General features: G+C 40.2%; 2 protein-coding genes across 2 annotated transcripts; one reads left to right on the top strand and one right to left on the bottom strand.

Annotated features, from left to right (window-relative positions):
* The first annotated feature begins 28,134 nt into the window (after nucleotides 1-28,134).
* Nucleotides 28,135-50,622, top strand: LOC111594167 (tyrosine-protein phosphatase 10D). The gene is made up of 11 exons (XM_023307353.2): nucleotides 28,135-28,187; nucleotides 29,476-29,794; nucleotides 41,496-41,742; nucleotides 41,826-42,113; nucleotides 43,414-44,086; nucleotides 44,148-44,590; nucleotides 45,315-45,752; nucleotides 45,819-47,971; nucleotides 48,222-48,480; nucleotides 48,561-48,689; nucleotides 50,122-50,622. Exons 2-11 carry the CDS (start codon nucleotides 29,711-29,713, stop codon nucleotides 50,151-50,153), a joined length of 4,746 nt encoding a protein of 1,581 aa, XP_023163121.2. The 5' UTR covers nucleotides 28,135-28,187; nucleotides 29,476-29,710; the 3' UTR covers nucleotides 50,154-50,622.
* Nucleotides 50,623-56,729: 6,107 nt separating this feature from the next.
* On the bottom strand, nucleotides 56,730-57,856 carry LOC111594169. Its single transcript, XM_023307355.2, has one exon. The coding sequence runs from the start codon at nucleotides 57,745-57,747 to the stop codon at nucleotides 56,752-56,754; it is 996 nt and encodes a 331-aa protein (XP_023163123.2). The 5' UTR covers nucleotides 57,748-57,856; the 3' UTR covers nucleotides 56,730-56,751.
* Nucleotides 57,857-72,089: the final 14,233 nt, after the last annotated feature.

Here is a 72,089-nt window from a genome sequence, read left to right as displayed (position 1 = left end):
AATCAGTTCAAGCAATTTAAAAGTCTTAGCTAGCTTTTAGTGGTTTCTCTCCGATTTTAAACGTATTTATATATATATATATACATATATATATATGCATACTACCAATCAGAATCATTCAGTTCTTTTCCTCATATCATAGAGCAGCTATAGAGTCTTCAGTATAAATTGAAGCTCGTTTGCAAAACTTGGAGATCAGCTTACGAATATAGATATAGAGCATATTTATCAAGCTATATATATATATATATATATATATATATATATATATATATATATATATATATATATATATATATATATATATATATATATATATGTATAATACAATACAATCTTATAAATGAGCTCAGCTCAACTTAACCCAGCTTTGCTTAAGCTCAACTGAGGCCATCAATCAGATGCGTGATTGATGACATTTGCTTTTGAGTTTATTGATTGATTGAGCATTTGCTTTAGTATAGCATATAGTTGATATAGTCTGCTATATCATCTGACTTAGAGACCGACTTTTATGCACTCCATTTCGCTAAGTGTAAATGCATTTTGGATTTGTTGTGACAGCGCTCAAAGGCGAACAGTTTCTTATTGGTTCTTGCTTGGATTGTTGCAGCTGTCGTTGTTGCTGCTGCTGTTGCTGTTGTAACCGCAACAGTTGCGGCGACACTTTTGCCGCTTTGTAGCGGCAAAGGACACTCGAGTCAAGTGCAACCGTCGAGACTGGCGAGACTGTTGAGCCGCGTGCCAGTTGGAGTCTGGAGCGAAACGTAAACGTTGATTCCATTCAGCGTTTCATCGCGCTGTCAACACGCAGGTGGGTCTTGGCTGTGGCAGAGCAGATGATATACCTTAGTTGGCCGTCGCCGGGGCCAAAAGTTAACTTAAGCAGCTGCCAAGTGACTTGAAAGTACTTGAGCGCATCCTTAAGCAGGATATCAACTGGCAAAAGCGTTGCGAGCTTCGTGCTAGTTGCAGTTGTCGCAGCAGCAACAACAACAGCAACAGCAACCAGTCAAAGGGCAGAGACGGAGCCGGAGGCGGAGGCGGAGGCGAAGACGTAAACTGATGCTGAGGCTAGGCGAAAGGCGCAAATCTCAGCGACAATGTCAAAGAGCCAAGCACAAAGCGCACACACACACAGAGAAAGAGAGAGAGAGAGAGAGAGAGCGAGACATAATGTGTCCACATTCTGGACGCACCCGCTAGCCGCTGTAGCTGCCCCCGTCAGGCCCGCCGCCCCTGCGCCCAAACTCGCGACCGCGTTGGCAGCACGTTGTGGCCTTTTATTAGATACGTGCTGTATCTCTGTTTACCAAGTTTGATGGTGTTAATGCCTTTTGTTCTTGTTGCTCCGATATACATCTATGTCAACCAGACACACTGCCACATGCCACATGCCACATGCCGCATGCCACTTGCCTTGCGGCTAAGCAACCCAACTCTGCGAGCATGGTTCCATCTCGAATACATAGAGTGGGAAAAGGTGGGCGGCGGCGGGTCTTGGGGAGCCCATCAAAAGTGCAGCGTATGTGCTTTTGACAGAGGCGTGGGTGGGCTGACTGTTGAGTGGGCGTGGCAACCTTGACTAGCCACAGCCAGAACTACTTTGGCTTTCAGCTTTAATGTGTGGCCAAACAAAAATGTATATAAAAATGTAATTAAATCCAAGAAATTCTACGATTTTCTAAATGTCATCAACAGCAACTAAAGCCTCAGCTGTAGCAGCAAATCGTACAACAATAACAACAACAACAACAGCGACGACAGCAACAATATTCGCAGCGCATTAAAAATGCAACAAGAATTGTGTTTGGGTTCCAATTGGAGGTCATGAGAGCCGCACAATTTGACCGAGAACAGAGGCGTACAGCAGCGAATGCAAAGGGGTCAAGGCAAATAGAACGAATTCTAAATTGAGCTAAAGATAAGTATCTATATCTAGCAATTCATATCTATATCTTTATCGATTTCTAAAATGTATGTGAACAAAAAAGAAACAAAATTTTGCATGCAAAAACTTTGTTCCGATAACTCCTATAACAATTATCATATATAGTAATTCGATTTGCTTATCTAAGAAATATATCATGCCATTGAAAGCCCCTGCAACTCCAATTCCATGAACAATTGTCGCAAGGACAGTGGAGGACAGCACAGTCCACAGCTCGTCTCGACTCAACTCGAACCAGAATCTGGATGATGCTAGTTGCTGTTATACCCTGTACCCCTTGGACATGTGTGTGATCATAAAGGGTATATTGCACTACTAGAAGTGGATGTAACTAGGTATATATAGATATGGATATAGATATAGATATAGATATAGATATAGATATAGATATAGATATAGATATAGATATAGATATAGATATAGATATAGATATAGATATAGATATAGATATAGATATAGATATAGATATAGATATAGATATAGATATAGATATAGATATAGATATAGATATAGATATAGATATAGATATAGATAAAGATGAATGGGTATCTGCTAGTCGTGCATGCTCGCTTTCAGCACTCGCTGCAGTTGTTGTTCGCCCGCAACTGCAGCGGCAATCGCCCGAGCCGGAAATGCGCAAAACTAACGGATAATGGCAAATGGCAAATGGCGACGTTCGAGCAACTGTCGGAGCAGCAGCAACAGAGGCTGGGGAAAGGGTGGCAGAGGCAGGGGCAGCATCCAAGGGAGGCGCAGGCAAGCAGCACTTCAAATGGGGCGACACATTGAGAAAGTTAAAAGCCAAAATGAATAAGGGTACAGAGCAGGCAGTGAGAGGGAGTGAGGGGGAGGTGGGACGTGGGCACTTTTGGCTGTTGCCACATAAACTGCGAATAAGGCTAAATGTCATGGTTATGTTTACATGCGGTGCAAATGCAACGGAAATGGCAGTTAAAACTTTTTGCGGACGCGCAATTAAAGCAAATTAATGCAAAATGCATGAGGTGGGGCGGTTTTAGGGGGGCTGGCAGCCTTGAGCTGATGTTGATTTGGATGGACAAAATGCTCGGACAGCGGCGACCGCAGTCGCGTTGCATGTGGCAGCAATCAGCAGAGCTGTAAATTATCAAACACGAAACGAATCATGCGGAATGCGGCATGCAGCATGTGGCGACATTTTTACGTAGGCGGTAGGCGGTAGGCGGTAGGCGGTATGTGGCATGTGGCTTGGGGCGTGGCACATGACAAGCCAACAAGCGAGACATATGCATATAAATGCATGGCAAATATGAAGCTCGCCAGCTGGACAGCCATGTGTAAGTAGCTCAGGTGCTGCATGCCACAAACAGTTGCAGCTGCAATCGAAATTGGAAGCACGTCACTAAGCCAAGGCGCAATGTCAACCAGGTAAATGCTGAGAGACACATAGAAATGGTAGGAGGGAGAAGAAGAAGAGATAGTATGAGGGGCCATTCGCACATGCAACATGCTGTGGCCGTGGCATGTGGCACGTGGCACGCACAGTGTACGTATTAAACGTTTCGGTGAGGACTCGAGGAGACAGCGAGAGACAGAGAGGCAGAGTGAGAGTCTTGAACAGGGCTTTGGCATTGGCTTTGTCTGCGGCTCTATTGACTTAATTGCTATTCTAAACATGTTGCACTTCATTGTTGCCACACGATGATGCCAGCGCCTGGGCAACAGTCAGCCATTTAGGGCCACGCCTACACACACACACAGGGAGAGAGGGGGAAGGAGTGGGAGGGGGGAGTTGAAGGAGGGTAGAGAAATCTAGTCGAACGCCTTGTCACGTTGTGGTAATTAAATTATGTGCAGCTGCGGGAGGTCGCTTGAATGCTACACAGAAGGCAGCAGGTTGTGCCAGGGGCGCGGGGGCAATGGCCCATGAAGAGTGGGCTTACCATTCGAGACATTGTGGCAAATTAAGTTTGTCTCCGGTGTGCAACATTGAAAGACCAAATACGCACTCAATTCAGGGACTGACAAAAGCTTAGCAGATGAAAGCTACAGCTCAAGATCGTAGCAAATATATGTGATGTACAGATGTATGAATATTATATAATTTATTCATTTATTATATGTACTACATAGAAGTGCAATAAGAATTATGAGAGAACTATGAGTAGAAGCCTGGAGCAGTTCAGCTGTTGAGGCTGATCTAATAAAATCCAATTGCTAGGTTCATGTAGTCAATGATGTCTTTGAAAATTTAAAAGTATATTTACAGATATCTTCTTTTGATATTATCATTGACTAGACCTATGATATAGGGCTATAGCTGTCAAGGGCAACATTTAGAAAAAGTAATTTAGCTATCTAAAAAACCTTTTTCTTTACTTTTCTTTAAATATCCCAAACAAATCAAGATTTGTATGGGGATTTCTTTAAATATAAAGGTATTTTTATTTTTATGTGCATATATTTATATCTTAAAATCAAGCTGCTATAAAGTCATCTAAAGACTTTCCGCCCTAAGTTTTTCTTTTTAGTTAAAACTGTAGCTCAAAGAGGCGTGATTCAGGTTTGGCGAATTCAAGAGGTACTGCTATATATATATACATATATAAATATATATATACATAAATATGTATATAACTAGAGTCATTCACTGCCTCCCCCAAAACTGTTCTTTATTTTATTTTCTAGCTAAGATGAATCTGTTCAGGCATGCAGCTAGAGTCAAAGACTGCGTTAACTTTTCAAAAGTCAACTCGAAAATGAGCTCTATATAGTTTACAACTAAATAGTTATCTTCTGCATCCATTTGCCATAACTTCGAGGCATCTCGAGTCACTTTGAGTTTTCCTCCATTCAGATCGCATTCACTTATATTCCACCTCTTACACTCAATTACTTTTTGCGTCCCTGGTTGAGGAGGAGCTGCTGCTGCTGCTGCTGCTGGCTGCACAGCAATTAGAATGGTAAACTTTTGTGGGCGAACGTCCAGTATTTTGCTCTATCTTGAATCATTGTTTTGGCTCTTTGGTCTTTGGCTTTGTCTGTGCCTGTGCCTTGGCCATTTCACTTGGCAAATTCAACAACAATTGCAAATACGAGAAGTTAATATTTATTTATTTGCCATTTGTGCTGCACATGCCACATGGCTCTTGTTGCCATTGCAACAGTTTGTTTGGCTTTCAACTTCGTGTGTTTGCTGCGTTTTTCTTGCAAGTGCTCCGCAGTCTCGATACGCCTGGCCAATTTGCAGAGTCCCTTTTAATTAGTTTGAGCCAAGGCCACAAAACACTTGAGTGCTTAAATAAATAATTAAATAAATAAATAAATATATAAATTGTTAAGCAAATACCTAACTAAATATCAATAATTGAATTCAGTTATGCAGCTCTCATCATCAACTTCTGGCAAATTGGATTACTCCGACTTTTCATTGTTTCATTTGCTGTGTGCAATGATAGAGAGTTAGAGAGTAGAGAATATAGTTTGTAATTTGCTAAAGCCTTGACTCAATCAATATGAATTTGTCAACGTTTTTTAAGCTTTCATAATTCAGCGAGCAGCTGAGCCTTGTTCTGTATTCAGGCATCTTGTAGAGTGAGTAAATACTTGTCTACTGTGTATAAAAATCCCATTAATGGTAGTCCATACTAATGATTGCAGATTGTTGAACTTGAAAATGTGGGCAGCTTATCTTAAGCCATGCCTCAAGATCTGCTTCAAATCTTTGCCAAAAACAAGAGGCCAACGTTGCCGCTGCCTAGACCTGGACGTCTGTGGCTTTTCCTTGTGTCCACTGAAGAAATACTCGACGTTAGACGCCAACGACAGAGCACTAGATCAACTTGACTATTTCCTTTCCTTTTTACAATATCTGCTTTATAACTTAAGCTTACGCTTAACTCATTAGCTTAACTCTGTTCACCCTGTCTTCGCTGACTCCTTCAGGTAAGATTCATAAAAATTCTTCAAGTTAAGTTAAGTTCTCTTTTCGCCCTTAAGCAACTTCGTCAACAGCTCAAATGTGTCTTAGGCTCACTTCGTAAGTTAGAAAATACTTTAAATATATTATATCCTTAGCGCCGTTTTGATTTGCTAGTTAGATCATGGAGTCCACAAACGAGACTGAATTTTGACGGTTTTTTATTTCCACTTTGGTCCGTTGAATGCGGTATTTGTTATAGGTTCTTGATGGAGCTCGCGGCACTTTCCCATAATGTGTCCAGTTTTATTACATATTGAGAGCTTATTGTCAGAACACACGCACACTCACACAGGGGCAATTTTCGTTAAAAATATATAAAAATGAGAAAACTATTTGTGAAGTTAGAAAAGTCTAGAAACGTGAAGTCCGTATACACTTTTGCTTCGGCTATATACACTAGGTTTCCCAAAAGGAAAGCAAACTAAAAAAGATAGATATATCATTAGATAAGCTCAAGTATTAGTGATCCTAATTCATAGAGTTTGTTACAGCTTTAGCAAACTTAAATGTTGTAAGTTTCTCTCTTTCTCAGGCTAAATATTTAAGATATCAAAATATCTTTTCAGGTATTTCAATAACTTTTTTAATCCATTCTGCTTCAAGTTTCTTTCTTCTAAATGTTTGTTTATATATTAAGCCTGTATTTCAAGTTCAACTTCTTCCAGTTTCTTGCTTTTGAATACGTTTGAGATGAAAGCGCATGGACTTCCATCTAGGGTATATGAAGATAGTGAGGAAAGGCAACAGCAAAATGCCCCAGAGCCCAATAAGGGATGATGGGAATTTTGCTAAGAATTTTTCATTTCCTTTTACGCTGCGTGTGTGTCAAGTGGGATTGGTTTGGGAGGGGCCATAGATATTATTGCTGCGGCCCCACCATCCCTACCTCTAGCCACCACGCAATCTCAATGCCGATGCTGTTACATTCAGACGATTCAATATATATATATACATATATATATCTGTATCTATGTGTGTGCGCGTATACACATATATCTTTAGCTGAGAGACGTTCGTATATCATTTATGTATTCGGTTTATTGTCATATGTGTGACAGCCAATGAAGTGTCCCACCAATGGACTGAGTTTCTGGCCACTCCAAATACAAATACTTCAAATGGGGGCGGATATTGGCAGCCACTTTAAGTTACACAACATCAAATGGAAATCTAACGAGCAGAGCTAATATGCAACGTACCGATATGCTGCAGGCAACTCCGAAATGGAGTTATTTCCTAAGGACTTAACATCATTTAGACAGGAGTGTGCATAGTTGTTGTATGCTGGAAATCATCCTCAGCAATATCTACTGTAAGTTATTGAAATAAAATATATATAAATATGCAAATCGGAGTAAAATTAAGAGCTAAGAATATGAATTTTAGACAATGCCTGAAGTGAGAAACCTGTAAATCCGAATTTTTGTAGTTAAAATTCAAATTAATGAAATTTGAGCAAAGTTTTAAGTTAACTATTCATATTGCTTTTTAAATAAATTCCAATGCTTAAAAAAATAGAAAATAAATAAAATTGGAAAAATTATCAAATTTCATTTAAATTCATTTTAAAAAAAAAAACTAAGAAAGCTCTAGTGCCTTACTAGAAGATACCCTGAGCCCAGTCCTAATAATTAATTAATATTATATAATATATAATTATAATTAATATATATATATTATAATTATAATATCCGACAATAGGTCACTAAAATTCGGACTAACATCGCCTACACAATGTGCATCAACTCTAGCAAACAAAAAAATAATAAATATAGGTACAAATATATATTATATAGGTATATAGTAAAATTACGTAGAAATATTAATATATTAATTGCTTAACAATTTTTTGTTTTTTTTTCTATTATTTTTTTTGTTATTTTTTTTAATTTATTTTAGACATTTTCTTATTTTTAAAGAGTGAAAATAGTCATAAATATTTATTTTGTAATACATAAATAGATTATTTAGCAAACATTTGTTATTTAATATAATATTATATTGTTATTTAATATATTAAATATATTTATATACATAATACATTTATATATTCTTCTTATACATAATCGATATATTAATGCATGTGTCCAAAAGTATGCTATAAAAATGAAAATTAAGAGAAGAGATTGTTCTCTGCCTATGACAAATACAAAGCACAAATTTGCAAATAGCTTAACTATATTATAAGAAAATTAAAAAAAGATAATGCTGTTAAATATATATTAATAGTAAGCTTAGTATATAATAATTTTAAAGAGAACAAGAAATTGTAACTTAACTAGCATTACGAAAATGATCATGAAAAAACTATATTGCTAATGATCATTAGAGTTAATGATAATTACCATGAACATAAACATAAATGATCATGAACATAAATGATAATTATTCCAATAGATCATTATCGCTAATGAACATTACAACGAACTTCCTTATTTTATAATAACAAATCAAAGTTACTAAAATATTACAAAATTATATATTTTTAACATTTAAACAATTAATATTAAATGTTTATTAAACAAATAGACAAACAAGAAAAGCTTAATAATACATTAATTTAAATATTTACTAAACAAAAAGATTATTTAACCAAATACAATATTATTAACTAATTACAAATTATTTAAACATAAACAATTTAACAAAAAAAAAACTTAAATTTATTCACCATTTACACTGAACCACACAGCGACTGACCTAGTCCAGGTCTTGAACTTGACTGATCGTCCGCGGCCGCTGCTGCGCCCTTTTATACCCAAAAGTCACTCAAGAGGCAACTCCAGCAGAGCTCATGAGCTCAGTTTGAGTGAGAATTTACACTCATCTTGAACTGAGTTAGAAGCACAAGGAAAGGCGAACAGACTGAGCCAGCTATATACACACAACTTGTCATGCTGATCGGGAATATATATGCTACACATATATACTTCATATATATGTGAATTAAATGTGTTTTTGCTTTCTGCTGTTGAGCACATTTATTACTTTTTTGCTCATTTTATATGCTATAGAATACAGACAAATATATGATACTATATAATCAGCTAGTGATCATGTTGATCAGTATATATTATATATATATATACTAGTGTATGCTGGCATATAATAAACATACGAGTAAATACAACATTTGGAGCCGTATCATGTTATTTAATTATCATCATTTGAGAAGGTTTTAATCGATAGCATTAATTACCGATTATTTTTTAACAAGCTTGATATGCGCCGCCCTCCAAGAAACATTTCAAGTCTCTAGCTCTTATAGATGCTGAGATTGAAGCGTTCACTCAAACGGGCAGACGGACGGATAGACAGGGCTAAATCGAGTCTGATCTTGATCAAGAACATATATACTTTATGGGGTCTGCCATGCCTCCTTCTGCCTGTTACTTACATTTGCACATAACCATTATACAGGGTGTAATAAAAATACTAATTTTATTTCATTTTTAAACTTTAATGATGACTCAAACTTCAGCTGAGGAAATTTTATACTCTTCAGAGCACATGGAAGTTAGGATACCTTTTAGTTGGTCTCTGGTAACTAAAGCAGACAGTTGTTTAGCATGATTATTGTTTAGATATTATAAACGTTTTTACCCATAAACTTTGATTATCAAATTAAATCTGAACTTTAAAATGGTTTTTTCGCACTTCGTGCCTAGACTGGCTGGCTGGCTGGGAGGGTGGCTGGCTGGCTGGCTGGCTGGCTGGCTGGCTGGCTGGCGCCCCATTCCCGTCCCTTGGAACGGCTGGCAGCGTTGCCACTTTGGCTGTCATGTACAATAAATGAAATCAAAAAGGCAAAACCGATTACAAAACTTGTCAAAGTTGTTTGCCTGGCCGACAATCTACTGATAATTACTATCTGGGGAGCACTAACTTATAGCTGAAAGTCGTTGCCCGCCCCACTGACCCGGCTGCAAGCTCTGCCCTGCCTTTGCATCTCTCTTGGCATTCAACTTGTGGATACTTTCTTGCGGCGTCCTGAACTTTGCTCAAATTCCCAAATACCCTAGCAGAGCATGCGCTGCTTTGGCCATGAATCGTGTAACTGCCAACGCAAGCTGGAGCTGTTGCTAGAGAAGCTTCTTTAAGCTACAGCTGGTGGTTCGAGCGCAGCCAATTCATAACTCTTATGATATCTGTATCAGCTAGACAACATCAAGTCATATTTGTCATATTTATCGATGAGCTGAATTGCGCTGTTCGACTTAGACAATCTGAAGCTCAGCTAGAGTATCTACTATTCACGTTTCGTCGTTAACTATTTAACTTTTATTTATTTTATTTTTCATCTGAAGTATAGAGGAAAAGAAGAGCAGGTCTCTGGCAATCAGCGAATCGAAATCGAAAAGGCAAAACGTGTGTCAGCAGAAAACGGCGAAACTGAGCTCAAGACGGGCGCAACACGATGCCTGTCAAGGCAAAGAAAAATAAGAGCCAAACAGGGAAGACAACTACCAGTGCTCTAATGAGCATGACCGACTAAAATATACCCTGCTACGCACGACTAAAATATACCCTGGCGTGGCCTGTTTGCCATGGTCCTATCTAATGCCCGACTAAAATAAGCCTTGACGAGGTCTGCTGCACAGAGTCTTATTTAATGAGCTAAGCCCGACTAGCATATACCCTGCTCTGTTCTGCCTGCTATGGCGCTATTAAATGTGCTATGCACGACTAAAATATACTCTGCTTTGGTGTACTATTCATGACCCTATCTCATGAGCTATGCCCAACTAATATATACCCTACCTGCTCTACTATGCAGCTCTAAAATATACCCTGCTTTCTTCTGCTTCGCTGAGTCTTATCAAGCAGATGTGGGCTCTTTTGAAACACGAAACAGCAAACTTGCTCAGCTTGGCAAAGCTGCCACGCCCACCATTGCTACACTAGCATACATGTGTATATATATACAGATATACTAAGATCTATATGCACATGGAATACAATCTGAAAAATAAAAACGTTTTTGTTGCTGTGTATTTTGTTGCAATTATTTAACTTTTCATAACTCATCTAACTAATATTGCCATCTACGCGGCAAATATTTGTTGACAACACACGCACTGTGGACAGGGGGGCGTGGCATATGTGAGAACATTGTTGACTTGTCTCCAAAAGTCGCACTAGCGCATTCAGTCAAATATTACTTTGCAACTGTTGCAAGCACTTTGCACCAGTTGGTGGGCGGGCGTGGGCAACTTGCAACGCAGCGCACACTGCAACGACGGACTAATTAAATATGATAAATATGAGACGAGCAACTTTTGCGGCGCGTGTCAACAGCTGAGATGAGGGATTTATCAGCTAACTCCTCCCCTGCTCCTCCCCCTACCACTCTTTAGCTTCAGCAGCTTATAAAGTTGCGTCTTAAGCTGCAACAAAATTTCGTTAACAACTATTTCTATGGCAGCACAATTTGTGAAATCGAACGAAAATTAGAAGCCCTAAAGCAATTGGACCCGAGTTTATAGCAGCTAATTAGGCTGGAGTGCAAGAGAAAGATAGATAGTTAATAAAGAAGAGAGTGAGCAAGAGAGAGGGAGAGGGGGAGGCTGAGAGGCCTACTTAAAGGTATTTCATGTACTTGACTCAATTGTGCTGATAAGCTGTAGCGGGTCAGCTTCGAGAGATTAGAAAAAAAGCTATCAACAAGATAACCTATTAAAAAGTTAGCAAAAGAAGCGGGAAGAGAGTAACGAGTAGAAGAGTAGCAAGCAAATAATAGCGAGAAGAGTGTAGCGAGAGGGAGTGCAGCGAAAAGATAGTAGAAAGTAACGAATGTAGTATCAAATAGCGAGTAGCGAGTAGCTAGTAGCGAGTAGCTAGTAGCGAGTAGCTAGTAGCGAGTAGCTAGTAGCGAGTAGCTAGAAGATAGTAACGAGTAGTTAGTAGCGAGTAGCTAGTAGCTGAAAGCTAGTAGCGAGTAGCCAGTAGCTAGTAGCGAGTAACTAGTAGCTGGAAGTGAACAGTAAGCGAGCAGCGAGTGGCGAGTAGTGAGCAACGAGTAACGAGTAGCCAATAGCATGAAGCAAGCAGCGAGTACCCAATAGAGATATAAGAATACTCACTGAAGGATAGCGAACACCGGCTTAAAAATAGAGAGAGGAGAGTGAAGAGTGAAGAGTAGCGAGTAGACCGACGAGTACATATAACGAGTAAAAGAGTAGGAAATCATGACTAACTTGTTGGAAGTGACGATTGGCAAGTAGAAAATGGAAATTAGCAGCTGAAAAGCAGCAAGTGACGAATGAAATATCAAGTAACAAGTAGGGACTAGTCAGATGTGATTAGCGAGTTTCGGATAGTTACTAGATCATAGGGATTAGCGAGTGGTCAATGCTCTAAAGTTCATTTTTAGCAATGACTGTCAAGTTTAGTAAAATAGAGTGCAAAGCAGGACAGCAAAATAGCAAAGACGTTGGCAAGCGACAAGTTAAAGTCAATGACTGTTAAGTTAAGCTAAAGCATTTGCTCACAATTGTCATTCGCTTAAGTAACTAAAGCTTTTTGTTCCTGCTGCTCATCCAATTAACAAAATTGTACAAAGGGAAACCGCACTCGTTTTCACACAACGAGAGATAGTGCACAGCGATTAGCTGTGGAGCTGGTGCTTCTCGCTGGAAAGTGAACTTTATGGCCTTAGATATCGAATATAGCTGCTCTTGGCCTGGTTAATCCTCAGGCATCTATCGAAATCAAAACGTTGCTTCACACGCAAAGTTAGCCCAAATCGTATTTAGATCAAGAGTTAAGTTACAGATCATCACATGTCACAATCTGGAAAAAAACTCCCGCACTCAATTAGCAAAACGTCAGACCGAGGACAGAAATGGGCACAGAGACTGGGACAGGCATAGGTTCAAGGACACGGACACATGCTGAATATGAGATTTCAGGTTGTCGCCACTTTGTGACATTCAAAGGGGACCAAAAAATCGACGACAGTTGTAGGCCTGATCCAGCTGCCACGCCCCCTGTACCCAGCTACCATCAGAAGCGACTGCGTGTGGCCCCGGACAGCAGGCAAGTTTTTCGATTATGTGCTCGTAAAAGTTGGCTCGTTTGTTGCTTTTGTTGCGCTGGGACACACAAATATCCTTTGTCCACACACAAAAACAAAAGCCACATGTTTCACCAGCGTCTGGGCCTGGGCCTGAGCCTGGGCGGGCCAATGTCATAAACAAGTAATAAAAAAATATAAAAAGCTGAGAACGCGTCGCGCTGTGATTACCATGTGATCATCATCAAAGCCAACAGCAGCAACACCCACCCACCCCACCACTCACGCTCCCCACTGTCATAAACCCGTCGTGCCCCCGACCCACAGACATTTACCATCTGCTACTTAACTGCCTTTGTTGTCTCTGACTGCGTGCGCCCATTCTCGCCCTGTGACAGCTCTTCGAGTTCTTAGAGTCGAGTGTGGGCTTTGTGGGAGTTTTGACTTTGACTAGAACTAGGCCAAATTCTGATCGGTAAATCAAACGGGAAGATTAGAAATCGAAATTGATTTTAACTGCTTGTCAACTCGAACAAATGTTGAGTTGTTCGTATTTGTTGATGGTGTTACTTTAACTGCACGTTAAATGTGCTTGTTGCTTGTTGTGATATTTTGATTATAACTTGACTGCATGTCAAAGTGCATGTCAAACTTGACAGTCAAGAAGTTGATTGATCTACAGCTGCTAAGTTTCCTATTTGCTAATAGATATCAAATGAGCAGTGAAAAATTATGTTAATTAAGGCACGAGACTAGATCTAGAACTGATATAGCAAACATATGTTGACAGCAAAATATCATATAAATAACATAATTTGGCTGCATGTCAAAGTGATTGTCAAACTTGACAGTCAAGAAGTTGATTGACCTACAGTCGCTAAATTTTGTATTTGTTGATAAAGGAAATGGAAAATGAAGAGCTATTTTAACTGCATGTTAAATATGCTTGTCAACTTTAACAGTGACAAGCATCTTATGGGGTTGAAATCTAAGATTATTTTATAAGTCTTATATAACACTAGACAGACTATGCTGTGCCAGCAGCAAATGCTCGACTATAATATACCCTGTAAGCTGTTTACTTAGTAGATCGTTTGGAAGCTATCACAAATAAAAAGATAAAGATAGATATGCCAATTGCATATTTGCTCGAGTGAGGGAAGAAGATTTGTTGAAAGTAGCACAGATATATAGAAATATATATAAATATATATAAATATATATAAATATATATACTATTCCTATCTCTTCAACAAGAGATTATCTTACACAATCTAAATTTTAACTCAAGCTCAACTGTAATAACTAAACTTAGACCTATCCAAACATGACATTTTGGGAACTCATTAGCTTAGGCAACTCAAGAGAAGTGCCTGACCACTATGCTATGGCCTTGTGGCCTATTACAGGGTATGCGCAGGTGACACTACAAAGCTTTGAAACTAGGATATATTTGCTCAACTTTTCGTAAACTAGAATTCAAGTTGCCAGCGATATTAATGCAACTTTAAGAATGAACCTCGCTATGTTGTCTGTGCGAGGGTCGCAGCCAGAGCCAATTGCTTTGACCCTAAGTTGTTGCTGTTGCTGCTGCTGCTGCTGCTGCTGCTGCTGCTGCTGCCTGAGGGTGCGCCAAGGCGAGCGAAGCTGTAACGCAATGGGTTTATTGTTGTTCGTCTATTTTTGGCACGTTTTGTTTGTTCGTGCGCCATTTGCCTTGACTCCAATGGTGGCCATAGTACGCACACACGCACACACACACTCAAACACTACACACACAAGTGCACACACTCGGGCACATATACAAACAGCTTCTTCCTTTGCTTTTCTGCAGCAGCTAAGGATGACAATTTATTGTGCGCTTGAGGTTTCATTGCGCTTTTCGTGTGTGTGTGTGTGTGTGTGTGTGAGTGTGTATCTTAAGGTGTACAGTGTTTACTTATGCATGCAGACTTTAAACTCGCACAGTTGCTATCTTGCTACCTTTTGAGGCACTTAGCCCCAGTGGTTGCTGCTGCTGCATGCCACATGTCTCTCGCACGTCGTCGCCTGCCTACGCAAACAATTCATTTTTAATGCAAATATTTTTCTTTATTTTTACAGTTCGGCCTGAAAATCATCTTCTTTAGCAACGATGCTGCGGCGACGTCGACGGCGAAGCGGATCAAAGGTTAAAATAAACTGGGACACGTCATGTAAATGTTTACACATCATCACCAACATTCGGCTAAGCAAACATATCGACCTTCTCATCGAGTGAGCTACCCCCTCCCCCTGGCTCTCCCCACAGCTAACGCTCTCTATGTGAGGTTGGGGTTACATTATTGGCGCATATGTTCAACACAAATTCCACAGATTGATGTTGGAATTTTTTTATTAGCATTTCTATTTGCACTGCCCTTAAAGCCAACGGCAAAGCCACCCACTGCAGCGCCCACTTTAAGCCACGCCCAGCAGCGACAGCGTTGCTGTTGCCATTGTTTTTGTGTTCCGTGTCCCGTGTCCTGTGTCCTGTGCCCTTTGTCTGCCAGCTTCCAACAAAGGCATTTTTCAATTGTGTTTTTATTTTATTTTTTTTTTTTTGGTTCATTTTTGCCTTATTTACTTTGATTTTCTCGCTGTGTGCGTGTGTGTTTATGAGCCCGAAAGCGTAAATCGATTGATTTCATGTTGATTACATTGATTTGCTGCTGCTGCCGCTGGCTGCTTTTTTATAAGCCTCTTTAAGCTCAACATTTGCCCGCAGATTTAGCTCCGACTCGATTGTTGATTCAACCAAGCCGCAATCCATTTATAAGTCCCGATAAGCCCCGTTACAAAATACTTTTATCTTAGTTTGTTTTCTCCATTTTGTTTGTTGCACATATTTTAGATAAGCAACAACGATTTAATTAAATTACAATTTTACAATTCAAATGTTGCCCATAAATCTCGCTAGTCGACAATGAAATTCCATGCGAAACGCCCTTAACTAAGGAGTATATAGAAACATCTAGTCACATCAGATATTATATATAGTAGATATACATATGTATGTATATATATTGAGCTACTATACAGAGGTAGACTCTGTCGGATAATATAGACTGTCATGCGTGTCTGTCTTGCGTGGGTCAAGCTATGAGCCTCTTTGAAAGAGAATTGATAACAAATAAAAAAAATAAAATAAAAACTGGAAAAAAAAGGAAATTAGGGACATCACTGTTAGCTAAAGAACTATGCCGAATTGCCTTTAATCTGATTATGGAGCATCTCTGGCTGGCTGTTGAAAGCGTTATCCTTTCACACTTCAGGGCGTCCCGGTGCCGTTATGATGCCGCAGTATATAAAGAGTTCGCACTACTCAATGATTTATACACAAGGGTTCGGGGACTTTAAGTTGGTCATGATGACGTTCGGCTGGCAACAAAAGCGACTTGGCAAATAGAAAAAGAGTCAAATAGAAATTTGAAAATCTGCGCATAGAATATGGATGGCGGGGGAGATGCATAGATGGATGGGGGGCGGCTGGTGTGCGGGTGGCGTGCCAAACCAAAGAAATTTTCTATTACGTATGCCAAACACGACACGAAACTTAAAAACTTTGCACGATAAGCCAAAGCTGGGGCGGAGATGGATTAGGAGCTGGGGCACTCACTCACTCACTCACTCAGCGCTCAGTGTCAGCTCTGAGCTGCGGGCAGCAGGGCGTGCTGCCCAGCATGAAAGACGAGCGAAAGAAAAAGCATGAAAATACAAAGTGAAATAAGCGCCAAATAGAAGAAAGCCAAAGGTTGACGATGTGATTGCAAGGGGTGCCAAATTGTCAAGAGGTTGTCAACCAAATGAAAAGCAAGAAAAAACTTGAAATATGACGAATGTGAGACTAGCTGAGATACCCTGTAAAAACTAAGCCTAACCACACACAATTTGGCTTGAATAGGCTAGGTAAAAGTCATCTATAAAACTTTGTATAGATAGATTATTCTAGAGTAGCTAGTTAAGTTTATGAAAAAGTTAAAATATATGAAAAAACTATCTCACATACCAAACTTCTTAAAGCTACAAGCTCTACTTACTGAGTTCATATAGATCATATAAATGTATGGATAGACAAAAATTATTTGTAACTTATGAAAAAGTTTAGTTACTTGAAATAAGGAATTCACATACCAAATTTCGCACAGCTACGAACACTACTTACTGAGTTCTCATAGATCACTTAGATGTATGGATAGATAAGACCTTAAGTTAATGATAAAGTTGAGCTATATGAAATAACCCGCTCACATACCAAATTTCATGAAGCTACGAGTTCTGCTTACTGAGTTCATATAGGCCTTATGGAAGTATGGATAGATAAGACTTTGAGCTGATGATAAGATTCAACTGCATGAAATAACCTGTTCACATACCAAATTTCTTGAAGCTACGAGCTCTACTTACTGAGTTCACATAGCACATTTAAATGAATGGATAGGTATATAGAGCAAACAAGGCTAGGTTTCAGCACTTAAGTTCATACGTATACATAAAAGCTTGTTGTAACATGCGGCCACTTGACTTTCAGATACTCCCCAGCGAGAAAAGAGCATGTCTACAGGGTATTCCCGGCGGGGAATAAAGAATTTTTTTGGCATTAAGGCTGAAAATCACGTACGCCGGATTTCTGTTCCTGTATATTTTCTATGTCAGCGATGCCAACAGCGCTGCGCTTGATGACAATCACGATGACGTAGAACCCAATAATGAAATCATTCTGCCAGCTGATCATCATCATTATGACGGCACAGGGATGGAAAAGAAGGGGGTTGAGCACTGACAAAGCGCCGTTGAATTGAAATGAAATTGAAAATTATGCAAGTGTGTGGGTCTTCAATTGTCTGAGTGTGTGTGTGTGAGTGTGTGAGTGTGTGAGTTGGTCTGCCTGAGCTGTTCGTTATGAAGCTGCTTGTTTGACTTGACTGGTTAATCAACTAGTTAAGTGAATTGGCTGAGTGCGCTCTGTGTAAGTCGTAACACTTAGGCGAGCACAGATTTTACTTGCCTTAAGCATTCGCCGGTTGCAGGTGGTTTAATAACAGAGCTCAGCATCGTAGTAACTGAAATATATCTGGTTTCATTTACAAATTCTACTAGCTAAATGCTAATAGGGACTAAGTGGTGCAGGAGGTGAGAGAGAGGGAGAGAGAGGGTGGTGCAGTTGAATTTCGATTGATTTTATTATTGCAGCTAGTGACTCAGTTGCATTGATGACAACCACAATTGCTTGTCAGCTTAGGTGGTGCACTTTTCTACAGCCGCAATGATTACAGCGTCCAGCATTCAAGCTGTTAAGCGTGAGTGGTGCGAGAGGCCTCTTGCTATTTATACCAAAAGTCCACTTTGAGTGGTTTAGCTAGTCTCATTTGCACCACAATATAACTCTACCTTAATGCTTAGAGGCAAGCGTGATTGATGCAAGTGGAGTTTGGGTGGTGCACTCGCTGTTTGGCTAGTCTTACTTCAACTTTGTCCACCTACCCAGCACCTCAGCATTTGCTTGACTTCAGTTTTGCACTTTACAACTTCCAACGAGTCGTATGTGTGGTGTGACTCGTTTAGCAAGCCCAAGCTGCACCACTTTAATCAACATAGCTCATTAGGTAGCTCAGCTTTTAAGCTCCTTCGTTGTCTGCCTGAAGTGGGTGGTGCAGCGGGTGCGTTTGGCTCGGCTAGTTCAATTGAAATTTGACTTGTGCACAAAATTGAAGCGTTCCATATGCGTGCTGACCACAAGTCCAACTAGCCCATACAACCTGCCCACTCTGCCCCCTGGCTTACGCCTTTCAGCTAACCACCGACACCACCACCCGCTGCTGCAGCCCAGAGCTTTTGCTTTTAAGTTTCTGTTCGTTGTTTGCTTAAACACAATTTTTGGAGCAACCACAGCCGCCCACTGAGCCCCTTCCAGAGTCGCCTGCCTCACATTGCGGTTTCTTGTTTCATAGTTTTCAATTCCGCTGTTCCCCCCTTGTTCCATTCCTATCTCGCCGTTCGCCTCTGGTCAGCCCTTCCGCTCTCTTCCAGCTGAAAATTTCCTTTTTTTTTCACTTTTGAACGAGTTTTTCTTCTCGAGCTGCATCTGCTGGTATTTCGCCCAAACCTGCCTCCAGCCTACCTCCCACCCTTGCCTTGCGTTCCATTTCGAACGAATGGCTAACGAAAATTTTATTACAAGTTTTCTATAATCGACTTTCAGCTTGTGGCCGTCGAGCTTTTTGGCTCCAGTTTTGTTTCGCTTATCGCAAATATCGTTAAGCTCTTAGTTAGCGTTGGCCCGCCTGTAGTGGGCGCGGCAGCTGTGGCTATTATGTGTTTTTATCGAAATCCACATTTATCGAATTGCCGCCACAAGCCACATCAATTTACGAGTTAGTTATTACAGCTATTGCTAAGCGTCGAAAAATATTCTGCTCTATTCAAGGGCTTCACTTGCAGAAGTTTATTGAGTGAGACGATAGCCGAGAAGAACAGCGCAAGCTTTAAATTGCAGCAAAGTGACGAATGAGCTAACAACAGCGAGTATTTAGCAGCGAGTGCACAGCAAGCCCCGCTGTCCAGTTCTATCGAATTCTTCTTCAATCATCTACATTTAACTGAATAAGAGAGTATATAGTATATAGTATCTTTGTAAGTTTTCAACGAGTAGATAACAACAAGTAGATAAAAAAGAGTAGCTAACAACGAATACATATCAACGAGTAAACATCAACAAACATCAATCTACTCGATAACAACGAGTTGATAACAACTAGTAACAAAATCAGAATAAGAAACAGCGAGTAGAAAACAACGAGTAGATAAAAAACAGTAGATAACAAAGTATAAATATCAACGAGTAGGTAGCAACGAGTAGAAAAGAATTAAAAGACATCAATTAAAAGATAACAGCGAGAACATAACAACGAGTAGATAACAACAAGTAGCGAACGAGTTGATAACATCAGTAGAAACGTAAGAATAAGAAACTGCGAGTAGAAAATAACGAGTAGATAAAAAACAGTAGATAACAACGTATAAATATCAACGAGTAGAAAAGAATTAACAGACATCAACGAACACATAACAGCAAGAACATAACAACGAGTAGCTAACAACGAGTTGATAATAACGAGTAGAAACGTAAGAATACGAAACAGCGAGTAGATAAATAACAGTAGACAAAAACATATAAATATGAACGAGTAGATGATAACGAGTAGAAAAGTAAGAATTGGGAACAACGAGTAAATAGCAACGAGTAAATATCAACGAGTAAATATCAACTAGTATATAACAGCGACTAGTTAACAAAGAATGACAGCGAGTAACTACATAAAACCGAATTAATAATAAAGAGTGAATAACAGCGAGTAAATAAAGTCGAGTAAACCAATAACGATTAAGGAAAACAATTCCAAGCACACAAAGGAAACCTTGAAGAAGACGTGTTAAATTGCAATTGTTGTTGCTGGAGGCTCTTTAAAGCAACAAATTGCGGCACTCGTTATTATTATGGCCAACACACACAGACAGAGAGGGAGAGGGTGAGCGACACACTTGAGCCTGGTTTTTGCAAATGCGGATGTGGATGCGGATGCGGATGCGGATGCGGTTCAGGATGTGAAAACTGGAGCGTGAGGCACTTGTGTCATTTGTAATTGAAAATGAAAATGCAGAACAAACAGCAACAACAACAACAAAGGGATATGCCGACAAGCACAGCGAACAACAAAAAGAAACATAATGGAATGAAGCAACGAGCATGACTGAGAGATACCCTGTAAGGAGCTCAAAGAGAGCAAACTGGAAAATTCCAATTGAAGCAATCTACTCTGGCTGAGATATCGTTGAGATATCGTTCAGATATGGCAGCTGATGCCTTAGTGGTCTCATGGGTCAGGCGGAGCCGAGCCGAGCAACCCAGGTTGCAGCTCACCTCTCGCTTGTGTTACAGGGTATCGAAAGGGAAATATGGCAACGAGCTGTGAACTCCAAGTAGGTGCGAGCGAGAGCGGCAATTGCGAATGCCAGCCAATAATAGATGTAATACTTAGAACGCGCGAAACAACAACTGAAACAGAGACAGGAACAGAGACAGAGACAGGGACAGGAACAGGAACAGGAACAGCACAACAAGGACTTTTGCCGCTATTGCTCTGTCAATTTATATGCCGTTAGCGTGCTGTCAATGAGCATGAATGCGAAGTGCCTGCCAGCTTTAGACAGCTAGACCCAAACAACAACCGCGCCTCCAGCAACCGACCCCAGCCCCGCCCCCTCAAGCTACCTCCCCTCAACAGCCGTTCGCTATTCGCTGTCGCCTGTCGAACGAGACACATTCGTCAATTGTTGCGTGAGCACTAGAGCTGCGTATCTTGCGTGTTCTTCTCGTGCGTGACACGAGTTGCTGCAAGATTTCAGTTGACTTAAAGTCTTTAATCAGTTAGAGCTGGAAACCCGCATCTGTTAAGAAGCTCTACCAAATATCTATCATCAAATATCATTTTAACATAATTCTTGATTGATCAATTATTTGTTAGGTCTTTTTTATTTAACATTTTATTATTAAATATATTTTTAAATATTTTTTACGACTTTTTTATATTTTTATAATATAAAAAATATATTTTTTTTTATATTAAAAAATTTTAATTTTTTTACGCTTACGCTTAAACAAATTTTTATTAATTTTATTAAGTTTAAGGTAAACATTTTTTTATTTATTTTAATATTTTATGCTTTTTTTTTTTTGATATATATATATATATATATATATTTATATATATTATATTTATTTTAGGTCTATTATTATTTTTTTTATATTACTTATGTTTATATATATTTTATATTTTTTAATATTTTTTTACTATTTATATATATTTTTAAGGTATTAATTATAATTTAAAATTTAAAATATTTTGGTTGATCTTTTGTTTTATATTTAATTATATTTGATAAAATTTATTTGTAATAAGTTTGTAATAATAATGTAAAAAAAAATAATATTATTTTTTTGCGTCAATTTTGGTATCGTGTCACGCGGCCACCTCTAGTCCTCAATTTTTCTGTTTGGGTATCGAAAGCCACTAAAAACTTTGGACTCGGGACACACTAATCAACAAACATTTACGCCGACATTGCGTGCATATTAAACAGTCAAAGCCAGTCAATATACACACACACCAACACACACACACACACACACACGCGCACACACACAATGAGGCAGGCGAAAGAGTTATTAACTTGGCTGGCAGCAAACGTCGCACCTCTACAGTTGCACCGCTTAACCCCATCAACCCTTAACACAACCGAACCCCTGCCCAGTTAAGCTGCTCATTTGGAGCGGGCAGTGGGCGGCGGAGGGCTGGGGGCGTGGTGGGGCGCTGGGAGCAGCGTTACGTAAATTATATTCAGCAATTTATCATTTAAAAGTTTAATGTGCCTCTATAAATTCCAGTTGCATGACTCCCAGTGAGATGAAGGCCGGCAGAGAGAGAGAGAGGAGCAGCTTGGCCAGGCTGTGGGGGGAGGTAGTGCTCAAGGGGTTCAGATTCTGCTGTGTATTTGGTGGCATGTCTGCTATTAGTTGCAAAATAAATTGCCGAGCCCTTCAAACCAGCGGCAGCTGCTGCTTAAAAGCGCCTTGAAGGTCAGCTGTGCACTGCACAGAAGTGAATGAATAAATGTCAATGAAAGTGAATAAGCAAGGAATGCCAAAGCATCAGAGCTCAACTCTAACTGGCTCTAACTAGCCAACACAGTTGGGGACTAGCACAGCGATTAGCTCCCATTAAATTCAGTTCATTCAGCTTAGTTTGAATCGGGCGTTCATTGAAATATGCGTCTAGTGTTTGCTGTCTATATAAACTATATATTTCTAAGCTGATGCTTATTCTTGAAAGCCTGATAGCTCGATGAACTGCGCTTAGTTTCTATTACAGCAGGAATTTCAGAGCATAGAGCAAAGCAAAGGAAATTTCTATGAAACTAAAGCTTGGGAGGAGGAGTTGACAAGCACTTTAACAGCCAGTTAAGCATTAGTTTGTATTTCAGTATAAGCTGAAAAGGTTAAAATTAAAATTGAAATATAAATTAAATAAGTTAAGAGTTGACAAGCACTTTGACAGTCAGTTAAGCGTTGGTTTATATTTCAGCATAAGCTGAACAATAAGCTAAAGCTGATTAGGCTTCTAATTGAGGTATTGGAGAAATAAATAGTTAAGAGTTGACAAACAGTTTGACAGTCAGCTTTGCATTAGCTTATGTTTTAGCACAAGCTGAACTATATGCTTAAGAAAGTAATGTATTCAATTGATATTAAAGTTCTTGTCACCTAATAAGACGAAGTTCATCTGGCAATAGATAACCAATCAACATAAATTAACAAGCAGGCGTTGCCAGACTTTTCACATATGTACCTACACTAAGCACGCATAGACAACCTACTGTCAAATTAAACATGAACTTTAACAAGCAGTAGAGAATCAATGCAGCCGACGACTTCTAAAATCAATTCAATATAAATAATCAGCTAACTCCGGCTGGCAACACTTAACGTGAACTTTGACAGACAGTTTGTGTGATATAAAAAATGTCATAGAAGAATAATTTATAGTAAATATGTGCAAAGAAAACTAAAATCAAAAATGAAAACTTGACATTTAAAATAGAAATAAACTTAGGAATCGTGCAGATGCTGAAGTTCAAGTTAAGTTTCGATCAACTCGCAGGCAGCTGAAAATAATAGAAATAGAGACGAGCTCAAATGGGGAATGTGAGTGCGAAGTCGAGTCAAGGAAAGAGTTGAAACATATTAAAGGAAAACTATTTGCCAGCGACAGGAGCCGAAGGAAGCGGAAGATTAAAGGAATGCGACGGCTGATGTGGGCAGCAGATGAAGCCAGAAGGACGCAGCGCCAAGGACGAAGGACGAAACCAAACGCAGCACGTGGCAGGCAGCACGTGGCAAGTGGCAGCCAGGACATATCCCAAAACAGTGTCTGCCCACTAGCTACAGCTACTTCTCCTGCTACAGCTGATGTTGCTTCCTCCTGCAGCTGCCATAGCTTCCTTTTGCTCCTGCTCCCTTTCCATTTCTTGCTCCCGCTGCACCTCACTTCTCCTCCTTTTCCTACTGCTTCTAGCTCTTGCAATTTGTTTAGTGTGTGAAAATGAAACATTTTTTCAACATACACCCTCTACCACCCTCCCCCCCTCTCTCTCTCTTTCTGTTTCTTAGCTGAGTTTTGTCGTCCTGCAAAGACGTCGCACAACACGGCGAATGATTGATGGTTGCCGCTGAACGGGAAGCGTTGCAAACAAATGGAAACTTTTGTTTCTTGCATAATAAAATAACGGTAAGCAGCAGCACCACCAACACCGCCACCACCACCACCACCAAAGGGGCCGCAGGACAACGCAGCATTCAGTTCCACAGTCAAGACTAGAACCATAAAGCCAGAAGCAGAAGACAAAGACGACAAATGTTACAAAAAGTTAGCTGAAATCACAAATGCTCTAAGTATATATGACTGAATAAGAACAGATAACTAAAGTATATATGTTATATGTCTATATAGTCAAGTGATCTGCAGCTTTAAGTCTTCTCCTTGTGGCAAATGCTAAAAGCTAGCTTGATCTTTATCAGATCTATTAGAGTAGATCAGAGAACTATAATCATATCTATATCTATCTTTATCTTATCTATATCTATAGTATATAGTCAGCCAATGTCAATAATGTTCATAGAAGCCAGAAGCTACTCTACCAACTGAGACAGCCATAGCTGGAACAACAGAAGACTCCATTTCAGTTCAAGGAATCGAGTATTTCCGTTGTGCTACGTATTTCTTAACTTTATCCATATACCCATTCGGTGTTTTGGGCAAACACTTAAACAATCAGCTCGCGCTTAATTCTTTTGACCCCAAAAGAATTTTTCAATTTTACGCCAAAATAAGTTTTTGCCCAGGCCCCGTAATTTTTCAACTCGAGGCGTGGACAGAGCGAAGCATCCGGCTTTGAGTGGCTATAGCTGAACTAACTGCTGCCCCAGAGCTTAGGACTTCTGTAGAAATTGGTATGAGTCTGAGGCTCTAGCTGCTATCAAGCAAGTCGGTCAATCAATCTAGGCAATCAATCAAGTCAATCAATCATCTCAATTAACACTACAAGAAACAGCTTACAAACTAATAAGAAAAGAGCATAGTTAAATTTGATTGATTCAGGTTGTCAATCAGTCAATCAAACACTTAATCAATCATAATAGCTCACTCCTAAGCCCTTATAAAGCGTTATAAGTAATAAAACTAAATTAAACTACGATAATTGTAGTTACAATTTGTAGCCACGTGGCTGCTATCAGTCAATCAATCAATCAATCAACTAGTGAAACGCTATTAAAATTGCCAATTAATGTTTTTAGAAGTATACAAGTATTTAAGAGCATAGTTATAGATTTATCAGCTGTAAAAGACCATCAGTCAATCAATCAATCAAGGGATTAGTGAGGTTCTTTTAGAAAAGGCCAAGAGTTTAGATTATATTTCTGTCCGACTAATGCTTAAGACTCAAGCTTCAAAATATCATCAATCGGCCAGTCAGCTTTAGAAACTGTCAATCGTTTAAATTAAATTTCAATTTCTTAAGGCTAAAGCTTTAAAAGATCAGTCAGTCAATCAATCAATCAATCAATCAATCATATATATATAAATGGATTTATCTATTAAGTAAAACACTTTAAGAGTTGCTTAATAATTAGTTTTTAATTACTATTAAAATAAACAGCTGAACGCTTTAACTGTGTGTTGTGCGTGTGTGTGTGTGTGTGTGTGGGCGCGCGCGCGCTTGTGTGTGTGACATGACCGAAAACCGAAAGTGTCAAGGCTTATAAATGTCAGACATAATTATGCCTGCAGGATAATTGTTTAGACACATGAGCATAATGAAAACATGACATGTCATCCTCCGAGAATCAAACGATGAGAGTGCGTGGGTGTGTGTGTGTGTGTGTGTGCTTGTGTGTGTGAGTGTGAGTGTTAATATTTGCTATATAGGCAAATGTGAGCGGGTAGAGCTGCACGTCTACACGGTCGCATTAGCAAACGCTAAAGGCAGCGAAAGGCATCGGCACTGTGTCGGCATGCGGTACAGTGAACACCATGTGGCAAGAACCAGTCGCGCAATCAAAAGCACACGCAAGAGCTCAAAGACAAAGCTGTAGCATATAACACCAAAGCCCAAACTTCCAACTTATCCAGCTACAGCTTCACTGCTCGTTGTTGTTGTGTGTGCCACTCGAGAGTCGACACACACACACACCTGTGTGGCGTGGCACAGGTGTACTTTAATGACTGTTATCATTATGAATCGCATACAAGACTAATTAGTGTGTTACACATTCATCTAGCTATTGTTTGGTGGGAGTCAGCGAGGCTTCTCTGCGAGTGTGTGTGGGCGTACGTGTGGGTGAGCCACACCCACCGCTAATACACGCATGTCCCATGTTAAGTGTTTAACATAATGAACACGCGTATTACGGAAGGAATTATCATGCCAGTTAACAAGTTAAGAATAACGCCAAAAAGGAAAGAAAGAAAGAGCTAGACACGACTGCCTAATACCCTATAAATACAGAAGAGAAGCTGGTTATAATATCTTAGAAAAATGGAAACAAGAAAAAACATAAAGTAAGATAGAGAAAGAAGGAAAATGTGAGAGGGAATGAGAAAGAAACTGAAAGTTTGAGAGACAGAAAGAAGAGGGAAGTCAAACAGAGAGCGAGAGAGGGAAAGGATTGAGAGAAATTAATATAGAAAGAGAAAGCAGGAAACAAACTGAAAGAGAGAGAGAGATAGAGAGAGATAGAGAGAGAGAGAGAGAGAGAGAGAGAGAGAGAGAGAGAGAGATATATATATAGAGAATGAGATAGAGAAGAGAATGAGTAAGCCAATTTATAAAAAAGAAAAAAGTAATTTTTAGCCTAAAGGTCGTCATTGAGAATCTGTAAATTTTGTTCTATACAAAGATTTAAGTGAGTTTATAAATTCTTTTAAACAGCAAAGAAAGCAATTATACATATATCTAAATTTGAACTTTATTTTCACATTCGAAATTCAACTTTGGCGCCAATTACTCAAATAGGTAATATTTAAATATATTTATTCAAAAAACATATCGAAGTTATTTATCGATATGCGCGCACAGGTTAACGCTAAAAATGCCAGCAGCAAGCGTTATGAGCAGATGTTTCACACAGAGCGCGCGCAAGCTGCATTCAAAATTGATATTATTTTATAGAATGTAAATGTAATATTAAAATCAGTTTATTAGTTTATAAGACTTGTAAAAAAAACAAGCACATGCTAACTGTTTCAAATATTTGATTGCTTAAATTTATATTGTAACATACCAAATTAGATACATTAGATATGCGGTAACGAATGTAATGTTAACTCAAATTTTTCGTTATGCACTTAAACAGCATTTAAAAGTTATGTTTTATTTTCAATTATATTCCATTTTTTGCTCACTCAAATAATTTGGTACCAGGTTTTATTGTCAATTCTTTACGATACTTGAGTACTATCGATGGCTGGCAGTGTTTTGTTGTCTATCGTTTTTTTTGGTACGTTATGGGAACGGATTTTGAAACTGCGTGCAAATCAACCTTTCGTGAAACTTTAAGCAATTTTATTTAGTTTTCTTTAATACTTTAGCAATCGAAAGAACTGAACATTTTATTGAAGATCCCTGAAATTCTATTGTTAATTGCAAATACTTCAAATTCAAATTTAAATTTAGGCGCTTAGCTACTTTTAGCTCTTAAGCCATAGATGTCGCTTTTTAACTCTGTTTTATGGCCCAGCACAAAGGATAAATACTAAAATACCAACGTTGACAAACCTATCGATACATCGATTTGCGAAATAAGAAGTGTTGGTCTGCACACTGCTTTTGTTGTTTTATCCACTTGTTTTTGTTCATTTTTATCCACATCTTCGTTCGGTACGGTTATTGTTGTCGCTCGCGCTATAGCGCTGTACAAACATTTTTTTATTTTGTCTTGTTTTTCTATTCACAAAAAAAATGTTTTAAAACTTCCGTTGTGTATTGTGTTTTTTTTTTTGTCTCAATGCAAATTTTAAAAGTAATTCTTTAATGTCAACAATTAAAGCAACAAATAAAAGTGATCGAGTGTGTGAAGAGGAAGAGCGTGAGCGAGAGAGAGGAGTGGAGGCGCTCTCATAGATTGTGTACGGTTACTTTTTCTTAATGTTGTTTTTGTTGTGTTTCTGTTTACAAATGCGAACGCCGCCGCTAATGCTGATGCTGCGGCCAACTCTGCTACTGCCTGAATTAATGCGTGTTATTTGTATTTGTTTAGTTAATAACTAAGCTAATGGCACTTGTGTTTGTGCTGGAATTTAGCATAAATTTGCAAAGTTAAAAAAATATAGATATGTGTGTTATTTATACACATACACACATATATGAGCAGTGCGACGGCCATTAAAATTTCACCAAAAAAATCATTTTATACCAATAAAAAAAAAAAACAACGAAACGTGACTAGTTTAATTAATGCAGCAAACGCAGCAGCAAAAGCAGAAGAAGCAGCAGCAACTACAATTACAAGTGAATTTTTTTTCCGTGCGCAGCTGACGTCGCTGTCGGCGTTGCGCCGCCGCACTTGGTTTCTGTGTGTTCGTCTGTGTATGTAAGCTGGGTGGCGACTGCGCGCGCTCTCATGTGTATGTGTGTGGGATTGCTGTTGTTTTCTGTTGAAATAAATGCGTGCAATTAGCATTAATACAATTACAACCAAATGGGGGTGCAATAATTGAAGAACAGCAGAAGCAGCAGCGTCAGCAGCAGCAAGAGCAACAACAATTGTTTGGTAATTGTCATGGCGGACGAGCAGTTATATCGTAATGCCAGCAGCTACACTAACAGCAACAACTCTGTCGCAGTCGCAGCAACTGCGTCGGTTGTAAAGCGCCGTTATTACACGGACACGCACACGCACGCGCGCCTGCCCGCTCGCTCGCTCTCAAGCATTTGTACGCAATGTACACACACACGCACTTGTGCGTGGCTCTCTTGCATCACATACACACGCATGTGCGATGCAGGCAGCGTCTCTGTCACTTCTTCAGTTTTCCGTTTCATTCGTTTGCTTTCTACCTGCAGCCGTGACGTTGCGACGCTTTCGCTTGTTGCTGCTGCTCTTCCTATCTCTCGCTCTCTCGCCCGCTCTGCTCTCTTTCGTTTCTTTTGAGAGGGCAGCAGCAGCAACAGCAGTAGGCAGTGTGACAGTGCCGTTATAATTTTGTTTGCCCATAAAAAGCATTTGGCATGGGCGCATTCCATGAATTGCGGCTGTCGCGTCATTCGCTCAGCAGCGGCAGCGAAAATTGTAATCAAAGCGAATGACAACAAGAGTGACTGCAGCGGCCGCAGTCGCAGCCACAGACGCGGACGCAGCAGCAACAACAATTTTGTAACAAGCGCGCGGCATTGCATCTTTTATTTTTTCTGCAGAAAGCAATAAAAACAAACGCTGCCGACGCCAATGCCGAAGTCGACGTCGTTGTCGCTGTAAACAAGTGCAATATTAATTGACGACCAATCGAGAGAGTAATATTTACACACACACACGCACACACAAGCAACAGACAAATAATGTTATAACAACAACGAATTAGAAGCAAAAGAAATAAACAAGAAGCAAAAAAGCCGCAATCGTCGACGATTACGAGTTACCACTGTACTCGCAATGAAGCAGCAGCAACCAAAACAACAACAGAAGAAACAACAAATGCTGCTTGTTTTTGGCATTTTAACAATATGCTGGGCACAGGTAAGTGACGTCTGATACACTAGAAAACGAGTGAATAGGGTGGCTTAAACAATGATTAATAGCATTTAGTATATTTAATTATTGTATTTGTAATTATTTGTTTGTTTAATTATTGTATTGTTTAAAGTTAAAAAAAAAAAAAAAAATATATATATATATATATATATACATATATATATATATATATATATATATATATATATATATATATATACATTATTTAGAATACATTTTTTCTTAATTCTTTGAAATAATATGTGTTTATATATGTATAGATATATTCGCATGGAAAACAAATATAGCTAAGATTCATATAATACATGTCAATTATCCGTCGTACTCTATTGATTTAACAGGGTATTTTATGTTCGATCACCAAGTCAAATTAGTCACGCCGTATCGCTTCAAAAATGATGGAATGCCTGAAATAAATCGCTTCATTGACAAAATTTAACGGTAGTAAGTGGGAGGAGTGGGTGGGGGGCGTTACGAGACATGATTAGTTTTATAAATATATCTAGATAAAGGCACGCATGGTTCTGACTGATGACTAAATGCATTGAAATTAAATCGTCTATTTAACACGAACCACAATTATAAAAAGTGAGCACACTGGCGTCTGCCAGGCTACTAGAAATTACTGGGGATTTACCAGGCATATAGACCCTTGGTGGGACTAAGGGGGTATTCTGTTAGTTTAAGACAGCTTCCAGCTTCCAGCTGCCATTTCGAATTGCCCACTGAAATTGTTTATGTAAACAAAATTGCAGCGCTTCCTCAGCTATACACGCCCTGCTACCATTGTGCAGCTCCAGTCTCCCTCCCCCAATCCTTTCTTCTCATCTGTTGTCATTGGGCCTCATAAAAAATCGATTGATGTTATTTACTGTGGCTGTTGCATTTTAATTGGAAGCTATTTCTGAGTTATAGAACTCAAGTCAATCAATCTTTGACGCACCCCATGCCACCGATCTCCTTGCGGCTCATCCACAATTTCAAATTACAAAAAATTAACGTGGTCTCGTGCTATTTTTGGTGTCATAAAGTTTTTAATCACATCTGGTTTTATTGTTGTTGTTGTTATTGTAAGTGGGCGGTTAAACCCGAGATTCCGTAACTCCGTAATGCCAGTAATTAATTACATTACGTCTCAGAACTCGTTCTTTTCGTTTTCTTCTCTTTTTGTTGCTTAGCATGGCAATCATTTCGATTTTGAGATATGTATACAGACACAATATATATGCAGATTTTGGCCATACTGCATATTCATATATATGTCTCGATTTATTTCCTAACTAACGCACGATCCGGTCCGATAGACCTTTCTCTTCCACACTTATCATGGAGTCTTCTGTTTCTTTTTTTTTTGATTTTGTTTTTATTTTATTTTTTGCATTTACTTTTTACAAAACTCGTTTGTTATTTCGTACAGCTCAATGCGACATGTTTAAATATATATATATTTATACATATATATATCAATTTATATGCATATATATGAATGCAAAGAAGAAACCAGGTGGAATAGCAAGCAAAGTGAAGTGGGAATACTCTATGAGAAGTTAAGGAGTTGATTGCTACTTATAGTACAGATATATAGGATATCTGTGCTATATATGCAGTTCATCAGAATATATATATTTTATATAGTCAAATGACTTTCAATCATATTTATATTCTAATTGAAAGCAACGTCGTTATTTAAAGTAAATTTGAAGCGTATCCATTATTGCTTGTTCTATATGTCACATATGCATAGCTTAGCTGCCCTGTTTGTTAGAGTATGCCAGAACTCGAAATACGAATGGAACAGAAACAGAATCAGAAACCAGATATGCGTAAATCTAAAAAATCGCTCAAGGTTGGGTGGTTCCTCACGATCGATGTGTGGGGCTGTCGCTGCGACAACTAAAAGCTGTCCTGTTCTCAGTTAAATCTGAGCACGCTCTCGCTCTCTCTATCTCCCTCCCTCACCCCTTCTCTCGGGCTCTCTGTCGGCCGCCAAAAGAGATAAAGAAGAAATAAATAAAGTTTGTCTCACAGTTGTTTTTGCAGCTTGCAATTAAAATCACTCGGAATGCGGCCGCCGACTTTTGTTTGTTTTGCCGCTTGGCTCACGTGCCAAAGCAACAACATACTATAATAATAATGACGATAATAATAATAATAATAATAATAATAAAAGAAGAAGAATCACAGCAACAACAACAATATCTGAGCGAAACCTTGCCTTGAATTAATCACAATATCAGATGCGTCGCATCGTTACGTGCCGGCGCATGAATCCAGTGTTACTTTACAGCTTACTCGATACTCGATACTCGATACCTGATACTGGCCACACATTACTCATTGCCAACTAAGTACTTGCTAATCATTTGCTGACAACTGACAAACAACCAATCAAATCTTAAAATTTATTGCTTCAAATTTAATAATCATTACTAGTTATTACTCTATACTCATTAGTCATTACTTACTGTTTATTGTTGCTAGGTATTCATTATTCATTTTTTATTATTAGCTGCTCATTGTTCTATACTCTATAGCTTATTCATTATCCATTAGTCATTACTCATAAGTAAATTTTCATTAATCATTTCCCTTAACATTTTGCATAATCCTTTCAATTCACAATATTACCTACCTATAATTCAAAGTCCACTCATTACGCATTACTTATTGCTCTTGCCAATTAGTCATTGCTTAATGGCCTATACTTAATACATATTCTCATTGGTTATCTGTCAATTTTTCCTACTTAATACTTAACTTACTTGTGAATTGCTTTAGTCATTACTCATTACTCATTGCTCATTACTCTCATTATTTACAGTTTATACTTAATAATTAATGATCAATGTTCAAAAGTTGTAATTTATTTAGCATTATTCATTTAATATACATTATTCGTTTAGTATTATTCCATACTTAATACTGAATACTCATTATTTATTATTCATTAATCAGCATTATTTATTAATCTATATACTCAAAATTCAATATTCAGGATTCATTCTTCCTTCATAATTGTTCATTGCTCATCAATCATAAATCATTAGTCATTATTCACTAGTCAGAACTTATTTTCTAATAGCTTCTACCAACGACAGCCCATTGCTTTCTTATAACGACTCGCCACTAGCCAACAACTGACTTTTTATTCACTAACTATTCAGAACTGCAGAACTACACATAGCTCGCAGTACCCAGTGCTAACAGTGCGTACTCGATCGCACGCATTACTAATCGTTAACCGAAAAAGTTCGATGACATCAGCGCAGCGAAGTTTGTCTGTTTATTTGTGCGTTAGGCGTTTCATTGATGACTTTTTGGGCTGTTGCTGTTTAAGCCATCTGGCAACGCCATTTGCTTGATATTACATTTGTGTCTTTAATCATTGATCAAACGCCACGCGCCGCCGCCATTTCAATTAATCAAATGAAAGTTCATTCAATTTGCGTTCATTCCAAAGAAAAAGCAAAGTGCAAGCTCAGCCTTTGACGCCTTACCCCGAGCTCGACCCGCAACCCGCAATTGCCAGAGAAACTTAATTAGTTGTTGACAATAGGTTAAAGTGACTGTTAATTCTCAGCAATTCGATAGCTAATCAATAGCTTAGGAAACAAATATTAGTTAGTATATGTATTAAATATGTCAAGTACCAATTAAAGGGCTTGCTAAATAGTATCATTAAAGACCAATTGTCTAGAGCTAAAGACAGTACAAACTAGAGACAAGATCTAAATGCTACTTCGATACAGGCTATAACAATGAGAGAAACCTTTCAATAAGTTCAAAGAAATGTTCTTTCAAATGAAACCATTTCCAGGCAAGAGTCCAATTTGACAGCTAGTTAAAGTTTGACATACAAGTTGAAGCAAGTGTGTGCTGCATGCTTGCAAGATACAGGGTATAACTATAGCTGACTAACATCCATTTGGCATATAATCTGTTTGTTGTTGTAATTGTTGTTTAACTTGGAATTGTTATTGTTATGTCTAGTTTTATGCTGGCCTGCATCGTTATGAACTTGTTTCGTTCGTTGCACTTGCCGAACGTCTGATCTAATTTTAATTAATTAAACCGAAGCCCCCCGCCCGCTGCCCCCACTTGTGGCTCTCTTTTTATAGGGTGTGGTCTGCACTTTGTCGAAACTTGCGGCTCACTTTTTGTTTACTGGAATGCAGCAGCAGCAACAACTGACAGTGGAAGGAGGTGGCGGAGGGAGACGGGCGGCGGCGGCATAGGCATGTGTTGAGTTGGGCCAATTGTTATGCACAGCACAGCTGTACTTGCCCATCGTGAGGGCGAGTGCGGGTGCTGGCCGTTCGATTCTGTTGGGCGGCAACGCCGGCAAAACAAAAAAAAGTGCCCCCAAAAATGGGTTGACAACGATGGTTGGAGTCGCGTGTTAAATCATTCAGTTTATGTTGCCCGGCAGCTGTCTCTGCCTCTTCCCTCTTTTTTTTTTGTAGCCTTATCTGTGCGCGGCGTGTATGTAAAACGTTTAGTGAGTACACTGCAAAAAAAAATTAGACTTTAATTGAAAATCTTTTATAAAACTTTATTTGAAAATGTAAATTTTAAATTAATTTTCTTTCACAAAGCTGAGCGCGTGAAAATACCCTTCCCATTGCATAATGTTGGCCATGATTGACTTGAAGATACCCTTTTACCCTGCTAATATAATTTAACAAAATACTCTGCATATTGCATAATGTTTTTCATGCCTCACTTGGAGATACCCTGACACCTTATTAGTATTAGCCAAAAATATACCCTGCATATTGCATTTGCATAATGTTGGACGTGCCTGACTTGGGTATACCCTGCTACCCCATTAACATTACAACAAATACTCTGTAATTTGCATTTTCATAATGTTGGGCTTGCCTGACTTGAGCATACCCTGATACCCTGCTAGTGTTATCAAAGAACTTCATAGGCAAATGCTTTTCCCCATAGCTAATGGTTTCTAGCTATAATTATAATGAATGTAAATGGATAAATGCACATGTCTTACAGCAAATAGTTCTCAGTGTATTGTCATTTGTGTGTCGAGTCTACAGAGCAAAGTTTCTGCTGTCTGTGTTAGGGATATGCCGAACTTCATCCAACTTCCACACACACACACAGACACACCTATTTTTCTTCCTAGACTGGAGTAGTTCCACATGTGTGTGTATGTGTGTGGTATGCAATCATCCGGCGGCACTTGATGAAGTGCCTTTTTAAAAATAGCCCACCATTTAGCGGCAAATTATTTCTGCTGTCGCTGTCAGGCAGCGAGTGCTGTGTAAAGTCATGTAAACTAAAGAATCAGGGTGTTCCCTCTTTTCTATTCCTAGGCCCTCTTACTGGTTCTTTTTGCTTCTTTCCCAGATCCGTTGAGTGCGTCATAAAAAGCCAAAATATGCAAACTTTTTACTCCAGACTCGCGCGTCGCCGTCTTCTCCTCTTTCACATTTATTTATTTTATTATTTTGCCACTGAAATAACTTTCACACTTATCGTAACCATTTCCGGGCAGAGTTTCGCACACGGAGCCCCATTTGCTTGCATTGGCCCAGCACTAGAGATGGCAATGTTGCCACAACCGATACTTGTAGCGATAGTTCAACTTAGGATCGTGTAGAGCTGAATTACTTAAGATAATTCTGCTCTTGAACTAGAGAAAATGCATGATAATTACAAAATGTGATCGATAACATTTAGTTATGATATTATTTGCTTCATCAACTGATAAATCTTTCAAAATATCAAAAATCTCTTAGAGCTTATAATTAGATGAAAATCTATAGATTTCGATACATACTGTAATCGGTAACACAGTTGATTCAAATTAACTTGGGCAGTCTTAGTGATGTATGAGGGACTTTTGTCTTTCCTCAAATGTCTTTACCTAAATTGTTAGTTACGAGTTTTTTATATATACATATATATATTTAGATATAGGAATAAATATAAGACTTGTAAGCTCCACTTCTCTATAAGCTGTGCCTGGTAGTTTTTGTCTGCTTCTGCTGCTCCACTTTCCTTCATTTTGTTTCAGCTATTGCTCCCAATCGGCGTGCTTATTCGATATGAACTAAATATATATATGTATATATATATAAGGTTTTGCCTAATTAGCTGCCATTTGGGCCTACATAAATGGTCAACAGAGACAGCTAATTGGGCAATTGTGGCTAAAGCTCTGTTATATAATTGCAAGTGTGGCGCACCAATCGACTGATTGATCAAAGATATGAATATATACAGATATAAACTTATATATGTATATATATTTATATATATATATATATATATATATATATATATATATATATATATATATATATATATATGTATATATATAATATGCAGTGCGCTTTAGCTAATGATTGGCTATAAAACAATTTTGCACTAGCTGCAGCAACAGCAGCAAAAACCTCTGCATTAATTAATGTTAATTGCGACGGCCTTTTACAGCAGCTCAAAAAAAAAAAAAAATAGCAAACAAAACATGTCAGCAGTAGAGTGATAGACCAGAGAATGCCCTGGAAGCAACTCAAAAAAACGAAGAACACAAATAGGTTATAAAACTTGCGTTAAATTGAAATCACAGTCAGAATTTGTTTTAGTTAATATCCAATTAAAGAAATAAAACTCAATCTAAGAGGAAGCATGAATCTATGAGCTATAATAAGATGAAAAGTTTGATAAACATATAATATACAGAGCTAAAGCAACTGCAGCTTATGCCCATAGAACTATTTGTAAAACCGATGAGCCATGAAAGCGAAAAAGTTTTCCCGCTGCAAGATTGAGGTGCGTGCATGGCCATACTGCAAGCACTGCACGAAATACAGGGTATATGCGCGCAAAATAACTGGGCCAAGTCGAAAAGAAAACTAAACGTTAAACAATTTGTTGGTTTTTAAGTGTAGGGGGCCCACTAGAGCCAGGTACATGGGCATATCTAGTTGGGGCTTTTTCTCTCTTTCTATCTCTCGTTTCTAGTAATTTGCAAATTTTATTTATTTACTCGAAATAAAATTTGTTTATTGAATAAATCGTATACAGGCTACATAACAAATAAGTGATTTAATAAAAGTAGAAGACAAAGACAAAGAGGAAGGCGAAGGAGAAGTAGCTGATGATATTAAAGAAGAAAAATAAGAAGAAGAAGATGAAATTAAACACAAAACGAAATAAATAAAACTTGATGCTCGCCTAACTGGTTTCGGCGGCTGCCATATAAATATTTAGCAAAAACCAACAACGCTTTATAAATCACACACAAACACACACACATACAGATGCACAGCACGAACGACTGGACCCCACAGCTGCCCCACACCACCGCTACGCCGACCCACACGGCGCACCTGCCCGCTCTGTTGCCCACAACTAATGCAAGCGACTGTCTATACCCTCCACAAAGAGAGTATTTAGCTTTGATTGCGTCACAGCAGGTTGAAAATATAGCTAGATAAACATAACTGGATATAGATAGATATATATGTATAGATATAGATATGTGTGTGCCCGATCAATGTGCTTTGCCAGATTGTGCTTCAATCTGTACAACTAAAGCTCAATGAAACTCTGTTTAGACCATCCTATTTACGTCTTCCTATGTTTGGCATAGGAAAGATCGGATTACTATATCCCATAGCTGCTATTAGTAACATTTGGGCATGCTCTGTAAATCCAATTGGATTTTGTTAAATATATTCCAAGTCTAAGCATGGCTCCACAAGTTAGGGCAATCTATAAATGATATAGTACATATGTAATTTTGAAATCATGTTACTATATCAACTATACCTATATAGATATCATCAGCTCTATTTCTCGTCAACTAAGTTCCAGTTGAAGTAGTTTTTCGAGCGACACTAGACTGGATTTAGTATTTAATTCATGTCTCCTGTTTGTTGGTGCCCAACAATGGAGGATATAGCTTAGGCACTTCTAATATGCAGGCGACGTTATCTGCGCTTTATAACAGCTCAAATGCCAGACTCTTATCTGCAGAGGAGCAGAAACAGTGAAAGTAATTTCTATTTGCACAAATGTTCTATGAAAACTCAGCTTTTTGTGCAGCAAGAGAAGGAGTGGGATTATACATCGAAGTTAAGCACTTCAAGCTATATATACCTTATAGCAAATTTGATTTCTAAACATGCCAACTTGCATATATATAAACATTACTCTTGATAGCATCAGTCAACAGCAGAAACACTTTTCAGCTTTAGCGTTAAGCCGATTAGAACTTAAATTGTTGCCTAATTCTTTGCTCATTTGCTTAAGATCTGAAACTTTGTTAGGTCTGAGATTCTGATTAGATTTATATGTGATTCAAAGGTGTTTATGCCTATAGAGTATTTCACTTGCGTTGCTTTGCGAGTTCCAACCAAATTTCTTTGATTTTATTTTGTTTTGCGTTGCTTTTCAGCATTTTTTCTGCTTTTTTTTGCCAGCTCAACGCAAAAAATTTACGTTTGTGGTTTTTATTTAAGCTTTGCTTCTCTTTTATTTATTATTTGTTATGTGAGTGCTTTTTGTGTTGGTGTTAAAAAAAAGCAAAAATTATGAAAAAAAAAATATTTTGTTTAGTTTTGTAATTATTACAAATTATTTAAGTAGCGCCGCATGGTCAGGAAATTGGCGCGTCATGGAATTATTTAAAGTCGAGCACACCTCACCCCTTAGTACTACACACCCGCTCTCTCTCTCTCTCTCTCTCTCTCTCTCTCTCTCTCTCTTTGTCTCACATTTGAAGATCATGAGCATCAAACAGTGCCTGACATTGGGTTCTTTTCAAATAACTGCAGCGAGGGGTCACTCGTTGGGCTGTGGGGGCTCATTTGATTGGTTCACGACCTCGTCTTGAGGTTTCAAGCTATGCAAAAACAAAGCAAACTAATTGCAGCTGCAATTGCCGCTGGGCGACAATCGCATTGCATTTGTAATGAGCAGACAAGGTCGACGCTTCATTAATGCGAATCGAGTGCCAAGTGCCAAGTGCCAAGTGCCAAAGCAGTCGACACAAGCTGGCTGCTATGCGCACTCGCGCAACTTTCCCAGAGGCGCCCAAAAAAAAATATCATAAACGAAAAGTGAAAGGCAAAACAACAACAGATCAGATAAGTGGGCAATGTCAACTGCAAGTGCTTTATAAATAGCCCCAAAAATACGCCCACACACACACACGCACACCTAGCTATAACAGTCAATAACTAAACACTTCAAACCCATGTGTCAAATGCCAGTAAATGTCTTTGCCATAAGCTCCAAGAGAGAAATATGATATTTGACTTTACTTTCCTTTTTGCAAACACATAGTTCATATAGAAAGACACAGTTATATAGATATGTAATCCGTATATTTATATGTATTTGAATGTATATACATATAAGTTTAGGTAATCTGTAAGCTTTTTCGCATGGCCGCACGAACAAATAAACAAATTGTCCGCATTTAGAATATGTTATTCGATCTTCGTTTATTAGCACCAAGAGTCCAGGTATATAAATAGTGCGTAAATATCGAATCTTATCATTAGGACTGATTCGCTGTTTACACTGTCCAAGCAAACAAACCTTAATTTCGAGCTCACATTACGTTTGCGCAGGCTAAACCTCAATTTTGACATTCAAACTAAAATGTTTATTGGCATTTGGTTATATCTACAATCAATACAATTGAATCTGACCTATCCCATGTATACACAGATGTCAAACGAGTTGATCCAATTGCTGCAGGTGCTCCGATCCGTGTCTTATGGCACTAACGCTTTGGCGCCTGTTCTTCTCCTGTTCTCTTTCTATCTCTCTCTCAGTATATCTCTCCCTCTATCACTCACACTTCAAACTTTCCTTATTTCTGTTATCTCTTCTTTACTCTCTCTATCTCCATATCTATGTCTTTCTCTCTCCCTCTCTTTCGCTTTCTCTATCTTCCTTTCTCCTAATCGTAATCGTTTTACTGGCTGCAGCTTTCGCACCTCTGCTTTTGCTATTGCATCCATCATCATCTCCTTATCAAATATTGACTCTGACTCTGCACTACATTAGTGAATTCTTCTTTGCGGTACTTTATGCCTGGTAATAATAGCATAATAACAGCTGCTTTAATAAGACATTCAATGGGTTACTCACATTCAATTATAGTGCTATATACTCCAATTAGAACGCGTCTGCATTCAAATTGCCATTTGCAAATTGTGAATTGTAAATTGTAAGCTAACATATTATTCATCAAATGTGGAGGCGGGTTCTAATGGCGCAATGCCAATTTGAGGCCTCCAATCAAAAAATAATAACAAAAACGAGAAAAACAAATCACAATAAATCGGAAATTTTGCTAAATGAACTTCTGTATTGTTCCATTGTTCGCATGTCACATGGAGAAATATAATTCGAATCGGATCCCTATTTATATTCATATTCGTATTCAAATCTATTGGAAAAATCATTGTGATTTTCCGCTTTGCTGCCTGCCGAGCTTGGGAAATGATTTGATTCAAAATCAAACACAAAATTCAGCCAGCAGCAATTTGTTTTTAAGAGAATTACCTGGACTCAAACCAGTCGTAGCTGAACTTCAATTTCTCTTCACTTCCATTTGTCACGTGCTCAAGATGTTTTTTTTTTGTTTTTGTTTCTCGTATTTCTTTTGGAATTCGTGATAGGCGTCATCGATGGATCCGCGTACTATCCGCTGTTGTTTAATATGCCACTAAATTATCGAGTCAGGCCGTAAGAGATTTGCTAATCATTCGCTTCATTATCGTTTTGAAAGTAGTTAATAAAATAAATTGTGAATCTAGATATCGAACGAACTGCGTATTATTGCAATTCTTTATATATATATATTTTTTTTTTTGCTTCTGATCACGTCTTTGAACTGGTTTTTGCAGCATCCCTCGCTTGGATAAATTGTCGAATGCGATTTGGATTAGTTTCCCTTAAAAGTATGGCATCAGCAGGGAATAATGATAAATGTATATTATGTTATATATTATACACACATATATTAAACTGATCAATCAGTGAAGTTGACTTGATCTAGCCTCTTCTTGTCCATTGACTTCCTTGCGTTGTCTTCCACCAAAAATCGATCGAGTTGCCAAGCTGTAGTCCCCTAGTCTTTACGAATCTCTGTTCGTAGCGTATTACTTATGCAACACGCGAGTGCATTTGACACAGTTGAGTTGAGTCATTTGACAGTTTCAGAGTCATTATCATAATCGCATATATAGATTAATGTAAGCCTAACGAGCACGATGTGCAAGCTAATAGAGAGTGAGCGAGAGAGCGCGTGTGTGCATGAGAGACAGATGAGCGCATCGCTCTAGCCCTGACATTGTGACTCAACTTTGTGTGTGTGTGTGTGTGTGTATTTTGGGCCACAGTACATATGTCTGGCGCTCTATGACTCTTATCGTTTGTGTGTGTGCGTGTGCGTGTATGCAACTTATCGCTATGATTAATGGGTTGGGAAACAGCAAGACGTGCAAGAGTGCAAGATTAAATATTTCAAAATATAGGTCAGTTATGCCCGGGCCAGAGCGAGCAGCTGTCAAAGACAGCTCCTCCATTAAACGTAGCCAAACCGAACGGGCTTTTACACATCCATCAACTGAAATTCCCTTCTCTCTCACTCACTGTAGCCCCTCTCTCTCACACTGTCTACGTTTCTTTTTTGCAGGTAGCTGATGGCGCCGATTTGGTCATCAGCGTGCCAAATGCGAGCAGCAATGACAATGCCTTTTACCGCATCGACTACAGTCCGCCATTTGGTTATCCGGAGCCGAATACGACAATACCGGCTAGCGAAATAGGTCAGAACATTAAGTTATCTCGTGTCCTGCCGGGCAGCGAGTACAATTTCTGGCTGTACTACACAAATTCCACGCATCGCGAGCTGCTCACCTGGACGGTAAATATAACCACAGGTAAGGTGTTTGAGTAAGCTGAGATTGCTCCTTATTAAACTTCCTTTCACCTCGCCCACTCCCTCTCTGTGTCGCTCGTGTAGCACCCGATCCACCTGACAATCTCAGCGTACAGCTGCGCTCTAGCAAGAGCGCCTTCATCACCTGGAAGCCGCCAAGTACGGGCAAATACTCCGGCTTCAAGATCAAAGTTTTGGGGCTAACGGAACCGCCGCATAGCGAATATAATCGCAGCTACTTGCTCGCCGGCAATGATACCCTGCAGCTGTCCGCCAAGGAGCTGACGCCGGGCGGCACCTATCAGGTGCAGGCATATACCGTATACCAGGGCAAGGAATCGGTGGCCTATACCAGTCGCAACTTCACCACAAGTAAGTCCCGTTCCGCTGGCACACGCAGTCCCAACAATCGCTGCAACTACTAAACCCAATCACCTGAATTAATAATGCTGTCGGGGCTAATCTCCCTACTCATCTATTATAATCCCAACAAAATTAATGGTGTGAAAAGAACTCCATTTGGTCTAACATTTTTCCCATTGGTTGTGGTTGCTTTTAACAGAAGAAACAAACACTCTCTTCCCCACTCTCTCCTCTCACCTCACTTTCTCTCTGTTGCTTACTGTCTCTCGTAAAAGTTGTGCAGCCGAGCAATGGATCTACTCGAAGGTAACCTTAAGTAACATCTCAATATGTTGTCTGCCTATCGTTTATTTGTGTCTCGCTTATTGCTAATAAATGCGTATACGACTATTTTAATACTCTTTAAGTAACTCTTGCGCTTCTGCACAGTGTTAACCAGGCTTCAACTGAACTAGCTCCAGACAGCTCATAAGACTACACTTGCTTCTTTTTTAAATATTTTGCTAGTTAGTCTACAATTGTGCTCAGCTCATAATCAATAGGCAAGTCCATTAGCTATAATGTGTCCTTTAACTTAAGTCTTTTTGCTCTTTATATTAATTATTTAATCAGTTTTCCTACCTCATGCCTTTTGCTAGCTGAGTTTCCATTCTTATTTGATTGCCCATCCATAGCTTTTACTTTGCTTTCATCTTTCCTTACTTTGTCACAGAAATTCTCTCCATTCGTCCTTGATTACCCATCAATCCTTTCTACTTTGCTTTCATCTTTCCTTTAGTTTCTTTCTTCAAAACTTTTCTTTCCTGGTTCTGTTTCAATTTTCTTTTATTTCATCCTTCCTTTTTAATAAGTTTCCTTCGCTTTCTTAAAAACATTTCCTTCTCTCGGTTTTTTTCATCCTTCATTGTTCCTCCTGCCTTGCATTACTTATTCTATCTGTCAATCTCTTTTCTCTTTGTGTTAGTCAAGTTTTCATGAGCAGCCTTCATCTTGATATAGTCCCAAGCTTAGCAGCACCTTTTCCTTTAAACTTTTAATGCTTCTTGCACCTTCGCTTCACACATTAATGTCTAACTCCTTTTCATACAACGTTCAGCTTGATTTCAATAAGTTGGTTCAACCGCTTTGGGTAACATTGTGCAACAGCGTGCTGCGTCTTTATTATGTTGTCTGTATTAGCTGTAAGTTTCATATTAACAGTGCTAACCCACCTATCCGGCTCCGTTAGTTGTCCAGCGTAGTAAAACATCTTTGTAACTCCCTCCCTTCAACAAACAAAAAAAAAAACAACAACCCATGTCCCATATAGAACCCAATACGCCTGGCAAGTTCATCGTTTGGTTCCGGAACGAGACAACGTTGCTTGTGCTTTGGCAGCCGCCATATCCAGCTGGTCTCTACACCCACTACAAGGTCTCAATAACGCCGGACGATGCCATCGAGAGTGTGCTGTATGTGGAGCGGGAGGGCGAGCCACCTGGGCCAGCGCAGGCTGCCTTCAAAGGTCTCGTGCCTGGTCGCGCCTATAACATATCCGTGCAGACCGTGTCCGAGAATGAGACCTCAGTACCGACTACGGCGCGCTATTTCACTGTACCGGAACGCCCACTGAACGTTAGTTTCGATCCCAAATACACGACAACCAGCTCGTTTCGGGTGCGTTGGGAGCCGCCGCGCACCTACAGTGAGTACGAGAGCTTTCAGATCTCCATATCGACCACGCGCCGAGTGTTCACTGTGCCGCGCACCGAGGCGAGCAGCGTTTACTTCGATTATCCCGAAATACTGGAGCCGGGCAAAAGCTACGACGTCGTGGTAAAAACCATATCGGACAATGTGCACTCGTGGCCGGCGAGTGCGGAGATCACGCTGCGTCCACTTGCGGTGAGAAATCTGCACGGCTATCTGGATGATCGCAGCAATGCGGTGCACTTGTCCTGGGAGCCAGCGGAGACGGGCAAACAGGATAGCTACCGCATAAGGTGAGTGTGGGCAGTCGCGACCATTCGAACAGTTCCCTAAACTTGTTGCTCTTCCTTTTAGCTACTTTGAGAAGTTCAATGATACGGATGCGGCGATCACAGTGCCACAGCAGCAGCAGGTGGAGACGTCGCTAACGGAATACAAGTTGGACCAGCTGCTGCCGGGCAGACGCTACAACATCGAGGTGCAGGCCCTCTCCAATGGCATCAGCTCCAATGGCACAAGCCTGACACGGGATACACGGCCCGCCGCACCCATCATCCAGGAGCTGCGCAGCATTAGCCAGGGCTTGAACATCAGTTGGCGCAGCGATGTCACCTCGCAGCAGGATCGATATGAGGTGCACTATCAGCGCAATGGCACCAAGGAGGAGCGCACCATCAGCACCAATCACACCAATCTGATCATCAAGTATCTGCATCCCGGCTCCGGCTATGAGATCAAGGTCTATGCAATTAGTCACGAAATGCGCAGCGAACCGCATGCATATTTCCAGGCAGTCTGTAAGTGTGGAGTAAAAAATCTCTGACAGCGCTTAAATTATGAATGTGATTTATTTATGAGTGCCTAGAGTGAGTGATTTAAATTCAAATAGAAATAGATATTTATAGTTAATGTTCGTTTTTACACTGTAGACAGAATTGTGGAATGCATTTGAATCATTTGGACCTTGCTTCACATCAATTGAAGTGGAATCGAAACAGAATTGTGAAATTGCATGTGATTCATTTGCGAATCATTGCCATGCAGATATGAATTATTTTTATTCATTAATCCAGTTTGAATTGTATTAGCATAAAATGAAAATTGTAAATGTAGTTACCAGTTAAAGTTTAGTCAAATATCAGCCAGGAATGCAGAATCACGTATGATTCATTTTTGAATCATTTACCATAGTCATAGACAATCAGATGAAATGAGTAGGCATAGAAATACCTTATCAAATTGTGAATTGAGTAGCTTCAACATGTTATTTTAACTTTGAAAAGAGTTTATTTCAATGTGATTCTTTTGAGAATGAAGTTGCCAATGAATTCAATTGCTTCACGGCTAAAAATAGTATTACAATTGAGATTGATGCTAGAATCAAACTGAACTATTCATCGGAAGAGTTTAGCAGTGAGTCAAACCAATCAAGTGGAGCAGAGCCCAAGCGTTTATCACATTAATTTCTTGATTTTTGTCAAAGCTTCGTTAGCTCAACGCTCATTCCCTCTTCATCTGCAGTTCCGAAGCCTCCTCGCAATCTCACCCAGCGCACAGTGAATACAAATTTGGTGTGGCTCCATTGGCTACCGCCGGAGGGCAGCGACTTTAGTGAGTACGCCGTGCGTTATCGCACAGCGGCGAGCACCTGGCAGCGTTTGCCCAATGTCCACGAGCCCCAGGCGCGCATCGAGGACATGCGCTACGGCGAACGCTATTTGGTGCAAGTAAACACGCTCAGCTTTGGCGTGGAGAGTCCGACGCCACTCGAGCTGAACATCACGATGCCACCGCAGCCCGTCTCGAACGTTGTGCCATTGGTGGATTCACGTAATCTGACCCTGGAGTGGCCACGAGCCGATGGACATGTCGACTACTATACGATCAAATGGTGGGCCACGGATGAGCCGCAGCTAGTGGAGTACAAGAATGTGACGCACTTGCCCGCAGAACAGGAGAGTGAGTACATGGAAGAGAGAAACAGAGACGGAGAGAGAAGAAATTCTAAACCATTATCCTTTACAGATGGCGCCTCCAGCGTTCGCATACCCATTGAAGACTTATCGCCAGGTCGTCAATACAAATTCGAGGTACAGGCCAGCTCCAATGGCATACGGTCTGGCATTACGCATCTATCGACGCGCACCATGCCGCTCATTCAGTCCGATGTGTTCATCTCGAATGGACTCGACGAGGATCAGCAGCAGGGCCAGCAAGAGCAGGAGCGCGAGTCTAGCAACAGCATCATATTGAACTACACGCCCACGCCCGCCTCCAGCACACGCTTCGATCTCTATCGCTTCTCTCTCGGCGATCCGCTGATCAAGGACAAGGAGAAGCTGGCTAATGATACCGAGAGGAAACTTAGCTTTACGGGCCTCACGCCTGGTCGCCTCTACAACATAACCGTGTGGACGGTAAGCGGGGGCGTAGCCAGTCTGCCCATACAGCGTTTGTATCGACTGCATCCGCTGCCCATTGGTGAGCTGCAGTCCGTCCAGCTGGATGCACGAGAGATAACATTGCGCTGGACAGCGCCAGCTGGTGAATACACGGACTTTGAGCTGCAATACCTCAGCGCCGATCCGGACAGCCCGCAACTGCTACAGAACATTACGACACAGACGCAGCTGACGCTGCAGCGACTCCAGCCGTATCACAACTACACCTTCACCGTGTCGACGAGAGCGGGCAGCGACGCAGGCAGCGCCATGATGCGCACCAGTGCGCCCATCTCGGCCAGCTATCAGACGTTGCCGGCAGCACCGGGTCGTGTCGACTATTTCCAGCCCAGCGATGTGCAGCCTGGCGAGATAAGCTTCGAATGGCTGTTGGCTGTGCAGGAGCAGCACGGACCCATCGAACACTATCGCATTAGCAGCCAGAATGTTGATGATGCCAGGGATGCCGTCAGCTACGAGCTGCCCGCAAATGCGACGCAGGCCCGCATCGAGAATCTGGTGCCGGGTAACAGCTATATCTTTCGCATTCAGGCCAAATCGGCGCTGGGCTATGGCTATGGCGCCGAGCGTGAGTATCGGCAGCTGATGCCCATCCTGGCGCCCCCAGCACCGCCTGCCCATGTTATGCCCATCGAGATGGGGCATAGCAGCACCACCATCCAGATACGCTACCGCCAGAGCTACTTCTCGAATGCCCATGGCCTGGTGCGCTGGTACACGATCATTGTGGCCGAGGATGTGGGCAAGAATGCTTCCGGCCTGGAAATGCCCAGCTGGCAGGACGTGCAATCGTATACCGTTTGGCTGCCCTACCAGGCCATCGAGCCGTACAATCCATTTGCAAATGTCAGCTTGCGGAGCATGGGCTATGAGGACTTCACCATTGGCAGTGCTGGCTGCGAGAAGCATCGCGTCGGCTACTGTAATGGCCCACTGAAGTCGGCGACCACGTATCGCATCAAGGTGCGCGCCTTTACGGACGAGGACAAGTTCACGGATACGGTATACAGCGCACCGATTACCACGGATCGCGACGATGTCCTCTGGCTGGCCAGCTCGCTGGCCATAGCGCTCTGTGCGCTCTGTCTGCTGGCTGCTTTGGGCTATTATCGCTATCGCTGTCATAGCATGCGGCGCGCGACTAATAAGTTGGCTCGCATGCCGGACGAGCTGACAGCTCTGCCAGATGGCTATATAACGCCCAATCGTCCGATACATATCAAGGACTTTCCGGAACACTATCGCCTCATGTCGGCCGATTCGGACTTTCGCTTTAGCGAGGAGTTTGAGGAATTGAAACATGTTGGCCGCGATCAGGCTTGCAGCTTTGCGGATCTACCCTGCAATCGGCCCAAGAATCGCTTCACCAACATTTTGCCGTACGATCACTCGCGCTTCAAGCTGCAGCCAGTGGATGATGATGATGGCTCCGATTATATCAACGCCAATTATATGCCGGGCCACAATTCGCCGCGTGAGTTCATTGTGACGCAGGGACCGCTGCACTCGACGCGCGAGGAATTCTGGCGCATGTGCTGGGAGAGCAACTCGCGGGCGATTGTCATGCTAACGCGCTGCGTCGAGAAGGGGCGAGAGAAGTGCGATCAGTATTGGCCCATAGATCGGGTGCCCATATTCTATGGTGATATCAAAGTGCAGCTCATTACCGATACGCACTTTCTCGACTGGTCCATAGCTGAGTTTATGGTCTCCAGGGTAAGTTGCAAGAGATTGCGAGTGAGAGAGAGAGAGCAGAACGAGAAGAGGTTGATTCAGAGTATTTCAGCGATGTGAGAAGTTAATGCATGCAAATTAAAGAAGCTATTCGGAGAAGTAAATTTCAATTCAAATTTCACATTTTTGCTCAACTTATTTCACCTCTCTCTCATTCTAAGTACTCAACTTATCTTTTTGTATTGCGCACGCTTCTCTCTTCTCTTCTAATTCGATTTTCTTTTTTTTTTAGAATTGTGAATCGCGCATCATGCGACACTTTCACTTTACCACCTGGCCGGACTTTGGAGTGCCGGAGCCGCCGCAATCTCTGGTGCGATTCGTGCGCGCCTTTCGTGACGTCATCGGCACTGATATGCGTCCGATCATCGTGCACTGCAGCGCCGGAGTAGGCAGATCGGGCACATTCATAGCTCTGGATCGAATACTGCAGCACATTAACAAATCTGACTATGTGGACATCTTTGGCATTGTGTTTGCCATGCGCAAGGGTATAATCATATATATATATATAAATACAGATAAATTCAGTTGAGCTTATCTAACGCTTCTCTCTCTTTCTCGTATGTAGAGCGCGTTTTCATGGTGCAAACGGAGCAGCAATACGTTTGCATACATCAATGCCTGTTGGCCGTGCTCGAGGGCAAAGAGCATCTGTTAGCCGACTCGCATGAGCTGCACGAAAACGATGGCTATGAGGGTAAGTTAAGGCAGGCACAAACAGATGAATAGCACCCGAACTCTCTACCCCGCCCAACTCGATCGCCCTGTGTCTCTGTCTATATCTTTGAAAGTTGTCGTTGGTTTGGTGAACATCGCTGTTGCTGCTCTAATCATTTAATTGCTAACTACTATTGACTAATGCTGTACTAAAGCTCTCTCAAGCGCTCAACTATATATGTGTATATGTGTATCTATTTATATATACATATATATATATATATATATATATATATATATAGACACCAACAACACAAACACGCACACACACACACAACTCTTTGGGTTTGCAGCTGTTTCTTCCACTTTTTTGTCACTAACCAACAAATTTGTTATAATTTAATGAATTTCTTCTCTCATTTCACACACACTCACTGTATATTAAACACACACACATACACTTATCTAACACCCACACACACACACACATATACATATATATATATATATTTATATTTATATATATATATATATATATAAATATATATATATATCCACACTGCTCTCAACTGCTGCCTTCACAAAATTGTTTGCAACTCACGAAATTCAGTGACTAAAATTTACTTAGAGCGCCCCAAGCCCGCAAGCAACAGCAGCAGCAGCAACAGCAACAGTCACATGTTGCATGCTACGCCGCTGCGCGCCTCGCTGGCCCTGGCCGAGGAGCTGGACAGAGAGCTGGAACTGGAGCTGGAGCAGCAGCAACGACAACGACAGCAGCTGGATGAGGATGATGAAGAGGCCGATGAAGACGATGATCAGCAGCCTTTGAATAATGAGACAACGGCAACGCTGTCTACGGCCAGTAGCACGGGCAGCAGCAACAGCAATAGCAGCTTGGGCAGCAGCAGCAATCAGGACCAACAACAGCAGTCGGCAATAACAACAGCAGCAACAACAACAACAAACATTTGCACTAGCACTCAATCAGACACAGACACTGATGATGAGGATGGTGATGGTATTGATAAGAGTCCGCTTTTAGGTTTGTACCATAAACAAGAACAACAACAACAACACAAATTGCACCCCAAAACACTCCACAGCAACAACAACAACAACTCTTTCTAGTCTAAAGTAGTAAAAACAACCAACAAAATGCACAAAAAACTAACAATTGTATATAAAAAGCGCACACTGTCTAACTTGTTGCTTGTAGTGTAGTGTAAAATTTATTCAACAAAAATTAAAAAAAAAACCCTTCTAACTAATACACGCGCCAAACACGCAACACACACACACTCACTAACAACTAACTGGGCATGTTAAAAAAAGAATAAATATTTGTATAAAAATATATTTTTATTCAATTCAAATTTGTTGCAAGAATTAAAATTTGTTTGCATATTTTGTTAGCAATGAAAATGAAATCAATTTAATAAATATTTTATTTCATTTTTGTATTTTAACAGATGATGAAGGCATTGCCGAGACAGGCATATAAAAGGGAGACAGCAGAGAACGAGTGAGAGAGAGAGAGAGATAGAGCGAGGCAGTCAAAAACTCAGCTTGAGAGCGAGAGAGAGAGAGCAGCAAATGCATATATAAATATATATAGAAAGGACAACAGCAGCTCGTATATAGACCTAAGCTTAAGCTAAAAGTATACACACATATATATTATATATATATACAAGCGTATATATATCTAGATATTTAGATATATATATATATAAAAATTATAAAAATTCTGCCTGTGATGTGCTGGATGTGATTTGTCTACAATTTTTTTTATTTGGCAACAACAACAGTCTGAAGAGTGGAGAGAGCGATCGATCGTGTGCCACGCCCCCCGCCTTCCAGGCCAATGCCAATTTAGACCAAAACAACAGAGCGTTTAATCTTAAGTTTCAGGTATAATTAGCTATTTTATACTTTTAAAAACAAAACTAAAATCTAAACGGAAAATAAAATAAACAAAAAAATTAAAATTATATATAGTATTAGTAAGTCGATTGTAAGCTTAAATAACTATATATGCTCCTATATATGTATAGCTAGCTATATGATACCATATGTTATATTATATATTGTTTAAGAAATCACGTTTTTTTTTACTATTTTGTAAATTGTGTGTGCCTGTAAATGTATTTTTTGTATTATCTTAACTATTTAAAGTTACTTCTATTTTTTATATATATATATGTATAAAGTATATATGTATTCTTTTGATAAATTTGATTAGTTGTTGCTGTTGTTCCGGCCGATATCGAGCTATATATGTTTAGTATAAATAGGGGCTACATAAATATCTTAAATCTTTGCCATATGAACAACTTTAGCAGTTACATATCTATAGTCAAGCGTGTGCTCGATGTGCAATAAATCGCGTTTATATATATATATATATATATATATGTATATTCGTACTACCGGAATAACAGCAGCAACACGAATTGTCATTGAAATTGTCGAGCATTTTTTATTAATGCATTCACGATTGATCCAAGCAAACTTGAGTGCAGCACAAAGAAAAAACAATAAATGAAATTTCATTGAGAAATGTGTTTTATTTTAATCGAAGAAAACTCGGAAATTCTTGACTGATTCCATTCAATAAAGTGCGCAGTATTTCATTTTCATTCAAAATGAAATAAAGAAAATGAAAAGCCAATCAAAGCTTCTTTCATACCGATATTTGATAGTGCCATCAGACTATACTTATATATATATATATATAGATATATATATTTCTACTATATTTCATAAATTGTGGCGGGCAGCTATTAGATTGGGCTGTACAAAATCTTTCACTCTGCCGTCTTTTTCAAGCTGTTTATAAATTCGAATTGGCCAACTTCATGTGGAATTGTCTTTAACAATAGTTTTTGCTACTAGCTCAGCTTGTCAGCCAATCATTCAGTTAGCCAAAAGTTACTATCGCATATCATTTATTTAGGGCAGATTGTGACACCATTTATAATCTATATATGTTTTATAGCTAAGAATAATTCTGTACATTGATAACTTCTTGCCTCAAAGTTTGTTTATAACAGTATATAAGAGATAAAAGGAAGTTTGAGAGCTGATTAGGAGTGCCCGACTATAATATACCCGGAGCCCTGCGCAGAAGTGCTATTTCAAGCATTCTACGCTTCTTTGGCACTTTCAGTTAAAAATACTAATTCGAAATGAAATTAAATGTTCGAAATATACATCTTAAGTATATATATATACACATATATTTTTTATGGAGTCTGTTACGCCTGCTTCTGTCTGTGACATACATTTAAACAAAAGCATTATTGCTTAAATATGGATATATATGTGTGTGGTTAGAACCACTTTCCTAAATATAAGGCTATAGCAGAAGAAATGCCTGTATATAGATAGAAACACCATCTATGGCTCTAACCACACAAATTAAATACCAGCCCAAAAGTATGCAGCGGGCGTGAAAGAGGAAGAGAGAGAGAGAGAGAGATAGAGGTAGAAAGAACGACAAATTGCAGTTGCCATAAATGACCGTATAATTAGCATGGCGGCGCCACTGAGCAGCAGCGATTTCATTTTGGCATTGTTCCCGAATTGCGAGCATTAATCGATAGGCAATTATCGATTACAAGGCAACGAGCGGCTGCTGCTGCTGCTGCTGCAGCTGCTGCTTCCATTCGAGTTGGGGCAAACATTTTAGAAATCTTAATAAGCTGAGCAGGCCAAATAGGAGAGAAATAATCTGGGCAATTATAAGGCTGCCAACTGATACCACAAACAGGCCGAGAGTCGCGACTACCTGTTGCAAGTTCCAAAGAAAATCCAGGTGTATGCGTCTGCGTCTGCGTGTGTGTGTGTCGGCATTCGCTTAAACAAATAAAGCTTGGAACTAATTGCATTTGCACTTGTTGTGCGATATTTCTATGTTGGAAATTATATTGACACGAGTGCTGCTGACCAGACGAGTCACGAATGCCAAATTGACTTTAGTTCTCTATATACCCTGTAATCACAGCGAATATATTGAAAGTGTATACTCACTTAGCTTGCTACTGAATGCCTAATAGCAGACTTTATAGTCGATTGAACGGCAAATATACAGATAGATAGATAGAATATATAGCTGTATATAGAGGGTAGCTATAGATATTGATCGATATATCAATTTAATAAATGCTCCAAGCGTTCTTCTATTATCTTTAATCTAGCAAAAAACCGCTCAAATTTCTCTCTTTGCTTTAACATTAAGAATTTCCTAGGCCATCAAACCCACTGAACTCGAGTCTTACAAAAGCTAGACTTACTGCATTTGGTATGTAGGCTCTTATCAAGCCCTACATCAATTCTAGTTATAGTTTACAGCATATTAGTAGACAATGCTTGAGCAAACTTTAATTATAAATTGTGATAAACTAATACAGAATTAGCTAATCAGCAACTAGGAGCTAGCTGCATAGCACAGATAATTAGTTTGGAAGTATTTTACCTGCAGTCTTAAGTTACAGGGTATTCGTTGGCCATGCCCAGCTACCTTTTTAAGCATATAAAACTAGTTGATTCTTTTTTTTTGCGTTTTGAGACACGTCATTTGTCATTTATCTGAGGCCTTTTAGCGTTTGGCTTAATTGACTTCTTCTGCAGTGTGCAGAAATTGTTGTGCCCATAGACTGACAGAGAATAGAACTTTTGAAGTCAGCCAGCAGACAGCAGCCATCAGGCATCAGCCATCATCTTTTAAGCAGCCATGTGTTATGGCCAATACCAATTGGCCATAGTGCGGAACATTTTGCTTCATTACGTCAAACCATTTCGAGTCTTAGCCATGGAGCAAGCAGCGAACAGCGCGCAGCGATCGCTCGCACTGTAGAACCGTTTTAATTAGATGTAACCATAATAAATCAGCAACAACAACAACAACTACAACTGGTGTGTGTGTGTGTGCGTGTGTCTCGAAGCGTGAGCCCAGGACACTTTTTTTGTTCCCATAAGCCACAAGACAAGACGAGCTCAAGTCCAAAGCATATAACAAGTACAATAACAGCAAAGGTAGAGAGAGAGAGAATCTTTGGCATTCTCTAAATTGTTGTTGTTGTTGGCATTATGTAATGGCAGCTGCGCAACAGTTGAGCAACAGCTGAGCAAATGAGCACTTGACATGCGAGACTCCACTTTGCCAACTAAACATATTCACACAAAACTCTTTCAGGCCTCAAATCCTTCACACAGTTATGTTTTAGCCGGCGAAAATACCATAATAAATATATTTAAGTTGGCTGAGAAATAATTGATTTAGCTATGAGAATTCCTCAGGTGGAACTGAAATATTTTCGACAATTTTGCTAGTATTTTGTAAGAGAATTTAATACTTAAGCTAGGGATAAGGCAGATTGACGGGGTGAGAGAGAAAGAAAGAAATGTAATTAGAGAGAGAGAGAGAGACAGAGAGAGAGAGAGAGAGAGATATTAAGAGAGAGAGAGATTGTGGAAAAGAGGCAAAGGAACGTAGGAAGAGGGAGAATAAAAAGAGAAAAGGGAGATAGAAAGAAAGGGACAGAAAGAGACAGAGAAAGGGAAAAGAGAGAGGATGAAAAAGAGAGACAGAGAAATAGAGAGGGAAAGGAATAGTGAACGAAAAAAAATACATAGACACTTAAAGAGGGAGAGAATAAGATAAATATAGCGTAAGAGAGACGATGGGAGAAATAATATCAAGAGAGAAAGAGAAGGAAGCATCACTTCAAAGAGATTCTATCTACTATGAAGGGAAAAGCATATATAAAGAAAACAAAACATATATAAAACCGATCTCAGTTTGGTTCCGACTGTCGATCAATTGAGTTCTGGTAAAAATAAAAGCAAAGTCTGAAGTTTTCTGTCTTAGAGAAGGCTTTACTTCAGCTTACGTTTCGGTTCATAGCTAATGATTGCAATTGCATTTTGAACTGTAGATCATATGATCAGCAGCTTCTTTTGGCAAGTGCTCCACATCAGACGAACCTCAAGGCGCCACTGATGCAGTTAGATGGCTCGCTTAATGGCGGGCAATTGCGATTTGATTTGGTGGCATCTAATGACACAGATTATGCAACGATATAAGCCAATGATATGGACTAGTTTAGGCCAAAATGTGGTTGCTTTTGCTGTTATTGTTGTTGTTGTTACTTTGTTTTTGGCTTAAAGCTGAGGTTTAACCCACATTCGTGAAGCGCGTTGCTAGCTACCATTTGACAAACGCCTCAGCAAACGCCAAATGCAAATTGCAGTCGGTCGCTTGCTTACTCTCGCTATATCTCCTTCTCTCTCGCTCGCTCTTTAAGCCTGTCTGCTGCTGTGCGCATGCAATTTTCTTGTTGAAACCCTACAACATTGCACTTGGACTTGGAGTTGGACTTGGACTTGAACTTGCGAATTTGCCAGTCGCAGCAGCAGCAGCAGCAACACCAACGCCAGCAGCAATCAGCGGCAAGTGAATGAGCTTAAATTGTCCATGGCGGAGCGAGAGAGGGGAGCTAGCAGAGTTTGGTCTGCAGCTGCATTAGCCGCAGAGCTTAGATGATGGTTGGCTGGCTGACTGGCTGGCTGCTTGGCTGGATGGCTGGTTGGCTGGTCGGTTGCCTGACTTGCCAGATTGTTGCATGTTGTTGCCTCAACGCCCTCAGTACGTTATTATGCGGCTGTTATTGTTGCAACTAGTTGTTGTTGTTGTCTGGTCGCTCGTCTGTGGAGCATCAAGGCACTGGGGCAGCGAGGCATCAAGTTCGCAACGGGCGACAGCCGCAGCACGCATACCCAACTATTGTTGCTGCGAGACAGAGAGAGAGCAGAGAGCGAGAAAGATACAAAGCCTAAGACGGATGCAGAGCAACCGCAGTTACTTTGGCTAACACACACACATACACACACACTCGCACACACAAGCGAGTTGCATAGACGACAAGCCTCAATTAAGTTGCAATTGCAGTTGTTGTTGTTGCTGTTGCTGTTGTTGCTGCTGCTGTTTGGCGTTGGCGGCATAGGAATTTTGCTCGCTGCTGCCCACGCGCTGCTGCTGCTGCTGCTGCTGCCAGTTGCTGCTGCTGATAAAGTCCAAAATGATGTACTACCTTCTGCTGGTGGTTTGCTAGCTTGTGTCTCAGCTTTAAGCAGCCGCGCACAACAGGAGCGCAGCGCGGGCGATGATAGAGCGCCCAACTTAATATCGTTAATAGTAAAATATTAATATCTATAAATATAACAGCTCATAGAATAATATTTAAATCTTCCAATATGACAAGTGAATGCAAAAATAGTTAGAGATGGATGCTAAGATATATGACATTGTAAGGGGCAGTTAGATAGATCGATATAAGATTTTGTAGATGGGAAGATAGCTAGTGGAATAAGAGATATATGATATGGCAGGCGAAAGGATAGATTGATAGATACCTGTACATATGGGAACAAACATATGGACTGATAGATTGGTAGATAAATGATATGTTGTGTTGCATATATTCAGATATATGATGCATGAAAATATATATGAAAGATGAATATATGATATATGATGTTATATGGTACTTAATTATATGACATGGCAGATGAATAGGTAATAGATAGGTATATAATAAGACATAGGCACATATTCCTAGATAGATATACGATTCGACATGCGAAAAAAGATAGTGAAATAAAAGATATATGATATGGCAGGCTGAAGGATACTTATATACTATGCGATTAAACATATATGATGTATGACACATATGTATATAGCATGACAAATATGTGATATATTATGACATGGGAGACTGCTCTACATAAGATATTACATAGAGATAAGGTATATGACATAATAGAGGTAAATAGATACATAGATAACGACGATAGATATATATATATAACATATGGACAGATAAATATATATATGGCACAGTTATGCAGTCATATGAACATATGGCAGATATATCGAAATACGATAATACATCTGCATTCCTTATAGCAACTATATATTTAGATATATATATATATGATATATAATATTTAATGTATGATAATATATGATATATGATATATTATATATGACAACTGATATAATCTGCAGCGGTCGTGCGACACTTCCCCAGATATCAAAAGATTTTTGCACAAAATTTGCCGCATTTGCCGTTAGCTTCTTTCTCGAATCTGATAAAGCGCCGTGTCATCTCGTTGTGCAGATCGCTCGTATACTCTTGCAGCTCCTTGATCTCCAAGTTAAATTCACGCAGCTCGTAGTTCAGCTGGCGTTTGGTCAGATAGGTTTTAGTGTACTTGGCCGCCTTCGCCGAGTTGGCGGCAATGATGTGCTTGGCCTCCTCCTTGGACAGCTTCTTCTCCAGCATACAGCTGTAGCGCTGCTTGCACACGGGCAGCTCCTTGGCCACCTTCTGACTCCATTCTTTATAGGATTGCGTCATCTCGCCCAGCTTGCGTACACGTCGATTCTCGTTGCACATCTCACGCCGCATCGTGCTGAGCAGCGTTCGCATGCAACGATAATTGCAGATCAGCTCATCGATTTCGCACTGCAGCTGATGATGGGCATGCTGCAGATTGCGCACCTCCAACTCCTCCTCAGCGCTGAGCACGGTTCGATATGGCTCATTCAAGGCCACCTCATTGGTGGCCAGCTGCTCCTGATACGGCCGCAATTCCTTTTTAGCTCTAACGGGCATGCACTCTTTGAACTGAAAGACGCCCAGCTCCGGCATGGGCGTCCCTGACGAGGACACCTGCTCGCTGGTTGCCCCACTAGTATCCATTTGCCGTACAAAGTCTTTGCGACGCTTAATAGCCAATTGCATTTGCTCGATGCGGCGTATTAGGCAATCCAGGTCGCCAACGAGTTTCATGGTGCGATCCTCATCGTCGGTGCGATCGTCGCTCATTAATTGATCCAAGCTCAGCTCCTGCTCCTCCTCGGCATCGTCGGGCGTGAAGCTGACCTTGTCGTCATAGTGAAAGATCTCGATTTTGCGACACCTCACACGATGACTCAACAGATCCATATAATCAACTGGAATTTTGTCACAATTCTCCATGCGCTCAATCATCTTCTCCACTGATTCGTCTATAGTTAAATCCATCTTGTCGTGCTGGACCCTCTCTCAATGTGTCTGTCTCGTATAATTTGTAAATAACTTTTATTAGAATAGGAATCGACTGTTTATACAACTAAGACTGAAATTTAAGTGTGCTCGTTGACATAAATATTTTCCAGAGACTGAAGTCTCGATTGCTTCGCCTGGATCCAGTTTCGAATACGCTCCTGTACTCTCTGCACTGGGGCTGATAAGAAAATTTATGGTTAGTCTGTTGCTGTGGCGGCATAATTGCGCACCCACATTCACATGAAGAGCCACGGGCCTTGCCATGCTTTGGCGTGTGTCTCAGCTTCAGTTTGACTAGTCCGAGTGCGCCCGCCTCTACACTCCTTCGTATGCATTCGGCTCCATCTCTTTGGCAGTTGACTTTGTTTACCCGCAAGTTGCAATTTTCTGCGAAACCATCAGCCGCAGAATTGCTTTCTGCTGCCGTCTGCTGATAAGTCCCGCTTCTGTAGCTTCTCTGTCTCTCTCTACATTTTTTTTGTTTCTTTTTTTTTTTTGTTCTTCCATCTAGAGCTAGTATTTGTGGCATTGCAATTGGGCATCGGCTGAGGTTTGAGATTTACTTTGGCTTTGGCTCTTGCTAATTGCTTTTCAAGATTTCGGGGCTAGGGCGAAAGGCGGCGACGACGGCGACGACGGCGACGACGGCGTGTGCCCGCAGTGTTGTATAATAATGTAATGTGCTACTCCTTGGGCCACTGTGCAGATCTTTGTTGACAGGCTTTTAAATGCCTGATCGCGCTGTCACACTGTGGAATTTCGCAGGCCCACTGCAAACTGAATGCTAGCGTTGGCCAAATGGGGTCGCTCGCTCGGCTCGCCGCCTCGCTGAGTGACTGTTGTCTGCACGTCACATCTGCCACACTTCTCTTTTAGCCATACGCTACGATTTTTGGCAATGAATTGAGCTGCTGTTGAGTTGACTTGCGGAAGTGAATATTCTTGTGGGTTGCGCCTCTCAATAGATTGTCAGCTGCATTATGCGAATGCTAATTGAAAAATTCTGTGCAACCCAAAAACCAGCGACTGAGCACAAATAATCACTTAGCTCGTTGCATGGGACTGCAATGAAAGTTAGGCAGACACTGAGCGCTGACAGACAAGCGACTGCGACTGCGACTGCGACTGCGAGAATAGGAACTAAGAGTTGACTGGGCAGAGACTAAGAACTGACTTGCCTGTCGATTAGCAGCTAAGATCGATTAGCAACTGAGAGTTAGCTCAGGCTTAGGGACTGACACTTAGCCTAGTGCCTGCAGCGATTAAGCGTTAGTTTAGCGCTTGAGCAAGGATAGAAAGTCAGCTGGGCAGAAAGTGAGAATTAACTTGTTAACGGAACAGTTACTAAGAGTTGAGAGAGAGAGGGAGCTTGGAGCAGAAAATGAGCTTGCTTAAGGATAAGCCAGGACCTGGCCTTAGTATCCAGAACGGGATTAAAGCCAGCTAAGCAAGAGCTGAGGCTGGTCTTGATAGTAGAGCAGAGCAGAGGCGAGGACTTAGAGTGAACTGAGTTTGGTTTGAGCTGCTAGCAGAGACTGGGGAGAGACTAGGCAACAGTACAGAGACAAAGGCTTGGATAGCTATCCGGGTAGGGGTTTCAATAAAGCAAGGACTCTGAGTTAGCTTAGCTGGGGAGCTAGAAGTTCGAAAACGCTGTCAAAAACTGAGAATTGTCGATGAGCTGAGTGCAGCAGAGACCATGGCGCCTAGGCATTGGCAACAGCTCACGGCAGGAGCTTCTAATTGACTAGGTCTTCAGGCAGGCAGTGACATAAGACTTTACTGTTATATCAGCTAAAGTAAGACAGCTGCAGCTACTGGGAGCTAGCTAAGCTCGGAGCTGGCAACCCAGAGTTAGCCTAGCAGAGAGTTACTAAGTCTTATATTTTATGGCAATATCAACTAACTTGCTTTTTGCAGTACATGAAAGGCAAGCTGCTAACTCATTGTTAGTCCGATAAGTGTTGAGCTGTACTTTTGGGTTCTCACTAATTTGTGAAGAGTTTTTTTCTCTTTTTTTTTTTAGCTCCAGTTCGTGGGTAAAAGACCGACCAAATGGCCAGGGGAAAGGTGACGAATGAATGAAAAAAGAAGGCAGAACTGTACCGCTAAAGCGGCTAATCACATCATGGGACCACAACAGACCCCACCTAGTGCGGTTCAAGAGACGAGCTTGTGAACTGCCACAGCGAGCGCTGGTCATGCAGGAAGTTCAAGTGCGACCGAGAAATGCCCAATGACATGTGCGATTGTGAGTTATGTACTCTGCGGCTGCGACTGCGACTGCGACTGCAGCAAGTCCAAGAGACCCCACCAAGTTCAACTCAACGGCGATGGGCAAATAGAAAAACCGAGTAGCTAAATGCAATATACATTAGATATACTTAGAACGAGGCTATGGAAAATTACGATTTATGTAACAAGTCAAAGAATCCGAGCGCGTTTATTTCCGCATCTACAGCTGGCAAAAAAGAGGAAAAGAAAAGAAAAGATTATATATATATATAAATAAATATAAAAAAGAAGTACAGATGAGATGAGAGAACGAGTTGGTTGGCGGAGTGGGGAGACACCGAAGCGCTCGTAATAGTCGGTAAGTCAGTCATTCATTCAGACAGATTGACTTAGAGACGGATGGACGCGATAGACAGTCACAGTCGTCGTCGAGTCAGTTATTAAATGTGACCATAAGACGGAGAGAAAAAAAAAACACACACAGATTCAGAATCAGAAACAGAAACACAAACGGTGAAGATCGTAGCAAAAGTTATTACATAACAGGCCGACAGAGTTGGGCGCTGAGAGGCGTTGGGGCTGGTGAGGTGGCTAAGGCGGTAAGACTTATAAAAATCATAGCACTGTGCGAAGCGTAAAAGCAAAGAATTATAATTTTCCAATCAACTGATAAATTTTTAATGATGCAACTTGCGACGATGCAATGATGACGACTGCAGCGCGCGGAGGCTGGGTGCTGGCAGTTGGATGGCAGGGGCAGGGTGAGTGCGAAAGACCTGAGGAAAATGTTGTTCAAAGTGCATGCTGGAATTTTGTAGACGCTGCCTCATTGCATTGGTCGTGGCATTGGACATGTGTAAGAAACATTCCCATAGGTGTGATTGCTGGCGCGCAAGAACAAGTAAAACACCAAATTACTGTTACTGGGCATTACACACACACAGAGAGAGTGAGAGAGCGAGAGAGAGAGAGAGGGAGAGCAAGGGTGAAGAGGCATCTCTCTAATGCACTTGGCTGCAGGCCATTGGCATTGGGTTTTGAGACTCTCGTTGCGGACCACGGAGTCGCCGTGATCGATGATGAGCTGATGATGCGGTTGACTGCCTTCAGAGTGCAGCCGTCGAACACAACCTCAGATGCGATGCTGACACTGCCGACACTGACTCTCCAAGCTCAACTCCACACTCGCCTCGCCAGTGTCCAAGTGTCCAAATGTCCAACTGTCCAGCTGTCTAATGTCCCTTGTCCGTTGTCAGTTGTCGCTTTCGCACTTGCTTAGCCCGACGACTGTCCACGACACATTTCTCATGCAAATAACAAACAGCGCCTGGTCGCTGCTGCTGCTGCTGCTGCTGCTGCTACTACGACTTGGGCTATTGACTTGCCCCATCTCAATAGTCGACAGACATACGAGAAAGGTGCGTGTCCACGCAATGACTGCGCCAATATCTGCTACATTATGCATTAGTTACTTGGCTAAATACTCAAAGGGCAGCCAGCACAAATGATTGCCGAGAGTCTAGTAGAGTACAGCTAGGCTAGTTATTCAGTTGAGTATAGAGAGTTAAGGCCTATCTAAGTCGACTTCGAGCTGAACTGATATCAGATATGCATGCTACGAAAAAAGAGGAAGAGTTTGATGAAATTTTGTAAACAAGAATCTAACTGTAACGTCAAGCTTGTGAGGGGACAAGAGGACAGGTTGGCGGGCGAAGAGAAGGATGGACGGAAGGAGGATCAGATGGGCAGAAGAACGGACGGAAGCAGGATCAGATGGGCTGAAGAACAGTCGAACAGACGACCGGACGGATAGACAGACAAAAGGACGGATAGACCAACAGTGGGAGGAGCTGACGAACAGACAGTCAGACAGACAGATGGACAGACGGACGGACAGACGACCGGACGGATAGACCAACAGAAGGAGGAGCAGACGGACGGAGGGATGCACGAACAGAAGGAGGAATGAATGGACGGGCGGACTACGATTGAAGGATCAGGATCAGTTAAAGGTAGCATAGTGCACGAGCACAGTGAAGCTGAGAAGTGAAAGAGTGAATTGTAAGCCATTTGATATCGGCAGGCAAATCGGTCTTTATTTCGTTGCATGTGGGTCAAGCGGCCTTGCGGTACATCGGCTGAGGGAAGAGTCATTATTGGCACCAAATATGATAAATGAATTGTTGAGGCGAGTTGGTCAGACCCTCAAGCGTTGCGAATGGCAGCAGACATAAGAAAAGGAACAACTTTTACGCGAGACGCGGCGACAGACAGGAGACACCGTAAGACAATCACCTGGGCGCGATGAGAGTTGTTGCACGATGCCATTAGATGGGTAAGATGATCTTGGCCGATGGCCAATTGAGCTGCACATATTTAAGCGCAAAATACGACAGTTATTATTGTTGTTGTTGCTGTTGTTGTTGGGATTGCTGTGATTGCAATTGCAATTGCTGATCATCGAAGCGCAATCAATTAATTGACAAAGCACATTGATGGAAGAACCAAGATGATTCCAACTAACAGGCGATCAACTTTTTTCCCCATCTGCTGTTGCTGCTGCTTCAACTGCTTCTTCTTCTTCTTGAAGCGAAGCGACTGTGCTGGGCTGCTGTAAGTAATTGAAAAATAAAAGAAAATGCGCGAAAATCGCAACGCATTAGCCAAACACATGAAGCGCGCGGGGCGAGAGAAGCGTGCGAACAATTTGGCCGACGCGTCGATTCGTTGCGCCTTTTGCGCCCGAGCACCTCACAGAGAGACTTGAGCATGGCCAAGCGACTCGATTCTCATTCGTTTCATTTGTTGCTGTTGCTGTTGCTGTTGTTGTTGTTGTTGTTTTCGTACTCCATTGGCCATTTGCATTTTAGCAATTTGTATGCGTGCAGCGTACGGAGTGCGGCATGAAATACGCTTTGACCATTTGGCGCCTGCTCGCTCAGACACCTGAGACACCTGAGACGTTGCGATTGGCGAGTCTGTGAAGTGGCTGGCCTCTGGCTGGCTAGCCAAGGCAGAGCCAGACGCTGCACGATCTACCAAATGAAAATATAAACTTTAAATTTCCTTATTAAATAACGGTCGACAATACTATGGACACACACACACACATGTGTGTAGACCATAAGCCTAGGCTGAGACTCGCAGGTGCTTTCCATATTGCATTACCACAGCAAACAGCAAAAAAACTGTTCAATGCTTCACTGAGAAACGATTCACAATTGTTGTTAGATGGCCAATGTGTCATAGCTCAGCCATGCTAGCAAATAAATCAGTTTTCCATGCGATGTTTTTTTTCCTCCATTTTGGGCTAAGATCCAATGCCCGATCAATTGGCAAGGCGAGTTTCTATCTTGCCAATATGCCATGCCATTTGGGACGAGATGTAGAAGTTTTGCTGAAGCTAAGTTCTTTAGATTGGAAGTCAGCTAAAATGTTGCATGACTGCATAATACTCGTCCATGGTCCAAAAAAAAAAATGAGAAGAGAAATTTAATCATAATCAAATTGGTTCCAAGTCTTGCTAGAAGCTTCACTGTCATCTAAGTGCAAGCCTTTTGGAACTCAGCTTCCGAACTGTACCACGCCCACAGCTGGCGCAGCAAATTAGATGTTCATTAAAAATCAATATGCCCGTTTTCAAGCGTGAGCGAGCATCAATTTCGTAGAAAGTATATATAAGATATTATAAGATAATACATAAAGACATAGTCTGTATTTTTATAGCAACGCAAAATTTTAAAGAAAAAATTAATCTAAATTTAATTTTAATTTTAATATTTTATATTTAATTTAATCTAATAAAATTAAATTATTTAAAACAATTAAAAAAATCAATTAAATTTAATATTTATTTATTAATATAATAATATATTTATTATTATAAGAATACTTGATTTTAATTTAATTTATTATTTTTATATGAGTTTAATTTTAATTTAATTTAACAACAAAAAATTAAATTAAAAAAAAATTAAAAATATCTTGCGAATATTGCCAAAAGAACTAGTGAGGGAGCTGAGTAATATATAATAAAAGATTCAAAATCGAATGGAACTATGAACAGACTTCGTATGCAGTGATTGAAGCGATACTCAGTTTCGTCTAGAACTGCAATTTTATGAACTGTGAACATTTCCAGCAACTAAATTTTCTTTATAGCAACTTTTCCCACAATGAGACCGTCTTTGATTGCGTATTTTTTATGTGCTCAGGTTGTCCACCTGCAACATTATCGCTGTCTGGCAATGATTTGAGGGCAGCAAAAATCTTGTTCATGTTGAGTCTCCGAACAAAAAATATATGTAAATTGATTATTTTTTATGGACTTTTGTATTGAAAGAATTTGGCATGCGTCACCCAATATTATTGAGTCAATAGCATTGGTTTGGTCTATTGTCTGCTTTATTTTACTGTAGATTTTCTTTTCTCTTTAAGTTGATTGAATTCATTTTTGTTGTCATTTGTTGCCCAATTAGGATTCTCTATAGAAAGCCAATGAGTTTATTTTATTTGATTGGCTTTTAATGAATGCCATGCCCCAGCCCTGCCTGTCTGCTCAAAGATCTATGCGATGCCATTTCGATTCCATTACCCTAAAAATTTCCAAAATTCATTCGTATTGTGCTGGGGCATTGTGTTAACAATTTTTATACATTTTTAATTGGTCCAAATGTGAGTTTTTAAAGTTTTCTATTGTTTCGGCCCAAAGCCGTGCAGCAAGGTCGTCAGACCTATAAAGGTGTCGCCCATTCATTTGCATAACCAATACTCTCTTTGGGTTGGGCTTTCATCTGGGCCCCCTGTACGTGGGCCCCAATGAGCTTCTGTTTCGATTCAAAACTTGCTAAATCCCAAAATTAAACAAATGCGAACGCAGCAGTTAAATGTTAAGTTTGATTCGATTTTATGTTACTTCTAATTTGTTCTATTTAAAAACGAGAGCGAGCCAGCTTTACTGTGTCTTCCATATCTTTTTCATGTTGATATCTTGTCTGAATATTATAATATGATATCCAAAAGAGATTATTGAGATTTTCTACGGTCGATAAAATGAAACGACATAAATTTAAAGCAATTCAAGGCGACAATGCGATGTTTGGAAATCTTATCTTTATCTGAAATGCATGGCTAAAGAAGAAGTGGAAGATGGAGAAAGATAAGAGGAAAAGAGAAGAGAGTGAAAGATAGAGAGTAATAGAAGAGCCGAAGAGCGAGTGCGAGAGTAAAGAAACAAGAAGAGAAATAAAGGCACAGAGAGTGGAAGAGATATCAAATGGAATAGAGTATAGCTAGAGATGGCAATATATAGATATAGATAATTAGATATATATAGAATGTAAGGCCCCATTATAGATCGCAGCCAGTGCAGCGTATCAAATGGAATCCTCCACTGACAGCTTTAGATAGTTGCAATTTTATCGTAGCTAATACGCTTCACATGTCCAACTGTAGAGAATTGTAAAGTTATGTCTGTCGAGGAGTTGGGGTTCTATGAGATTTCTCATGATTATCCAGCTGATATTTTGCTAACCGCGTCCACAATACAAACTAAAGCAGAGTGAACACATCCGTTTCCCATGAGGAAGCGCTTCGCGGTATTCCGTTTCAAAAGCATCTGCAGAAGCGCCGCCGCCACTAACCGTTGTCTTTCACGATCCCTTCTACTTATTGCTTTTTTTTGGCGTTCTTTCTAACCCAAAACAAGTGGCATTAAACAGATATAAATATATATATATATATATATATATGTCTATATATATATATTTATGGATGGCTCCGCCCTACTCCGCTTGCAAAACGAACAAAAGAGGGAAGAGTTTCCTCTCTACGCGACAGGTTTTGGATTCAGTTTCCCAGGGCAACCCTTTCGAGATGTTTTTGTTGTTGAGCACCCTACGTATAGCTGCCGCTGCTGCTGCTGCTGTCTATCAGAAATCTGTCACGAGGGTTGCTAGCGCATCCACATCAGGTGAGCAATGTTCTACCTGTGCCACATCCTTCGGCTGCTGCTGCTGCTGCTGCTGATGGTGTGTCTACTCCTCCTACTGCTTCGCCTGAATGGAAATGCAATGCAAAGTGGCTCTGCGCCTATCGATCAACACAATTTGATTCGCATTTGTGTGGGAACGCGGCACAGGTGCTGTTTCCAACACGTAGAGTTGCCAACTAGTTTGAAATTTGATACAGACCCTTGGCCGGGGTAGGGCCAGCTGCCTGCCTCCCTCCACTGTATATTAGATATGTTGCAAATATTTGCTTAATCTTGAGTGGAAGTTGAGCTGCAGCATTTCCTCTCGAATTTCCTTTTGGGTTTCTTTTTTCTTGTTCTTTCGAAAATGAGATTTGGACAAGAAGTCGCTGGGCATAATTAACAACAGCAAGAAGATGTTATGAGAGCGCAACAGCAATCTATGTGAGCTGCATGGCAACAGCAGCAGTAGCAGCAACAACAACAACAACAACAACCGCAATAATGACAATCGCACAAATCAACAAATCACGATCAGCGGCAGCCACAAAAACTCACGATTTCTGCTGCCCAAAATTCTAAACGAAAAAGAGTTCGAGAACGAACAGCCCAGACGACGTTTTGCTTTCAGTTATCAACGACTTTCGAATGCCCTGACGCATCAAAAAAACCTTCGTCAATAATGTTTTTCCACTTCTCTGCAATTGCTGTTAGGATATAAGAAATTTTTGGGAATTTTACTGCACAGATATGTTATATTGCAAGACTTGAAAATGTAATAGATATATATAGATATATATATATATATATTACATTTATATAAAAAGCATTCAACGAAGATGGAGCTTCGCCTTTGTGGACTTACTGCACCATCAGTTTTGAAGAATTTCAACAATTTGCCAGCATTGCTTTGGCCTGAGTCTTTTCCTAGTAAAATGCACAACCAAACTCAACAAGGTTGTGAAGATCTAAAAAACAGTTTGCCTAGAGCAAGCTCAAAGCCTTGTATGACACATAGATTTTATGAAGCTTGCTTATAAAGAATTTTATTTGCTCAGGATTTTTCGAATTGCAGCTTTAGCTTATCCCAGTACAACTGGGAATAGATAGCTGCAGCTAACTATCAACAGAGACTCTGCCTGTTTTGCTATAATATTATATAATATATAAATTCTATATGATTCAGTTAAGTTAGCATTAAACAAGTTGAGCATAAACTTTTCAATATCTAGCTCTAGTTATAAACATAAACAACATCTGATAAGGGCTACATGGCGGAATGATTTGGAATAAGCACAAATGCATTCTTATAGGCTGATGGTTCATATATTGTTCGACAGTTATAAAATATTTCAAATTTGATTGGAGTAGCTTGAAAATCAAGAGACAAACAATTGAAGCTATATATACTATATACCATTATATTTATACTATATACATTGTATACATACTATATACATTTATATTTATATTTATAAACATAACACATAGGAAATGTTCCTCAGCTTTCGTCTGAGACTCTCTGCCAAAAGTGTATTTTAATCAAATTTGAGCAGACATCAGCTGAAGCTGCAGCCAGGCAGTGAAACAAGATCCAGCAACAAGCAAGTGCCTGCCTGCCTGCCAGCAACAACAATTGAACTTGCAACAACAAGAATTGTGTTTGACTGAACTGTGCCGTCCTCATCCTTGTCTCCTTCAGTCAGTCCAGTCAGCTTGAGCGTCTGTCCTTTTCCCATTCTGCTCATTTGTCCGCATTGTCAAGTTTGCAAGTTAGCGAGTTGTGGCTACTGTTTCAAGCAAACATGCGACTGGAGCGCATGCTTCAGTAGCTAACAAGACTGTCCGTCGCACACAAAATTGTGGCCAAAATGTGTAGGCAATTTGTCAATATGCTATGACGACAACGGCAATAGCAGCAGCGGCAGCAGCAGCAGCAGCAGCAGCAACATTATTGACATTAGGGCACCTGTTTGTTTGCCAACATAAAACTATGATTACCGTTGTTGTTGTTGTTGTTGTTGCTGTTGCCATTGTCATAGTAGCTGGCAGCACGCGTACGTACAGCACACACAGAGAGACAGACACACACCTGCACATGTGCACAACTCGTGACTGAGTCGAGAGACGCCAGCGTCGAGTCGCAGCCAACGTTAATCATAGACAAAATAAAGCCAAGTGAAAGAGCCAAATGCTAGGCCAAGTTGTTGTTGCTGCTTTTTTAGGTTTTTGGTCAATGAACAAGAAAAATGGATTTTCACGGTTACATGCGTCGCGTAGTTCACTACGGCTACACACACACACACGCTCGCGACATGCATATGACATGTTGCCAAGAGGCAATAACAAAAACAACAACGAGCTCTAGAAATTTTCTTGAGCAAGTTCGTTGCTTAAGTCTTTCGTTTGTAGCAGTTGCAAAAAACTGCGCAATCATTGGCCTAAGCCATAGCTGCCGTCGAACATAAGACTAAAATTAAATTTTCATTATATATACTGAGTAAGGAATATATATATATATATATATATATATATATATATATATATATATATATATATATATATATATATATATATATATATATATATATATATATATATATATATATATATGTATATATATAAATATATATATACATATATATTTAAATACAACAATTCTATTATAATAATTATATAATTTTTAGGTGCATTTATGCAAAACTCTATTGCTTCAATTAAGGCACAGTTATATTCTATTATTAGCAGTTATATTAGCTTTTGTTGTTTAAAGTGATCGATCGAAAGATACCTCAAGCCTAGCCAGGGCCCTGGAACAACTCAAATTTGTTTTACAATTGAAGTCTAAGGTTTATATAATATCTAAAAGTTTGCTAAATCACTTTTCTATATCTAAAGGTGATGAGAATATATAAATATATATATATATATATATATATATATTTATGCGACTCGCGAATAGAAATTCAAATCTTTTTTCAGCCCTTGGGAAAGGACAACAAACATAAATGAGATTTTGGGCTGTCTCGGTGAAACGCACTTCCTCTGCATTGGCGCATCCTGAAGCCTTAACAAATTCCCACGCTGAATGCTAACTGTTGTTATTGTTGTTGTCTATTGGAAATGGGCGTTAGGTTGTACGCCCTCGTTTGAACAGCAAACTATGATTATAACTATTATGATATTAAGCGGCAGGTAAGCAGCAGGCAGACAACAATGCCAGGTAGAGCAAACGAGTGCGGCATGCGCCCCGCTTATCTCACAGACAGAGAGACGGACCGATAGATGAATAGATGGATAAAGTGTGCAACTGTCATTTGGCTGTCGCCTGGCACTTTGTGCTCGTCCTTGATCCTTGAACCTGAATTGTCACCTTTTCTTTGCTTTCCACTTTCACTTATCGTCTAGTCTGCTAAATCCCTTAAATACCTGAATGCCTAAATTGTTCGAGTCGGTGTCCTAATGAGTCCATCAGCATTTTCTAATGAGTCCAAAACAAAAGATGCCAAGAATGGTCAAACAGAAAGACTTACGGATAGACAGACCCCCCACAGTTTCACAGTTCCACAGTTCCGTTCATAAGCAAAGTTCTTCGCTTCGTTAAGCGGAAGCAACTTTGGCGGCATTAAACGCTTATGGAAATTATCATTCAAGTTTTCAACGAAATATTACATGGCTCAGCGATTGTCTTAACGCTCCACCCGCACCTCGGACCTCGGCTACCTGTGCCCCCCTCTCGCACAAATCTTTTTTGGAGTCGGGTGGCTGAGCTGTTAGTTCTTGGAAGTGCCTCGAAATGCGTTTAGCATAAATGAAAACAAAAACTATCGACGCTTCTTTAATTAAGCTGTCGACAGGGGGCGGCAAGTGTTTGTTAGCGATGGCATTAGCATATTAGAGATGTGCGTGAGGCGTGCTCGTGAATTGTGTTGAGAATTTTAAAGCAATTTATTCGTCAATCCGTCAAGCATTTTACGTGCAACTCATTTTTCCCTTCTTGAATAGTCCATCAATCATAACCTTTTATCTCAAATTAAACATCAATCAGTCAATCAATCTGATTAACATCTAAAGTCAATATCTCATTCAGAGTGCTAATCATAGAAAATATAGTAACATTTTCAGTCCTTTATTAATAAGTCTCAAGCATTCAACCAATCAGTGATCAATCATATTAATTATAAGTAATTATCAATCAATCAGTCAATCATAAAGCTAAGAAATACATCTGCTATGATGCTGATCGGTCAGTCGCTCAATCAGTCTATTGTTGAGCTGCCAATTGATCAATCCATCCATCAGTCAATCATAAAACTAAGGAATAAATTTGCTAAAATCGAGTTCTTTCCACAAAAGCTCAGTCAGTTGTTCAATCAGTCGATTTATAATTTGCCTAATCGATCAATCAATCCATTAGTCAATCATAAAGTAGTTGGCAATCTGCTGAAGTTCTGTTCTAGTGATGAGCACTTGCTCAATCAATTAATTAATCAGTCAATCATGAAATAAACGAAAATCTCCCCGACCTATGGGTCAATCATTTCGTTAAGCAATCAGTCGATTAGGTTTCCAGTCAAACCAAAAACGAAAATGTATTCAAAATCAGTTTTACGCGCTGACAAGTTGAGCATGTGGTAAGAATATGAGTTGCTCTATTGCTCTATGCACTCAGCGCAACTCGACGCAGACTGCGCTGTTGTCCAGCTGAGAGGCGTACACAGTGTTGTCTTGACCCAGTGAGCAGCAGATGACAACTTTGTGTGCATAATTAATGTACTTAAGCAGCAGCAACGACTCTGAGACGCATATTTAATAACTTGTTTATAGACGCAGGCATTCATCAAGTGGTTTTGACCACAAAGCTTAATAGGGCACGTGCCCTGCTTGTTAGGCCAAGCGACCAAATGGCCGCCTCTTGTGGTTGAAGTTGTTGCTGCTGCAGCTGCTGCTGCTGCAATGGTCAATCATAGCACGCAGCATGCCGTTAACTCTAAGCTCAACTGTACCCAAATGCATAGACATATATATATATATACGTATATATATAGTTAGGTGGGGGCAAGGGAGACTTGAGCAAGATTGCATTGGACGAAAAGCCAAAGTCAAGTTGGGGCCTTCGCTTAATGCTGCTGATGAAGTTATTAAAACTTGTTGTGAACGGCAGTTAAAAATCAAAACAAGATGCAACCAAAAACACAGAGAAATGCAATTGCTAATGCTGCCGTATTTGTGACTGTTGCTGGTGCAGCTGTTGCCAGAGCTGCTGCTGCTATTGGAGATTGTGGCGTTGCATGTGGAGCAGCTGCAGCGGCTGCCTCTCTGTTGGCTGCCTGCACGTTGTCTTTCAAGTATTTGTCAATTAGATTTTTAATTGCTGAAATATGAATGTAGGCGCAACAACAGCAACAGCAACGCATTTGCCATGACTTTGACGTTGACAGCAACAACAACAGCAGCAAAAACGTCAACAATGTTCTCAAGCTGCTTATTTTTTAACACACTTGCTGAGGGTATAGCGATTGTCTTATGAATTGTGTAACGTGTAGCTGAATCAGTCAATCAATCAGTCAGTCAATCAGGCAGGCCATGAAAAAAACAATCAGTTTATCAGTCAGTTAATATGTCAGATCATCAATCAGATCATATCAATCAGTCAAGCAATCATTCAAACAGTCAATCTGTCAGTCAATGAGTCTATCAATCAATCTTCAAGATTATCAATCTGTCAATCATTCAATGTAGCCAGTAAGTCAACCACTCATACAGTCAGTCAATCAATCTTTAAGCTGATCAATCAATATTTCACACTATCAATCACTCAGTTAATTAAACATAAAATCAATCACTCGTTCAGTCATCAATCAAGTCGGCCCTTCAGTTATTCACTCAATCAATTTCTCACTTAGTCCATCAATCAATCACTCAAGCATGCAATTCAATCAATCAGATCTTGAGTAGTTTAGTCAGTCAATCCTCATCAGTCAGCTAATCAATCACTCATCAGTCAATCAGCTAAACAATTCAGATGCACAGCTATTCAAGTAGCCAATCAATGCTTCAATCATTCAATTGTGCCATTCTTACCTCAGCTGGCCATAGTCTTAAGTACTCA

Source organism: Drosophila hydei, unplaced genomic scaffold (genome assembly GCF_003285905.1).
Source record: "Drosophila hydei strain 15085-1641.00,03,60 unplaced genomic scaffold, DhydRS2 tig00000090-arrow-arrow-pilon, whole genome shotgun sequence".
NCBI lineage: Eukaryota > Metazoa > Arthropoda > Insecta > Diptera > Drosophilidae > Drosophila > Drosophila hydei.
Note: the sequence above shows the minus strand (reverse complement) of the source record. Positions and strands in the feature narration are given on the sequence as shown.

Bases quoted from the DNA above. Each gene is read 5' to 3' on its own strand.
- LOC111594167 (XM_023307353.2), top strand. From the start codon at position 29,711: ATGAAGCAGCAGCAACCAAAACAACAACAGAAGAAACAACAAATGCTG. The intron at 45,753-45,818 runs GTGAGTACATGG...TATCCTTTACAG, and splicing joins CTTGCCCGCAGAACAGGAGA to ATGGCGCCTCCAGCGTTCGC. The intron at 47,972-48,221 runs GTAAGTTGCAAG...TTTTTTTTTTAG, and splicing joins CTGAGTTTATGGTCTCCAGG to AATTGTGAATCGCGCATCAT.
- LOC111594169 (XM_023307355.2), bottom strand. From the start codon at position 57,747: ATGGATTTAACTATAGACGAATCAGTGGAGAAGATGATTGAGCGCATG.